The sequence below is a fragment of the Vigna unguiculata genome, chromosome 9 (assembly GCF_037176805.1).
Source record: "Vigna unguiculata cultivar grain cowpea cultivar isolate G323 ecotype 2 chromosome 9, ASM3717680v1, whole genome shotgun sequence".
In the NCBI taxonomy this organism is placed as follows: Eukaryota; Viridiplantae; Streptophyta; class Magnoliopsida; order Fabales; family Fabaceae; genus Vigna; species Vigna unguiculata.
The window spans coordinates 18,320,560-18,392,648 of NC_140800.1; the positions used below are offsets into that span (position 1 = coordinate 18,320,560).

General features: G+C 32.4%; 6 protein-coding genes across 9 annotated transcripts in view; 1 reads left to right on the top strand and 5 right to left on the bottom strand.

Annotated features, from left to right (window-relative positions):
* Positions 1–17,101: 17,101 nt before the first annotated feature.
* On the top strand, positions 17,102–19,580 carry LOC114196217 (bidirectional sugar transporter SWEET10-like). Its single transcript, XM_085666537.1, has 6 exons — positions 17,102–17,373; positions 17,627–17,663; positions 17,745–17,958; positions 18,054–18,215; positions 18,461–18,580; positions 19,008–19,580. Exons 1-6 carry the CDS (start codon positions 17,328–17,330, stop codon positions 19,221–19,223), a joined length of 795 nt encoding a protein of 264 aa, XP_085522663.1. The 5' UTR covers positions 17,102–17,327; the 3' UTR covers positions 19,224–19,580.
* Positions 19,581–21,197: 1,617 nt separating this feature from the next.
* On the bottom strand, positions 21,198–24,076 carry LOC114196152 (uncharacterized). The gene is made up of 7 exons (XM_028086703.2): positions 23,149–24,076; positions 22,816–23,069; positions 22,534–22,737; positions 22,358–22,450; positions 22,163–22,279; positions 21,710–22,057; positions 21,198–21,281 (listed from the first exon to the last, which is right to left on the bottom strand). The coding sequence occupies exons 1-7, from the start codon at positions 23,807–23,809 to the stop codon at positions 21,213–21,215; spliced, it is 1,746 nt and encodes a 581-aa protein (XP_027942504.2). The 5' UTR covers positions 23,810–24,076; the 3' UTR covers positions 21,198–21,212.
* A 1,133-nt stretch (positions 24,077–25,209) lies between these two features.
* On the bottom strand, positions 25,210–27,382 carry LOC114163509 (uncharacterized). Its single transcript, XM_028047815.2, has 2 exons — positions 26,046–27,382; positions 25,210–25,963 (listed from the first exon to the last, which is right to left on the bottom strand). Exons 1-2 carry the CDS (start codon positions 27,365–27,367, stop codon positions 25,231–25,233), a joined length of 2,055 nt encoding a protein of 684 aa, XP_027903616.2. The 5' UTR covers positions 27,368–27,382; the 3' UTR covers positions 25,210–25,230.
* A 2,549-nt stretch (positions 27,383–29,931) lies between these two features.
* On the bottom strand, positions 29,932–31,310 carry LOC114196198 (uncharacterized). The gene is made up of 4 exons (XM_085666679.1): positions 31,221–31,310; positions 31,067–31,139; positions 30,853–30,892; positions 29,932–30,143 (listed from the first exon to the last, which is right to left on the bottom strand). The coding sequence occupies exons 1-4, from the start codon at positions 31,308–31,310 to the stop codon at positions 30,026–30,028; spliced, it is 321 nt and encodes a 106-aa protein (XP_085522805.1). The 3' UTR covers positions 29,932–30,025.
* Positions 31,311–35,037: 3,727 nt separating this feature from the next.
* LOC146883653 (uncharacterized) lies at positions 35,038–35,970 on the bottom strand. Its single transcript, XM_085666152.1, has one exon. The coding sequence runs from the start codon at positions 35,703–35,705 to the stop codon at positions 35,079–35,081; it is 627 nt and encodes a 208-aa protein (XP_085522278.1). The 5' UTR covers positions 35,706–35,970; the 3' UTR covers positions 35,038–35,078.
* A 32,467-nt stretch (positions 35,971–68,437) lies between these two features.
* Positions 68,438–72,089, bottom strand: part of LOC114164137 (RNA pseudouridine synthase 7-like) — a 14,500-nt gene continuing 10,848 nt past the window's right edge. For all 4 annotated transcript variants that reach the window (XM_028048678.2, XM_028048677.2, XM_085666546.1 and 1 more), the window contains 4 exons: positions 71,870–71,926; positions 70,588–70,698; positions 69,233–69,468; positions 68,438–68,678 (listed from right to left, as the gene is read on the bottom strand). In XM_028048678.2, coding sequence (XP_027904479.1) covers positions 68,576–68,678; positions 69,233–69,468; positions 70,588–70,698; positions 71,870–71,926 — 507 coding nt within the window. In that variant the 3' untranslated portion in view covers positions 68,438–68,575. The remainder of the gene's footprint in view (positions 68,679–69,232; positions 69,469–70,587; positions 70,699–71,869; positions 71,927–72,089) is intronic.

The following is a 72,089-nucleotide window of genomic DNA, read 5'->3' on the forward strand; positions in this document are numbered from 1 at the left end:
AAGAATGTTTTATCTAGTTATAAACAAATGTCCAATTGTTAGAATTTTAAGAATTATATTCATTCAAAAAATGAAACAAATAAAATTGAGGGAATTTGAAAACTAAGTATAAACATAAATAAATAATGAATTGAATTATAAGAGTAAAAACACTGAAAAGAGACTTTAAGTACTTTCATTCAATATAAAGGATGTAAAATTGCTAAAAACTAGCATAGGTTTGCAAAACCGCCCGCAAAATACTAGGGATTCCAAAATTGTTGGTAAATAATGGGGCTTCTAAAACCGCTGGTAAATACTAGAGGTTTTGAAATCATCGGTAAATACCATAGGTTTTGAAACCGTTGGTAAATATCGCTTTACCAGGGGTTAGTGAAAACCACTAATAATCTGTTAACGATGCTAGTTTTTCTAAGAGAAAAGCATACCACGGGTAACTCCTTTAGCAGGGGTTAAAACCCCCGAAAATGTCAAAAATAACTTCTGATAAAAATATATATTTTTTAGTGACTCTTATTTAAATTAACGTATGAGGATTATTCCCATGAATATTCCTTGTTTATTATCTAGGTTCATTATATTTATTAGCATAGATACTACTTTAATATTATTAAGAATAATTTAAATGTTTTAACGAAAATATCCAGATTCGCTTACTAAATATATATTAATGTTAAATAAGTAGGATATCGATAAAGTGAAGGCCGACTAGAAGATAGGACCGGATTTGAGTCCTAACATTGCACAAGTTCCCTAGCCATAGTTTATTGAACCATAAGGCTATGCAAAGTTTATTCAACTTTATTTTCTTTTTTTTTTCTAAAAACATTTTAGAATGTAGTTTTCTATACCTAGATTTCTTTTATTGCATGCATGTATAGTATAGAAATTAAGGGTAAATGCTTTTCAAGTGGTGAGACTAACGTCCTTTTCATAAATGACCCGACGTGTAATCGGATTCTTACAAGTAAAACTTGACAAGTATTCATAATTAATTGAATTTTATATATCACACAAGTGTTTGAGGCTTTATTTTCTTTACAATCGCTGTTTCTTTTTATAGTAACGAGTTAACTAACCATATGAAGTTAATGGATTGGATGAGTGATTGGTGCTGGTTTCTTCAATAAAATTGCCCACTTCTTTGGTGACGGATACATGAATATACATGGTTGAGAATCCACGCTAGAACCACGTACACAACACTAAATCAAACAAACTCCAAAATGTGGTGAAGTGGCTCGCACGCCTATGCCATACCACCCTAAACCTTTTCTACACACTTCCCTCTCCATTCTCCAAAAATTGCGAGCAACCTATAAAAAAACAACATACCCAAATATCATACATCCTACGTAACCCCTGTATTCATGCATCTGGGAAGGGGAATTTCTTTTCCACACACTATTATACGTTGTTATATGTTGAATTCTACAAAATTTTATGTTATAGATATTCAGTAAGTCAATATGATTTTTTTTAGGGCTGAGTTAGGTATGAAATGTTAAAACTAAAAACTCTAAGAAATATCAGTGTTATTTTGAGTATTGTAGTATGAGTACGGCAATTTGTGATTGCTGGCTTCGGTCAACAAGGAAAGGGCTTTCTTGTTGAAGTAAATTAGCATATTTTGTGGATGGAGATGCCGCAGCTGTGAATTTCACATTATTCATTTGGTCCTAGCTTTGTACTAAACTAGTTAAGATCTGAAGCTTAAAATGCGATTACGCATCGAAAAAGTTACCCCAGAGCTACCTAGCTAACTCTATATCTAGTGCGATTGCGAAATTCACTGATTCAAAGCTCAAAGTTCACTTCATTTTAATCATGAAAAAAGGATTATGAATGGGGAGAAAGTGGGCTGAGTATCTGAATATGTATATGATGAGTTTCATGCATTTTGGAGGTGCATTATACAGTTCAGGTTAACAAATTTAGCTTTGTAAATTTGTTTCTTTCGGCTCAACTTGGCTTCCCAAGGTAGTTGAGGCCAGACTTATATATTCAATAACCTTTTGTGAGAGACAAAACCAAAATTAAACAAAAATGAATATGTATAGGAAAGGTAGCACCCGGGACCCAGGACCATTTCTTATTAATCAAGCTAATGGAAAGCATTTTTTTCATAACAAAAGAAATTTTTTAAATAATGACTAATTTTAGTGACAAAAAATATATTTAAAATTCAATTTACAGATTAATTTTCTAATTGACACCATTTAGAGACTAATTTCTTTGGTAGTTAATATTAGTGATCAACTTAGATACTAATTCATGATAAAAATGATTTTAGTTACCAATTTAGAAACCGATTATAATTTTTTATTCAAAATATAGAAACCATTTTTATCACCAATAATTTTTAATTTATAAATTGGTATATAAATTGGACACTATAATAACTAATTATTTCTAGTCATTAAAATTAGTCATTATTTAAGAATTTTTTTTGTAGTGTTTTATCTTCAATATGACTCAATTTTAGTTTTATGTGGATTATTGATATAATAAATATATATCTCAATCATGAGATTAGATATTAAATAACATAATACTTTAAATAAATTGATTAAGATAGACTTTGATATCAAATTATTTTCTCTCTATTTAATACCATTTGTGAAATGTGATTTGTATCCCTCTCATATATTATGATTCGATTATATCTCTAATTAATGTATGATTTTTAACATAAGACTATTGTTTTTTTAATTTAAATTTAATTTTTTGCTTTTAATTGGATGTCAAATAAATTAAATCAATATTTACATTTGTGGTGACTTATTGAGATAGTAAAATTATTTTCTAAGATAAATTTAACTATATATATATATATATTTTGTTACTTTTATTTGTATTAAAAAATTAAACTATTAACGAAAATAAATATGTAATTAACTCACTTTTAAATGCTATTTTTTCTACAAAGTCAGTAATTCATTTTGCAGTCACTTTTTACTGCAATAGTAGTAGCAATAGAAATGGGGTGAGGGAATTGCGGATATGGATCGTATTATCTCATCTTTATTTTTGAGGTAAGCTTTTGATAATCATTATCATCCATATATCTAATTGGTAAAAGAAGAAAGGACAAATAAAATATATAAAAAAAATGATGAAGTTAAAATTTATTTTAAAAGAATTACAAAAAGGAAACAAGTAAATTATGTTTAAAAATGTTTCAAACATCTTTTTATTTCTTTTCTCTAAATTTTAATGAGATTTTCTTTTATAATAATAAAGATAATAATGCACCACTTGAATGAAATCACGTAAAAAAATATTAAACTAATAATTATTCAAATTTAGACATGCATATTTTATCTTTAAACAAAAAAAAATGAAAAAAAATTGATAACATAAGTTTTTTGTGTTATCCAAACAATTAAAGATTTATGCAATTGAATACTTAAAATTGAGAGTTAAATATTTTTATGTTAAAAATAAAATATTGAAAAGGAGTAGAAATAGTCAAATACCTATATAATTTATTTGATTCGATGAAATAATGAGAATACATCACTTAAATAGAATCACACACAATGAAAATAATAAAATAATATGTAATAAAAGTTGTGTTATAAGTGAAAGTATATTGGAGATATGAGTAAAACAATTGAAAAAAAGGAAAAAAGTGTGTAGGGAAATAAACAAAAAGAAATTTTACCATATAGCTGGTCCATGTGAAAATTATCAGTTAAAGTAAAAACAAGTTCAATATTTCACAAGAACAAAGTTTATTTCTCACCTGTCATACTAGAATGGATTAGGAATAACATAAAATTTTTAATTTTTAATTTATTACTTTTTATTATTAGAGTTTTATTTTGAAGAAAGAATTGATTTTGAAAATTTTCAAATAATTTAGAACTTTACTATTTAAATTTTTTTATAAACATGTATGCTCTTAATTTAGACTATTTGCATTTTTTTTTAAACTATGTACTTATACTTTTATAGAGTCCTATCAAAAGTCTAGCTAGGGACTTAGTTAAACATGATTTAAAGGTTCAGGAATCCAGTTAAAAGTTTCTCAAATAATTTGAGGAATAACGACCTATTATTAAGAGCAATGCAAATCATTTGCCATGAAATACTGTGGATGAAAGGCGACCAACAAGAGTTCAAAGTGAACTTGAATTATTGACTAAACAAATTAAATTAATAAAATATTGTGACACTATAGGGAGGCATAATAGCCATATACACTTAGCCCTTAAGAGTAACAACACACCAAATTTCACTTTTAGTGATAATTATTTCAATCAAAGCAAAGCAAGCTATCTAGTTTCATTTTTTAATTTCATTTTTTTTTAACTTTAATGCTCGGTATTACTGTTACTTCACTGAAAATCTTAGTTTCTTTTTTTTGTCAAAAGGATGCACTTAAAATTAATTAATAGAAGATAGTTTTATTTGTTCCCTCAAATAAAAAATTCATCCTCTGCAAACTAAACTCATCAGTGGTGTTAATTTTATTAGCAAAATTAATATATTAAGTATAATATATTGTTTTCCTCAAAAACAAAATTCATCCTCTGCTTAATTTTGTCTAAAATTGTTATAAACTCATCTAAGGCATAATTTATTAAATTTATGAATTAATGTTGTGTAAATTGATTAAGCATTGATTATTCTTAAAATTTTGTGTATAAAGGAGGACATGAATGATCTGTACTTAAAGTAATAAGTTAACGAAATAAGTAATTTTTATAAACTGAACTTTATTACTCATATTGTGAGGTGAATATTAATTAGAATACTTTTTTGGCAACATATCCACCAACATATACTGTTTTTTATACCTGGATTCCTTGAATTTAATTTGATTCCCTACCTTCACCGTCGACTGTTGAAAAGAAAAGGGCAACGTCGTGCTATAAAGCTCGAGCTATGTGCATGTCCAAGAAACGCAGAAAAAGAAACATAAAAATAATAAGAGAATAGCACAATATAAAGCTATAAAATATATAATTCAAAAATTTCTAGAAGTCTGTGTAAGGGGTCTTACATTAAGTTTCTACTGAGAATATGCTGATAACATGTTTATGTACGGTGAAAATGATTCTTTATTAATTTCCAAAATATGCATGGCACATTTCTTTTTCTTGATATTTTTTTCAATGAACGGATTGAATATAATAGATTCACACTAAAGCAGCGTTTGTCATATTAAAAAAACTTAGAAATTTAGCATGGGGTGATAAATGGGTAAAGAAGTAGTAGTTTTTAAATAACATTATCAGTAGGCCTGAACATGAATGATATCAGTAATGGATACATTTTAAATAATTAATTATTTTTCATACTGTCACAGACATATTTAATCTAAGTAGTGATGGGCTTATACGAAAAAGGTTAAGGTGTTAAAGACATTTTGCTATAAAGTTACTGTCATACATGCTGTAACAATTCCAATACAAGTAGCTGAAAGTGCTTAGTACAGAAAACAACTAGCTGAAAACTACGGTTTCAAGCAAATTGAACACCAGATTCCAGGTGATGATGCTGCTTTCCTAAGAAGGTGGATCAATGTCATGTTTTGTAGCATCATCACTGAGCAGAACCTGTGTGTTAAATTGTATATGCAGAGTCACTTCTTGGAGATTCTATCTTTTACAATGGAATATTTCTTTTCTTATCTAAAATAATATTTTTCCTTTCTTTATTGCTTACATAAGACTCAAGACAATGTTTCCAATACCGTTATGGCATTTCAGTTTATACTAAAACAGCAATGGTTAGTCCTCAGTTTTCACTACACCACCAATGCATTGTTAATAATATCAATAGTTTAAAATAAATACAGATTTAACTTTTTCTAGTAATTGTCAGCAAATATTTTCTGCTCATGACCAATGTTTTTAAAATAGAATTACTCTTTCAACTACGTTAAAACACTAGTTTTAGATTTAATAGTTGAAGAAACAAGTTTTAAAACATAAAAATTTATATCCATATTCTTTCTTTCTATTACACGGTGTAGTTGTCACTTGGTCATAATATTTTTTTCTCAAATGGAAGGAGTCGGTTCAGATAGATTTAATACTAATTCAGGATTTAACAATTATGGCACTTTTTATTTGTATAATAATAATAATAATAATAATAATAATAATAGAGATTGTATAATTTATATTTCTATTTTATTCTTTATAATATAATTATTGTTAATCAAATAACTTTTATTTTGAATTTTTTTATAAATTTTAATTACAAATAAAAGCTGAATAAAATAGTTAAATAGTAAACTAAAATATAATTATTGAATCATGTCCATGCGGAGAACAAATAAGAGATGTCAGACACAAATATCACCTTACCTTAATTCGCAATCTTCCTAGTAGGCTTCCTTCGGCTTGCATATGTTATCTGCTGGTGTCTCGGCTTGGACTGGTTTGGACACAAGAGGGGTTACCTGCGGATAAGACTCCGACGCAAGTCAACAGCAAATAATTCTCAAAAAGTCAAATCTCGTGATTAAGGGATTAATGAATGCGTACCTTTAATTGTTGGGGTCCATGCGTATTTATAGTTTATTAATTATGTTTGGCCACGTCATGGGTTGGGCCCTTGTTTGGGCCGCAGGTGGGCCTGGGCCTCGCCTAGGCCCCTTAGCTCGATCATTGTGGGCCTTAGGGGCTTTGCTAGTAATGTTTCGAATCTGTCAGGTTCTCGTTTCATTTTCTGAAGTAAGCGGTTTAGGCCGCTTACTCTTGTCCGTTTGACTTTATCTAGTAATTATTTGCATCTTTGGGGGTTATGTAGGCGGATTTTACGGTTATAGTAATGTTAGGCCGCCTAGGTGTAGTACATCAGTCCCCCAGCCTGTGTCGGTATACCTATAGCGACAAAAGATGAGAAGTGTGAACATTTTTGTTAGGCCGCCAGTAGAAATCATTTTATAATGTTAAATATCAGTAGCTTTTATTTTTAATAATTTAATATATTTTACTTATAAAAATTAAAATAATTTATATAATTTATATTTTTTTTGTGGAATCATAATACAATGCAAACAAAAAAAACATACATAAACTAAAATCATCTAAAATAATTTATTAAATGAATTTATTATAATAAAAAAGTATTTTTATATTATCTTTTCACTTTAAATATAAGACAGATACAAATGAAAAAAAAAACGAAGTATTCAATAAATTATGAGTTTATTTATTCAATACAAGAGAAAGAGAAAGTTAATCCTTTTATTTTTTTTTATAACATTCAATGTTTAGGTTTAATAAGTTTTATAATAGTGTAAAAAGTGTAAATTATATTGTTTAAAAGTTATTTTATTTCTACTTAATCACAAAAGTGGAATAGTGGTTTATGTATTATAAGTTCTATATGTTTATTTTTATTATATATATTTTTTTATGTTTGTTAACAATTCATTCTACAATGACTATTATCTCTATTTTTATTTTACTTTAATGTTTTCATTCTTTTGATATCTATCAATCGAATATGGAATTTATACTATGATGGACGGATACGATATGTATATCGGATATGATACGTGTATCGGATACGACACGTATATCATTATTCGATACATTTATTATGATACTGTCAACATTCAATCTCGTTCAACTTAATAAAAATCTCTTTTAGGAAAAAATAAAATAAATTGAAATAATAACAAATAAAAAATAACATAAAAAATTAAAACAGTAATTAATAAATAAATAATAATAATAATAATAATAAAAGAAAAAGAAAAAAAAAGAAAAGTTTCTGTTTAATTAGGCCTAATCATTTTTTGACATTTCCAATCTTCTATTTGTGTTTTCCTTTTACATCTTGATTTTTATTTTTAGCCTATTCTTTATCCACTCACACCACCATTCGCTTTTCTACCACATTTTTTCTATTCTTACCCCATTCTTTGATTTCTACCACCTTTGTTCGAGATGGAGAAAATAATGATATTATTATGATAGTTAAATATATCTTCTAATGATTATAATCAATATTACTGATGATGATTGATATTGTGTTTTGATTTTGTTATAATTTGATTCTCATAGTGTGATATTATCAGAACCAATTCTTGCCTTTTAGATTTCTTTGTAATCAAGACTTACTTTATTGTGAGGTTCCATTAGAATTATAGTATTATGTATAGAAACACATTAAGTTGAAGGGGATGGGGGACATTCTGGACAATTCTCTCTTTTTCCGATCATCATTGATAATATTATTCCATCATCCATTTTTTCCACTTTAACACGTTTGGGAGAGGAAGTTTGCTACGTGGGTTCTTAAATAAGCTTCGTAAGCTTGTTAAATATGTTTGGTCATCTGTGTGATGTAAAGTTGATTGACATTTGAGTTTTTTATACCATTTGACACACTTTCACTTCAATGTTAGCCGAGAAACATGTTTGCAACATCAAATAAACATAACAAATTTGGCTAAAAGGACTAAATACAAACATTTCTAAAGTTGGGAGACTAAATTAGGCCAAAGTTTCAAAGACGGACTAATTCCAATTTTCATTGAAAGTTAAGCAACCAAAAATCTATTTAACCATTTTTTTATTACTTTTAGGGAAAATAAACATTTAAAAAAAAATCATATCTATTTGTATGTTTAATTAAAGATATCGATTTTAGGATGACTGTTGTAGGGTGTTAACACCTTTCTTACGCATAACCGACTCCCGAATCGAAAATCTATTTTCATAGAGCTTGTTCTTATCTTTATGGTTGTCCATAGTTTTCCATAATAAAGATGGGGCGACTCCAAACTCTATTTTTTTATAATTTTTTTTGTTCACCGTCGTGTTAGGATGTTGGTTGTGATAGATATGATACATGATATATACATGATAAATGTATGATTGTTATATGTGTGAATCCAAATTAAAATCGTATGTATCAAAGTTATCATCATAAAAAAATATAAATTATTTTCATCGGAAACGCAATACTACTTCATAGATTAGATACTTCATTGATAAGTATCAGTAAAGTATCCTGAAGTATCGGACACGAATACGTGACATAAATCAAAGTATCATATTCATCCTTTTACTCTCACTTGAATATGATATTCATATTATCAAGTTTCGTTATATTTGAATACATGATTTATTATGTGACTTTTTTTGTCAAATATTTGTTGTTTATTGAAAAGATGCATAAACACACAAATTTGTATACTATCTCCTGGCATTAAATTTATTGTACATTCTTCTCTCTTAAAATATAATAATTAAAACCATTTATTTATTTTTACTTACATTGATTAATTTGCTATAGATATTTTATGGTTTCAATAATGATGAATGAAAATAAAATAACTTTAAAACTAAGAAGGCAGTAAAATTCACAAATGAAAATAATTAATTTGATTTAAGAAAATATATGATAAAACTTTCTAATTCTAGGATTGTGAAAATTCACAAATTCACTAGGATTGTGTTTTATGATTCAAATCAAAGCAAAATCATCAAATAATATACTTCTAATTCTAACTCTAACATTCTAACCTTTTATAATGAACAAAAATATATTACCGACAAGTCTAAACCTGAATAATAAAAACTCTATGTCTAACCATTTTTATTATAAGTTTGCATTAATGGTCAAGATTCTAATGTTATGAATGACTAAATGTTCCATAACTATGTCTAGCATGTGAAAGTTATTAGTTGTTATATCCATATCAGGTTTCCCAAACTATTTTTCAACCAGCAGGTACTCCCACATATACAATCAATCTAGAATATGCAGTTAAAGCAAGAATAGAATACACGAGTGATGGAAAAGAGATATATCGAACAATAGAATTCAAAAGGAGTTAAAATACATTACACTCAACCCTCGTGAGTGAGGGAGTTAGTTACTCCTAGACATACTAAATACTAGAATAATAATGAATTTGAATGCCTCCAACCTTCAAAATTTGCTTCTACCATCAAGGGTTTTAGGTGAAGTGTTTTTCTCCCTAAAAAGTGTGTTTTGACCTCTGCCAAACTCTCAATTCAAAGATTCCCCACAACTCTCAGCTCGCTAGGCGAGTAGTGCATGATTTGCTGGGCAAGTGAACCTTTGTTGGGCAAGTGACTCGAATTGGATTAGGCTTGTAACTTTTTACTTGATCTTGTATTGAAATATCCTGGATATATATCTTTTTAATCATCTAATACTCCATATCTTTGATGATTTATAATCGAAGTAACCAACTTGGTAGATAACTAATTTTGTTTATAATCCTTTTAAATCTCTTAGATTTTCACTTATTTGCAAAATATAAATCAAATATTTATCTTTTTCAAATTTATTACATAAAACCTGAAATATCAAAAAACATAATAATAAAATAAAATAAAATAAAAAATGAACAAAAATAAAAACATGATTATGTCAATTATCAAATAATTTTCATCATACTTATCCTTCCATCATATTATGTTCTATAAAATATATTATAACACACTAGTGGAAAGATAGGTTTTGTCGCATCTATGTTTGCATTTTTTAAATATTTGTATTATAACACATGCTATTAATATATGTAAATTTATAGTGTGGGTATGGATGCGTGCGGGTGCGTGCGTTCGTATGTGGTTGGATGTCTATGTGGGTGCATATGGATGCATGTGTGTGTGTGGATAAGTGGATGCGTGCATGTATGAATGTGAGTTTGTGTTGTCGCATTCGTATTTGCGTACATGTGTGTGCATGTGTGTGTGTGTTTGTTAAAAAGAAAGTATGAACTCAAAGTATCATAGATTTACATCATCAATAAATGTCCGCATTTTTTAAACATTTGTATTATAACAAAAGTATTGCAGGTGGTTTCAATTGTTCTGTGGCAGAGGCCAAATAGGCCTAGTCATAATCAAATTGTGGTGCTTGGGTTGTTATGCTCATAATTGAAAAGAGTTGTGCCTTGACTAATAGTTATAAATTTTGCCCGAGTCCACGCATAGGGCTTTCGAGATAGGATCACTAGGAAGATACAACATCAATGAGACATGAGCCCAACCCACACATAAGGGATTGACACCACCTCTAACCCAAAACCTTAAGGCAATGAATTTATGGGTCTTCATCCTTATATGATGCTTAACTCTCTTACTTTTACTCAATGTGGGACTTAGACTCACACTTGGATACCCAAAATCTCCTCCTCAAGTGTGAGTCCCTTCACATTGGTACTTCCCCCTCGAGTTTTTACATTTCATAAATCATGAATACCCCTTACTTGTGTCGTCGTTCACATAACGAGACACGCTCGCCTGACCCTCCGTTAGGAAGAATTTTGATACAAGAACATGTCTGAGTCAATCACCAAGACAAACCTGACTCTGATACGCCTGGTGGGTCTTTAGAGAGAGGATTACTAGGGAGATACAAAACCAATGAGATATGAGCCCAACCCACACATAAAAGATTTACACCACCTCTAACCCAAAATCTCAAGGCAATGTATTTATAGGTCTTCATGCTTATATGGTGCTCAACTTTCTCATTTTTATTCAATGTAGGACTTAGACTCACACATGGATACCCAACAATAAGTTATTAATATTTGTAAATTGATAGTAAGGGTGTGGGTTGTATGATTTAAAGGACTTGTTTAGCCATTTAGGGGAAGGGGTTGAATTGGCTATAACTGATTAATAGGTTCAATTTGAATTTATAGAAAGCCTTTACTTTAGATAAGATTGACCAACAAATAAGCATACACTCGTTACTGGAACACACATTTTCAATTGATTGAAAACATAGTTAACAAATTGATTTCACTAAACATACAGTCAGGCAGGTAGGCTAGTAAAATTCAACAGATTAAGTAGAAAAACGCAATTGATAATAAACTTAGAAACAACTTGCACAACCAATCAAGATTGTTACCGATCAATAGAACAAACACAATTGCAACTTCAAATTATATCAATTCACCATAATACCATAAAGAGATTGATTAAACCATATTTCCTGAAACTCCCTCTTGTAGATCGGGAATCACATCAGACAACACCTACAAACTTAGAAAGACCAAACCATGGTGATGACTCTCCCTAGCCAACCAAACATATTTCTCCAAGTCTCTTACCAAGAAAAACGTTCCAAGATTGCAAATAACACCTCACAAACAACTACATATTTGTATAGTTCAAAGAGAGTGAATTTTCCAAAGTATTCACATTGATTTTGCGCTCAAAATCACAATTGTTGTTGGTCTCTCTGAAAAATCAAACTTTATAGTTTGTCCGTTAACATATTCAATAAGTTGATTTATCTTTTCAATCTATTAATTTCACTTGTCTTAAGTGAAATCAGTTGATTGAATGATAATTCAGTTTATTGAAAGTGTTAATAAAAGAACTATAGCAGCTAGCCATTCAACTTGTTAAAATACCCCTTTTAATAGACTAAAAATTGCAACCATACACAAGACACATATACTATGTCAAATTATCTTCATGTTAAGCTTCAATCTTCAAGCTTCAAAATCTTCATGTGATAGTCATATTAAGCACACATTAAGCTTGATCAACACACCATCTTCTTCAAGTCTTCATTACTTAGTCAAGTTTTCATCAATTGATCATAAAATCATCGTGTCACTTTGCAATATCTTCATAAAACCTACATGCATCAAAGTCATTTGTGTTAAAATAGGTGTGGATGTGTATGTGTAAATGTGGATGGGTGCATGTGCGTATTTGTATGTTTGTGTTATAATACAAATATTTAAAAAAATTGCAAATACAAAGGTATGACGACACATGAGTTCCCACTATTAATAATAATAATAATAATAATAATAATAATAATAATAATTTTGTAATATTAAAAGTCGAAACTAAAACACAAATTTATAGGTTATTGATTATACACGTACAACTTCAAACGGAATATGTCATAAAACACTTAACTCTAAATTACAAATAAATGATCATTAATAATTATTAATTTCAAATTTAGAATAAAGAGAAATGATAATAATAATTAAATGATCACTAAACTATATATATATTGGTTTGTTTTATCTTCTATATTTTTGAAAAATTATAAAAAAGTGTTGATAGAGTATTTTTATATGAGTAATAATAGATGATACGATCAATAATATTGAAAACACAAACTTGTTAACATAAATAAATAGGAGAGTAACTAAATACAGAATAATATTATATATATATATATATATATATATATTTTTTTTTTATTGCTGTGTATATGGACTCAGACAATTCATTTATTCTACTTAATGTATTAATTTTGCTAGTAAAATTAACACGACTGATGAGTTTAGTTTGATTTTGAAAAGAGTGTGGTAGCGGAAAATAAAGCGAAGAGGTAATTAAAATTTACTATTCCTGGTCATAACAAATGCCATTATAAATTACCACTAAAAGTCGTGAATATTCTCCCATGATAGATCAGACGTTTATACTGCGTAAATTTACAGTATGAATTACCACTAAAAGTCATTGTCTAAAAGGTTCTAAAACTTTTGGCTTTCATTTATATTGCTCGCGTAAGAAATAATCCTAACAAATATACTAATTGTAACCGTTATAAATATTGTAACAATAATATTATCAAATATTTAGTATTTTAAGTATGCATTTTTTAATATTAAATATTTATAAAAATATTATAATTATATACATTAAAAATCAAAGTACTAATTAAAATTTTATAACCAAAATATTTATTAATTTTGTAAATGTTAATAAAATAAAATTAAAAATATATTTAAAATAAAATAAATAAAGTTTAAAAATATGTTAAATATATCTTCAATTTCTTTCTCTAAATTCTAATAAAATATCTTTCTCTATACACTAATAGATTATAATTCACCACATGAAAATGATATTAAATTATACTCTAATTGAAATTTAACATAGATTTTTAATCTTGTACTTCAATCTATATTGTATGATAATAAACAAGATTCATGATGACATTAGTTTATTATATTATACTAAATGAAATCCTTTAATACAATTACGATAATAAAATTATATTTATGATAATGAGTTAAAAATTAAAAATAATTATATAAAAATAATTGAATATGTGTCTTAAAAACAATTTCATACATAATTGAATAAAATTGCACATAGAAAAAAAAATTATAAGTAAAGATATGGTAAGGAAAGTAACTAGGAGATCTAAAAACATAGTTTAGACATAAAAAAATATGTTAAATGTATCTTTAGTTCCTTTTTCCAAATTCTAATGAAATATCTTTTTTATATATTAATAAAAGTTATAATTCACCACCTGAATAATCTCACAATAAGTGCAAAATTTAAATTAATAATAATTAGAATTTAGCATAGATCTTTCATCTTTTGTACTTCAATTTATGTTGGATGATAACAAACAAAATTTATGACAATGACATTAATTTATTATATTATAGTAAATGAAATGCTTTTATACAATTGCGATAAAAAAATTAGACTTATGATAATGAGTTAGAAAAAAATAATTATGTAAAAATTGATCTAATGTGTGTCTTAAAAACAATTTCAAACATCATTGAGTGAAATTGCACATAAAAAACAAATGTATAATTAAAAATATGATATGGAAAGTAACTTGGAGATCAAAAAAGCCTTTTAGATATCAATGTAGTCGAATTATTGATAGATAATGAAAATTAATTTAACAAAACAAAAGTTCTTTAAATGAAACAAAAATTAAGGATAAAAGAAAATAAAGATGATTTTTTAGACTACCCAGTTAATGAAGAGTTTATGCCATTGAACACTTCAAATTGAGAATCAAACATTCTCTTGTGAAAAATAGAAATAATAAATAAAAATGTTAAAAAGGAGTAGAAATATTTTAAATGTGAGACATCAAAACTATTTGATTCAGTGTAATTGACACTAAAAAAAGAGCTTATAACGTCATCGTTTTAACGTTAGTTAATTGAAAGACAAACATAAAAAATGATCGGTGGCATTTTTGTAATTAAAATGAGAAGATTCACGACGGCCCCTTAAGGAATGGACGTCTTTATTGAATTTGACGACGGCTTTATACTTACCTGATGTCAAGGGACGTCAGTTTCTCTCACCCCAACGTCAAAAAATGTTAGACTCGTTTACCGTGACGTAAAAAATGCTGAATTATGCTTCCCCTGACGTCAAAGGACGTTAGTTTCTGGTTGCCCCGATGTCAATCGTAATAAAATGTTGTATAGGGACTGCACCAACCACATTTTTCCTACGCGCTCTCATTTTTAGGCGAATCAAGGCTTTTATTAACGACGATTAGGAGGATGAACGAAGGTTAGATTTTCCCATGAAACTTAAATATGCGTTTGCGGTTGAACTCTCATGAGTTTTATTTGATTTTTGATGGATTGATTATCCCTTTCTGTGTTGCAGTGACGTTTGAGGTGGCGGCATGCGAAGCAGCGCTTGTGATGGAGATGCAGTCCCAATCTACGTTTCACGGTGATGTGTTCTTGTAGGTTTTTGGCCTCACGTTGGGTGCTATGCAGGTGTGTTCTAGATGTACTACACTGTGGATGGTTGGCGACGACGTGATTTTGCATCACTACAAGAAAATGCTTTATTAGTAACCACTTTTAGTGACCAAAAATTATTAGTTACTAGAATTACTAATTTAGATACAAGTTTACAAAGTAAAAAAATCATTGGTTACTAAAATAGTTACTATTATGAATAAAAAAAATATAATTGGTCACTAAATTGATTTTTAAAATTAGCTACCATAGTTTTGGCTACCAAAGAAAACTAGTCACTAAAAATTAGCTACCTAAGTTTTGGCTACCAAAATAACTTAGTTATTAAATTACTCTCTAATTAATTAGTGACAAATTTAGTGACCAATTATAATTTTTTATATATATTAGTGACTATTTTAGTAACCAATAAATTTTAATTTTGTAAATTGGTATCTAAATTGGTCACTATAGTGACTAACAACTTTTAGTTACTAAAATTGGTTACTAATAAGATATTTTCTTGTAGTGCATGATCTGTTGTTTTGGTGTGATGTAGTGGTTGCTATGTTTTCACATGTTGAGGGTTTGATTCCAGTGGCAGATTGTAGGTGGTTGATGCGCGACAACTCCTTCGTCAATGGTGCAGGAACGATAACTCAAAGGTGTTGCCATGGTATTTTGGTTCGTCTAGGGTTTCTGAGTTGGGAGAAGAAGATGGTGATGTGGCACAATCTGGTTGAACAACAAGGGACGTCGGGTATTAAAAGTCAGACGTCAATTTTAATGTCACCCGATACGATGTTAGGGTGCAGGTAAACGTCAAAAAACTGAAAATGACAAACGTAAAAAGTCTTTTTTGTATTAATGTGATAGTACACTATTTGAACATAACCACACTAAAGATTGTTACAAGAGAGAATATATATTGGAGATTTAAATGGATTTCATAGATATAGAACGAACCACACAATTATAAGATAAGAGAAAAAAATATGTTGCAAAAGAATAAAAAGGATTATAAAACCAAATACTAAGATTATATATATATATATATATATATACTCATTCTTGTTTCCATCCCCAATTAAAAGTATTGGATATTATGCTTGTTCGTATGTCGTCAATGTGAAAATTACTTGTCAAAACTATGAATGAATTGGTACATTATAAACAGATTTATTTGTTATCCTTATTTGTATATATGTGTAGACTTTTGCCAAAAAAAAATATGCTAGTCAGATGTATTTGTGATTTGTAAATGTGGTAGTGAGATACGGATAGGGATTAAAATAGAAAGGCATGGTAGATTTTAGGTAAAGTAATTAATAATTTTTGTGTGGCAAGTTTCACCCCGTTTGCCCAGAAACTGGAATGAGTTGTAAGGCTTAAAGCCACATGGTGGGTGATACGTCATAAAGAATAAAGATTGTGTGTGAACCCCACACCAATATTGTGGAGGTAAGAGGATGAGGAAGAGACTTAAACCAAAATGGGTGATTATAGGGTAATAAGAGAAGTGGTGTTTTAGATTTGATTTGGGTTAAAGTAAACAGTGGTTGGGTGGTGGAACAACTGGAAAGTACTCATAACTAAATTAAAGCTACAATAATATTACCACACAATACCACCTTACTGCACCTTCCTCTTTAATTAGCCACTTGCATATTGCATGCGACTTCTCTAGCTTCTCTTTTCCCACTATAAATACCTTCCCATTCTTCCCTTAACGACTCGTGCAATCGAAAGAGAGAAAGAGATAACCTCAACTGAGGCTTCTCACTTTCACACAATCCTATCTACACCTTTTCGTCACCACTCAGTGAGTGATAGAGAAGAGATATTAGATTCCACCCACCACACCAAAATGGCCATTCACCATGAAACTTGGGCTTTTGTTTTCGGCCTTCTAGGTACACTTTATTTCTTTTCTCCATTACCAAAAACCTCATATGTTTCACCATCTTTTACCCTTCTCTTCAATCTACTCTTCTTCACTATTTGAAGTGCACAAATATTTTTCATTTTTAATATAAAGCTTTTGAAGTGAACAAAATCGGAACTACATGTGCCATGCAGATTAATTTCATCGCATTTTTTAAGATGTTTCTTCACCACAGGCTAATGGGTGTTTCTTGTATTTGTATTTTTGTTGTGTTCTATTAGGCAACGTCATCTCCTTCATGGTGTTCCTTGCTCCATTGTAAGTGATTTTTACTACTTTACAAAATTATGGGACGTTGAGGTTTTCTTCTAACTAGATATAAATTATATTCGATTGCAGACCAACATTTTACCAAATCTACAAGAAAAAAACTGCAGAAGGATTTCAATCACTGCCTTATGTTGTTGCACTGTTTAGCTCCATGCTCTGGATTTATTACGCAATGGTCAAGAAGGATGCTAGCCTCCTTCTTATTACCATTAACTCCTTTGGATGTGTGATTGAGTCAATTTACCTTCTCATCTTCCTAATTTATGCTCCAAGTAAAACCAGGGTATTCTTTCTAATAACTTTTATATACCGATTCCTTCTTCTCCTTCTTCTCAAGAATAAATGATAAATTGGTTTTCCTTCTGTCAAATGTTACAGCTTTCGACCATCAAGCTTCTTCTCTTGTTGAATGTTTTTGGGTTCGGAGCCATGCTTCTTTCAACCCTCTACTTTACGACAGGAACCAAACGTCTTTCTGTGATTGGATGGATTTGCCTTGTTTTCAACATAAGTGTGTTTGCTGCTCCTCTCTGCATTATGGTAATGATTTAGAAGCCCATTATTTAAATCATAAAGAGAATGATTATGCACATAACTTTTAATGGAGCTTCTTTTTCCAAGATTTTTCACTTTTCGTCTATTACTATATTACTTCTTTTATTTTTCAATACACATTTCACTTACTTTCATAACTATTACTTCTTCATCTTCAACATTTTTTTTCACCTTTTCTTAATATATATGCTTTCAAAGAGAAATCAAATTCTCATAATTGATACATGCAGAAACGTGTGATAAAGACCAAGAGCGTGGAATTCATGCCTTTCAGTTTGTCCTTCTTTTTGACCGTAAATGCTGTCATGTGGTTCTTCTATGGCCTTCTTCTCAAGGACTACTACATCGCTGTAAGTACAATTCAATACTACTACGTTAGCGTTGGACCATTAAATCTTTGTCTATCTTAACGACGCTTTTCCTTTATCACTACTTTGTCATATATATATATATATATATATATATATATATATATATATATATATATATATATATATATATATATATATTTGCAGCTAGATCTCCTAACTTTTTGTTATGCCTCTATAATTTAGTGAAAAGCCAATTTAACTAGAGCAATTAATTAAACGTGTGCTCACTCCAATAGAGTTGAGTTCACATGAAATAAAAATATTCAAACGGAAAGATGGGCCCCTGTAATATATTATATTTAATTAGAAAAGGCTTAAATGTTTAAATGAAAGGGAATTTAAATTTTATTCCTTAAAAAAATTGATTTGACGTACCTAAAAGAAGATTTGCATTTGAATGATGCAGCTCCCAAATACGCTTGGATTTGTGTTTGGGATAATTCAGATGGTGCTGTATTTGGTTTATAGAAACGCAAAGCCAAAGACATTGGAGGAGCCAACCAAGTTACAGGAACTAAATGGCCATATTGTTGACGTGGTGAAGTTGGGCACAGTGACACCCTCAGAGCCGAATCATGTCACAAAAAGTGGTGCTGTGACGGAGACAGCTAGCAACGTGTGATGAACCATGCAATGAACAAGTCCAAAGAAGGAAAAGAAGATGAGGTCCCAAAATATTAACCTAAAAGTGAAACCATTTTAGTTTGTCAAATGGGGTCTCATCTGAACGCAAGAACAACAGTACGTGTAGTTTGGTGTTTAGGGTTCTTCTTTTGTTAGGTGGTGAATTATGTTAGCTAGCTTGAAAGTCTCTTTGGCCTCTTCTTCCATCACTCTCACTGTAGTAAAATGTGTAGCATAGTAGTGTCTTGTCTTCTTTCGGTGTGTACCTCACTCCAACTCGTCAAATTCTCTCTTTCCTTTGTACGCGTCATCTATGTTCATGTTATGGGAATTTATTATTTTACGGGTTATGAAATCTATGACTATTTGCCACACTTTTATTTATTTTCATATGCTACAATGGCTATGCTTCAAAGCGATGTAGATAGAGGAAATGGAGGGGTCTTATCTTGTTTTATGATGTCATGGTGAAGGAGACAGATAAAAAGATGACCTAAAAGTAAAAAAAAACTTATATCTTTGTGACGGGAGCTAAGGAACAATCATTGGCAAAAAGACCCGACACTTCGATTGTAACATGCCAATTGGGAGTCGTTAAACATTCTATTCATCGAAAGGAAAAGTGTTATAAAAAAAATCAGTGCCCAATTATTTGAAATTATTAGCCTTATGAGGATTAGAACCCCGAATTTGAGGATGATGATGATTGTTATTATTACAATTATTATTACTATTTACTTAATTACTTATTTACTCACTATATGTTCGGTCAAAATTTCAACTCATGTATATTATGCGTTGCCAACTAGAAGAAAAATAATCAAATACATTAGAGGGCATATCCTTTACAAATATAGAAACAAAGCGTGTCTTTCACCTTCTTTTTTTCTTTCTTTCTTTCTTGTTTCCTTCATTTTAATTTTGAAATCCTTCTTTCGTTTTTATATTTTCACAGTATTATTATCTGATAAATCTAGACACAAGACACTGTATTTTGATAGCTTCCTTTGAGAATTTGGTAATATGAACCCTAAAATAATTTGATATTTAATATATGAAAAGACAAATTAGTGTTCAACATCAACGCTAAACTTTGATTTTCGTTAATGCTTTTACTTTTTCAATCTGGTATCGCTTCTAGAGAATGTTACTATTGATTAAGAAAAAAGAGATGAATTATTAACATCACGTTAGCATTGATTGTTCATTTTTCAAAAAGAATATTTTATTAACAGCATTGGTTAGTGTACCTGGCCCATATATAAGTATATAATTATAATATAATTGTATATATTAACAGGTCCAATAAACTAAAGATCTGAGTATGATATGATATATGAATATTTTGAAATAAAGAAAAAATAACATTTGAGATATATGATATTGTATGATATATGATATTCGCATTTTTGGACGCTCAGTGCTAGCGCTCAGTCCCATTCAGTTTGTATATTTAGGCGTTGAGCAACACACTACAACAAAAAGTATTTTAGACAACACCCCAAAACTATGGCCTAAATCGTAAAAATCGTGGGCTAAAGTTTAGACAACAGTTTCTTAGCCGTAGTCTAGGTGGCCGTTGCTGTAGGCATTAGGCCACGGTTTTCAGTACGACAACATTGTTAAAACCGTGGCTTAATATCCTTATAATAGACAACACCCTTATAAATATTGTCTTTGAGTTTAAGCCACATTTATTAGAATGTGTTTTTATAGAAATGTTCAATGTGAAAAGAGTGTACCTCTTCAAATCACAATATTATACAATTAGACACCACAATAATCAATACCTGAAACAATATTCGTACACAAAATATTCATAATTGAATGCATATTAAATGTCATTCATACATATATTTCAATGTTAGAATGCAAACTATTAAAATAACTATCTTCAAGTCATTATTAAGCATGAACCTTTCAAAGTTTTAGCTAGAAAGCTAAAATATAATATGTCTAATGTTTCTTAACGACATAACAAAGATCATTATTCTATAAGATTGTCTTCATAATCTTCATAGCCTTCATTGTCTTCATGATCTTCATTGTCTTCTAGCTACAAACAACAACAAAATATATTATCACATTTTTCCAACATATTATACATTATAACGAGTTAATTAAGTCAAATTTAACATGTAAATGTGCATTGAATCACATGTTTTCAATCATTTCTAAGTTCCAACAAATGCATGTTCATGAGTGAAGTAGAGACCTAAAATGTAACATTATACTCATCATGATTCTTCTCTTACATAATGTATCATAGATGTTAAATAACAAACATGATTTGAGAGTTTATAGTATAGTATTAATCTAATGTAACACCTAATAAGCACAAAATACCAATATTTTAGTTGCTAAGAGTCTAAAGCATCAATAAGTAGTTATTGCAACATCCTAACCATATCCTATTTAGTATTAAACTTTTGGGTATTTTACATTGATATTAATGATGGAAGTACAATTAAAAACTTTCTTTACCTGCGGATCATGGGTTGATGCAGATGAATATGGCCCTGTTGCACTACTTTCTTTACCTAAAACGCGTGCCATCATATTATTTAAGTCCTCTTCATCTAAATCTGGATTTTGTTTCCTTACCACAAAATTTACAATTGCTCGTAGATCTTGTATTTCCTTTGCCATACCACTAATTGCGTTTGCATGTTCTTTCTTGATGGCAGCAATTTCTTCATTTTTCCTAAATTGTGATGGTGTCATAGTCTTTCCGTAACAACGTACCCTCCCAGGCTTTTCTTTTCCAAACAGTGATTTAAATGTTTGTTCTACAGAATCACTTGAGTTTTGAATGGAACCTTGAAGCTTAATCTAATAAAACAAAATTAAAAAATCATTATGTAGATCTATACAATGAATAAAGGAGATTTATTTATATTGAGAAAAAGGAATCTATACAATGAATTGTAAACATACAATAGCATTATGTGTTTCTTCATCCAATTCTTTTCCTTTTCGGCCTTCTCGACGTTGACGAGTTGTAATAAACATTTCAGCTTGAGTAACTTTTTCTCCTACCTCTTTCTTGGTACGCTACAATAAGCAAAAGGTCAATTAGCATATTTTGCATTAAATATAAAACATACGATGACATAAGTAGAAATATATTACCAATTCAGCATGAATTCTAGCAAAACTAGTTGGTCCCATGCGATGGATGTACTTTTGCTTAGCTCTATTTGCAGCATTTCTCTCGCTAATGCTCTACATTAAGATAAGAGAAAAATAACAATCAAGGTAGATTATAACACGTAGCTTTAACGTAATAAGACATCAAATAAACTTACCTGGATAGTACTAATGTTCCAATATTTGAGCAATTGCTTGAAATGAGCTTCAGAAAGGAATAAAGGACGATGTTTTAGCCGATCCTTCAATGTGGAGTACTTTGAAAAGTGTTTTTTCTTGATAAAACTTTTGTAGCGTCTCCATGCATCATTTATACGAGTAAATACGACTTTCTCTCCTTTATCACTAATATTGAACTTTTCCTACATAAAAAAACATTAAATGGATGAATTTTAAGAAATATTTATGTCGCCAAATCAATATAAGTTTAGTTTTCATACCAGAACATATGTCCATATATGAGCCTTATTATCTTTATCTTTGAGTAGAGCTTTGAAACTTGTGTAAATCAAGGGACAAAAGGTTGAATTCCTCGCTATTGTGCCAAGGAAATAACTCAAGTCAGTTACAATTTTGTCAGTCGGACCAATAGGTTCTCCATCTGCATCCAATACAACTTCTGGACGATCTTGCATTGATCTTCCGTGTATTGCTAAGCATTGAGTTGGTCCTCTTGTTCTTTTCTTCTTTGTCCCTATTTTGACATTCAACTCACAAAATTAAATATTACATATGAAAAACAAATTGTCAAATGCTAATAATAAAATATTTACCTTCTTTTTCATTCAATTCACCATCTTCATCTTGGTATGTATTTCCTTCTCCAACATATTGTTCCGCCTCCTCACTTCCATTTTGAATATTTTCGTCTTCATCATCAGTGCTTCCATTTTCTTTAAGAAATTGATCAATTGACATTGACCCCAATTTTGTTTTTGTATCCTTAGGAGCAGCACCTTGTCTTGTCATTGATTCAACATCTTCAATCACTAGTCCTTCCTTAGATCTTGAGTTATCATCTACCATCCTTCCTTTCATAGGCAATCTCCTTTTCTTAGAATTTTCCTCTTGTGACACTCCCTTTTTATTGGGTTGTTGATCAGCACTTGAATTAGTGACTTGAGTGAATGCTCTTTCAATTTGTAGTAGCTTTTCCTTTGATTTATCAGCTACATTTGCTGCCTTTTTCTTGAGTTTCCCATTCTGATTTCTCGAGCTAAGCCTCCTATCCAAATTTGCATGGTCATGCAACTTAAAAGTAGGCAAGTTTAGTTGTGTTTCAGCAGCAATTCTAGGTGCAGTAGTTCTACATTGATTGCTTGTCATCTTTCCATGTGAAATTTGCATTTTCCTTAGTAATTCTTTGCTTGATTTTACTTGAGGAAGTTCCATACTTGAAGCACTCATTTGAATGTTGCTGCCTTGAGGTTTCATCTACACTTTTAGGAAGTTAAGAGCAAAAATAAGTAAGAAAAAAAAGAGCAATTAAGCATAACTAACAAGCAAGGAAATACATATAAGTGAGAAGTGATGCAGATATGAAGAATAATAAACATATAAGTGATAAAGAGATGAAGAATAGACAATATTAAGTTTTCTATTCAAGCTTATTCTAGAGTTGCAGATTTTGTGTATCCCTGAAATGTCACATAAATGAACCTAAATGTGGCTTGGAAGAAATATGAGTCTGTTAAAGTTGTACACAAAATATGGTTCTTAGAGATCTTCAACTGCAATCTGTAGCTTCTTCAACTGCTTCCTTGACTTCAAGAATCTGTTGTAAAATTTAGCAATAAAATTTGGAAGCCAAATTTTCATTCAGAGCTTAACTTTGATACATTGTGTTAGTGTAATAAGAAATTAATTTATCACCGTTACCACTGTTATGTGTTCCTCTTTAAAGTTGACCTGCAACATAAAACAAATCAATTTAATGGCTACATATTTATGTTGATATAGACCTGCCAGAATTGTACAGTAACAAGATTTGTACAGTAGCTCAATTGATACTGTCATGAAAAGAAATGGTTCCACACAGTTTCAATGGATAAATCTCTCGATGAAAACATTTAAAGGTGGTCTAGCACACGAGCCTCATAAGAAGAGAGGTTCTTCTGCGAAAAAACCAACTGCACCTGAATTAGAAACATTGAAATTTACAACAGAAAAGAAAAAGACTTGAGGGATAAAGTGACATAAACCACCTACTAACATGTGTTCTATACTTGTATTTTTTGTTCAATCATGACCTTTACAACTGTGTATCATAGTTAATCAGCATATACCTAATAATCCCTGCACTCAATCAGCATAGAAAATGAAACATTTTTGAGCCATAAAAGAGTTTAAAACAACTAATTCGTTAATTCCTGGAAACTCCTTTTGAAACAACAAAAAGTTTTGAATGCAGAGCTGTTTCTATCCAATACACTTCCAATACTCGGGATTCAAAAAATAGCAGATAGACCCTCTTCTCAGTACAGGACAATTATACAAAATGACATTTCACCACATTTCACCAAGATTTGTACAGTAGCTCAATTGATATTTGAGGAACTTTTGCTAAGGAAAATTTAAAAGTTATTCACCACATTTCATGATAGCAACAATAGTTCATACAACCAAACATATAACAAAATTTTAAATAGAGACGAACAGCAGAAAAACAGAGTCATTCTATCAACACCACATTATATGAGGAAATGTTTAAAAAGTTATCTTACAATTATAGGAAAAACAGAGAGACTTATTCATGTCAAACTAAAGCAGAGAGACTTATCTTACAATTCTGCATCTTGTTACATAAAAAGATCCAAACTACAAAATCCATTCTATCAACACTAGCCATCCTCCTCTTAGTCCATATAGTCAAACAAAGTCTCATCAAAATCAAGATCATCAGAATAATCTTTCTCCAAATCTTTAGAAGGTTTCTCAGCTAGTGTTACAGGCATGTCTTCCCTAACCCAATTGAATTCATCATCATTATCAGAATTATTTACTTGTGAGTGATCACCCATATTAAATAAATCTCTTGGAATCGTCTTCAAAACATAATGTTTACTTGTTTCAAAAGGATCTTCAACATAAAAGCATTGGTGGACTTGAGAAGGCAACACAAAGGGATCATTTTGGTAACATTTTTTGTTGAAATAAACACATGTAAGCCCATATTTGTCTGCATCACTCTCAAACCAATCACACTTAAACATCACAAACTTGAAATGCCCATAATAGTCTAACTCAATTATGTCATTGATTGCCCCATAATAAGTGACGGGTTCTATCCTAGGATTTTCATCCTTGGAACTTGCATAACTTGGTGTTAATGAAACCAAAGTTACACCAGAATTTTGAGTTTTGCGTCTAGCATCTCTCTTTGTAGTATGAAATCTGTAACCATTGATGAGGTAGCCTGACAACCTCCTTGCAACAGTATTTGGACCACGAGAGAATTCCTTAAGTTGAAGTGATACATCCTCACTCATGGCTCTATCTTTGAACCATTCACTAAACTCTTGACTTTGGGTTTTAGCTTTGATCCACTTTCTTCTTTTTGTCTTCCTATTTAAAATCTCATCATACTCTCTATAAAAACAAATAATCTTTATTAGTGATTTAAGGTATAATTCAAAAGATGAGAATGAAAAAAAATAAACTAGTATCACACCTGATGTATATGTTTATTTCATCACAGTTGAATAAGAGGTATCGATGAGCTTGATCCTTAGATGTCAAATCCAAAGAGAATAGTTTACCTTTTTTCTTACCACCCAAAGCACTACCTCTATTTGAAAAGTAATCACAAACATCTACATCACATAAATCATTACCTTCATAATTTCTTCTTTTTCTATTCAATCTTGTATCTACGTCTTTATGCATATATCTTGAGCAAAGTGTCAAAGCTTCTTCTGCTAAATACCCCTCGGCAATAGAACCCTCAAGATAAGCCTTGTTTCGAACATAACTTTTAAGTCTGCACAAATATCTCTCAATCGGATACATCCACCGAAATTGAACTGGCCCACCCAATCTTACTTCATTTGCTAGATGGATAGGCAAGTGAACCATTATGTCAAAAAAACTAGGAGGAAATATCGTCTCCATTTGACAAAGTATTTCTACAATATTGGCTTCTAAGTAATCCAAATCCTGCACTTGGATCACTTTTTGACACAAAGAGTGAAAAAAAGACCCCAAACGAATTAAAGGGCCAGCCACTACATCAAGCATTGTGCATCTTATTGGAACTTGTAACAAGTAGTGTAGCATGAAATATGCATCATGACTCTTATAACCACTTATTTTCTTTTCACTAGCATTCACACACTTTGAAATATTTGATGCAATCCCATCTGGTAATTTGGCGGACTTTAAAATAGCACAAAAAATTGACTTTTCATGTGCATTCATTGAAAAACAAGATTTTGCAAACTGTACACGACCTCCATCAAGCTCCCAAGGATGAAGATTCTTTCTAATTCCCATGTCTTGTAAATCATAGTGTGCATTGACATGATCTTTTGTCTTGCCTTGAATGTCCAAAAGAGTCCCAATAATATTATCACATATGTTTTTCTCAATATGCATTACATCAAGATTATGACGTAATTTATTTTGTGACCAGTAGGGCAACTCAAAAAATATTGATCTTTTCTTCCATGGACCATCTTTCTTATTTTTTCTATACTTTCCAAAATCATTGTTAAAATCCTTCAAGATTTCTACAATATCAGTACCTTCTAACACAGTTGGTCCAGACCCAAGTTCTTTCTTTCCATTGAATGACTTCTTATTCAACCTCCATGGATGACTTGTTGGTAAAAACACACGATGATTCATATAACACATCTTATGGCTGTGTCTCAAGTATGACGAATGAGTGTCATAATTGCAACATGAACATGCCAACCTTCCTTTAGTGCTCCAACCTGACAACATAGCATACCCAGGATAATCACTAATCGTCCACAAAAGAGCTGCATGCATTTGAAATTTTTGATCTCTTGAGGCATCATATGTTTCTACACCTATTTCCCATAATTGCTTTAGTTCCTCAATTAGTGGTTGCAAATAGACATCAATATCATTTCCAGGTGATTGTGGTCCAGGAATTAGTAGTGACAACATTGTGTATTCGGGTTTCATGCATAGCCATGGCGGAAAGTTATACACCACCATCATGACTGGCCATGTACTATGTGATATACTCATAGTCTTAAATGGATTGAAGCCATCACTTGCTAGACCAAGTCTTACATTGCGAGGCTCAATAGAAAAATTAGCATGGCATTTATCAAAGTCTTTCCAAGCTTCACCATCAGCAGGGTGTCTCATTTTTCCATCTTTTGAGCGCTCTTCTTCATGCCACCTCATTAAATCTGCAGTGTTTGAGCACATAAATAGCCTTTGAAGTCTGGGGATCAATGGAAAGTGTCTTAAAATTTTTGCAGGCACTTTCTGCTCATTCTTTTGTTGCTCTAACTCACCATGTGCTTCACCAAATTCCTTCCATCTTGAAACTTTACACTTCTCACAAAAAGTGTCATTCTCGTGCTCCTTCCAATATAGCATGCAGTCATTTGGACATGCATGAATCTTTTTATAATCAAGGCCTAAATCTTTAATCATGGCCTTTGTTTTATTAAAAGATTCAGGAATGTTTAGATTCGCTATGGCTTCTTTCAATAATTGTAAAAGGTCAGAAAATGAGGCATTGCTCCACCCATGAAGACATTTCAATAGATACATTCGGATTATGAAAGAAAGACTGGAGAAACTTTGGCATCCAGGATATAACTCTTGTTTTGCTTCATTAATCAACTTGTAGAACTTTTTTGCTTCCTCATTAGGACCAATGTTGTCCCCACTTCCTTCTACCACATTTCTAAATGTGTCATGCAATAATCCATCTATATTATCTTCCATGTCATCATCACTTGGAGTAGGCAATGATTGTATTGACTCCCCATGGTTTACCCAAGTGTTGTATCCTTTTTTAGAAATCCTTTAGCTATTAAATGATCATAGACCACATTTCTTGTTGCCCAATAAAGATTTCTACACTTGGAACAAGGGCATAAGATCTCATTCCCTTGAGCTCTTCCGCTAGCGTATGCAAAATCTAAAAATAACTCTACACCATTAGCATACTCTTTACTAAATCTTGGAAGTTTAGTCCACTCTTTGTCCATCATCTTTAATCTAAAAGATGATAACATAGTATAAGTCTCTCTAAAATTAACAATTTTAAATAAAAATAGGAATAACATCTTCCATAATTTGCTAATGTAAGCTAATAACAAACCTGATATTATAGAATCCACAACAGGTGTTGTAATAGTTGAAGCACAACAACTTCAGAAATCGTACTCCTCTTTCTGATCACTAACATAATATGAACTAAATTAAAGCATTTTAAACAAATAAATTAAAAACTAATATGAAAATTAAAACAATTAAAAATCCTGATATGGTTTCCATATTAAAAACTAATATGAAAATTAAAGCAATTAAAACAATGAAAATTAAACAAATAAACAATTAAAGCATTATATAACACATTAACACCACACACAACATTTAAACAAATAAATTAAAAACTAATATGAAAATTAAAATAATTAAAAATCTTGATATGGTTTCCATATTAAAAATTAATATGAAAATTAAAACAATTAAAAATCCTGATATGGTTTCCATATTAAAAGCTAATATAAAAATTAAAACAATTAAAATAGTAAAAATTAAACAAATAAACAATTAAAGCATTATATAACACATTAACACCACACACAACATTTAAACAAATAAATTAAAAACTAATATGAAAATTAAAACAATTATAAATCCTGATATGGTTTACATATTAAAAATTAATATGAAAATTAAAACAATTAAAAATCCTGATATGGTTTCCATATTAAAAGCTAATATAAAAATTAAAACAATTAAAACAATAAAAATTAAACAAATAAACAATTAAAGCATTATATAACACATTAACACCACACACAACATTTAAACAAATAAATTAAAAACTAATATGAAAATTAAAACAATTAAAAATCCATTTCAACGAAATACACCATTGATTAGCAAAAATCAATAGTCTTACGCTCACTGCTCCTAATTCTTACCAAAGCCTCTAGCTTCAATCCCAAGGTAAGACTAAGTACATCTTTTCTAAAATTTTCTTTCAACTCAATGAAATTACCAATCTACCCAGAAGTTCTTAATTCATAAATAATGCTTCAACAAAGTTTCCACAAACAGCAAACAGCAGTGAAAATATCACCGAAAAGAAAAGTGACATTTCAATCATGCAATGTCATAGCATAGCCCGACCTTAGAGAAACAGTTCTCAATTTATTTTTTATTTTTTTTTCTTCACTTTTACTTTTAAGTGTGATATTTCTGAAAATAACTTTTAAAAATATAAAATTACACTGTGAAACAAATTTGGCTTTAAGAACTAATATTTTTTATGTCAATACCATTAGAATAAAAAATATAGGAAAAATATTTTTATTTTAGATTTGAATTTAGGTGTTTTAAATAATGAATAGTATATATAGTGAAGTGATAGTTACACTACCAGATTTTTCAAAGATTAAGGTGTGTTTAATAGTCATGTAGGCAACATTATTATATACTTAGGCTATGTAGAGTTAAGTAAAGCTTCTGACCTAATCTTACCCAAATGATGCAAAGAAGTTTCTTACTTCCCTTGAACGCTATATCTCTCTGCTTCTTCTGCACCCACCTGTTGGAACATGACAATCAATGAGCTGAGTTTCACTAAAAGCATAATTGACAGCTTTATTTAATAATATCATGGATTCTCAATAACATCATCAAATATCACCACTGTCTGCAGTGCTTGCAATGGTTTAAGGGTAAATTATAGTTTGTCAAAAACAGATTTACAAAATAGAGAAGTTGCATGTGAGTAACATTCATTCATGCACAAAATAATAATACGAATGTCTCTCTCCTATAACCAACGACAAAATCCCATTACATTGGAATGCTTTTATCCTTATCTCTACAAAATAAAGGTCCAACATTAAATGAAAATTCAACTGGGCAAATCAAGTAAACCAGATTACTGTTGCCCCAAGGGAAGGAGGCAATGATGCAAAACAACTGCTGATATATTGATATACCATATGGGACTCCAAATAATAATAATAATATTGAAAATACAAATTTTGGGTTTGATCAATAAAATAGTAAGCAATTGACACAAATAAAAACCAATGCATCCCTTCATATGTCAAACTCCTCTTATGGAAGGGTAGGTTAAGCCATGTATGCATCTAAGACATGCCATTATTTCCAATTAAAACTTCAATATTCACATAATCAGCTTCAAACTTGATAAGGGTGTAAACAAATTTCTGATAATGTGTAATGATGCTAATTCTGGAACAAATTTCTATGCATATAATAACAGGTAAATTTTAGAATACCTTCCTAGCAGCCTCGTCTTTAGCTTGCTCCAAAATGAATCTGTACATTTGAAGAATTCACACAAGAATAGTATGCATTAATTTTTCAAAAACATTATTCTGTTTCCTACAAGTTATAACCAAAATAAATAAATATATTGCCATGCAACTCAAGGATGATGATGTGCTTTCTAGAAAACTGAAGTTGATAAAAACGTCCCAACTATAGTGGTACCATGTTGATCAAGTCCTTGCTTCTCAGAATCCTTATTTTCCTTTTCATCCCATGCATCTTGCCATTCCTTTACCTGAAGATACAAATTCGTTAGCTAACAATATATGCAAACAAACATCCATGCATATAACAAATGCAGGTTCAGCATTACCACCTCATTCTGTGCTACCCCATATGGAATTTGTCTGGATGATGCTGCTTCTGCCTGCAACTTAACTGTTATCAATTTGGTACTTGAATGCATTCTCAGATATAATTCGTGAATTATTTTAGCTAACAAACACAAATTTTGAATTATCCGTATCTCAATTTCAGAAAATGCCACTCAAAGGAGTAAAGTGATATATAGTGAAGTGATAGTTACACTACTAGATTTTTCAAAGATTAAGGTGTGTTTAATAGTCATGTAGGCAACATTATTATATACTGAGGCTATGTAGAGTTAAGTAAAGCTTCTGACCTACTCTTACCCAAATGATGCAAAGAAGTTTCTTACTTCCCTTGAAAGCTATATATGATTGTTGTAGGGAAAATTGAACCAGCAAAGTCTGAAAAATCACCAATAAAAACTTTAGTAGCTTTCTCTTATAACTGTGCCCTCCACACCACTTGGTAAAACTCGCCTCAGAACAACACAAAGGTCATAATATAATACAGTAGCACAAGTTGTTGATACGAATTATTTATTGTGTTTGTTTGAACCAAAAATAGATACTATGCATAAGTTAAAATACAACATCAACATTATTAGTATGTTTCTTATTCTTATTTTGGTTGAGTGAAGGTGCAAAAGGTAGCCTTACCAAACAAATATTCTTAACCAGAGTCAATTAAGCATGACTAAAATAAGATTACATATAAAACTCATTCTGTTCTTCTTTGGAATATTTAATTTAACCAAGCAGACAAATTTGTCTTCATGTTGCTTGGATTGGATATAAAGCATAAAAAATGTCTCATAGCAAAGCGTTATATGATGGGGGCCCTGCAAAGGAAAATAGTTTACCAAACAATTGTAACAATTTGACAAAGCAGCACAATGGTTATTTTTCAATTGCATCGGTTATAATAACAACTTCTGCACACAGAGGTTTTAGCACCATTTACAATTTATATTCTGAAAAATTTAGATGTAATCACAGGTTCTGAAGAAACTACTCTGTATCTTTAGAGAAGTATGATTACAACTTTACTTCTATTTTACTTATAAACTAATTACTACAATATGATTACAAATTTAATTTATATTATATATACAGAAGCTCTTTTTCTTACACCTCCTATCTCTGGCACTCTAAGTTTTTCATGAACAATAGTTTGGTCATTCCGCAGTAAGAACTATGATAGATATACTAAGAACAAAAACAATATACCTCATCTCAGAAGCAAAATTAATTAAACCAAATTCAAAGAAATTAAAAAAATCAGGGACTAAACACCAAATTGCAGAGGTAAGAGAAAAACCTTGATTGAATCGATCAATTGTGAAGAGATTAGAAACAATGTAGATGCAGAAGAGATAAACCCTAGAATGTGAGATGTCAAAATTACAAAAGGGGAGAATGATGAGTGTTAGAGAGAAACCATAAAGAACGACGAGCAATAAATGTGACACCCCGACTACTATACTAAATAATTATTATTTGATAAAAAAAATATGGAATCAAATTTTTTTTTCCATACGATTATCCTTGAGAGAACATTAATAATAACATAACTTCATATTCATATATGTAGTTTGCATCTATGTAATTGTTAATGAAATATTACAAAAATATATATTTCTTAAATATTAAGAGTCCTACATCAGAATAGAAGATTTTCTATATTTTTAACATCTCCTAAAGATATTAATAGAAATTATCCATGAGTCAATCTTCAGAAGATCCACCAATAATATCCCGAACAACTCTCACTGAGCAGGTTCCTCTTCTGCTCATGCAACAGGTACATATGAAAGAAAAATATGAAAGGAGTGAGGTCTTTATAAGCCTTAAATATCAATCTTAATAAACTCAACAAACAATGCAGACACCGGGGGCCTAGATTTGGACCTACAACCACAAAACTTGATCTTGTTTTACCAGACATATGGATCCATATTCCACTTCTGATGATCCAATCTGAACATCAAAAGTTGCTTTGGGAAGTGATTAGGTAGTTGAGTATTTCTCATAAAACATTGGTACAATCATAATTATTTATTTCTCGAGAATATTAGCCATTCATCGGCTCACAAAAGAGATATATACTCACTACCTAACCTTGGCGATGCCGAGCAGGTATCGGATAGTCCCAAGTTTGGCCTATGAATATCCTAGTCCAGTGCGCTATTCTGAACTATCCAGATATTCACCTACTTGGTAAAACTTCCTTAGACCCCACCATGGTCCCTGCCTTTCATCCCGCAGTGTACCAAACTGTGACTTCCCAAATACAAACACTTTGACACTGGTTTAATCTCAACTTATTGAAACCAGACTTAACTCTTACTTAACTGACATACTCTTGGATATTTTCAAAGGTCATTAAATGTGATGACTATCAATTCATGTCATTGTATAAACTATACAAAGAAAATAAAACAACGATAAAATGTACATACAATTTTCTTACATCCAAGCTCACTGAATAAAATAATATATACTTTCACTTCACATTTATTTATTTTTAATTGTAAAAATAATGATAAAATAAGAATCAAAGTAAGAACTTTAAATAAATAATTAGATAAGGGTAAGAACGTTATAAATAAACAAAAATATAAATTAAACAGGACCAGTACGTAATTGGAGATTAAATAAAATAAATAAACAGGACCAATGCATAACTAGAGATAAATTAAATTAAATAAATAGAACCAGTGCGTAACTGGAGATAAATAAAATAAACTAAATAAACAGGACCAGTGCGTAACTGGAGATAAATAAAATAAAATAAATAAACAGGACCAGTGCGTAACTAGAGATAAATAAAAAATAAAATAAATAAATAGGACCAATGCGTAACTGGAGATAAAAATAAAATAAAATAAATAAATAGGACCATTGCGTAACTGGAGATAAATAAAATAAACTAAATAAACAGGACCAGTGCGTAACTGGAGATAAATAAAAAAATAAAATAAATAAATAGGACCAGTGCGTAACTGGAGATAAAAATAAAATAAAATAAATAAATAGGACCAGTGCGTAACTGGAGATAAATAAAATAAAATAAAATAAATAAATAGGATCAATGCATAATTAAAGATTAAATAAAATAAATAAACAGGATCAATACATATTTGGAGATTAAATAAAATAAATAAATAAACAGGATCAATGTATAATTGGAGATGAAATAAAATAAATATAAGAGGATAATAAATGAAAATAAGTTAAATGAAAGAAGCACACTAATAATAGTTGTAGAAGACTATGATCTCTTTGAATCTTTGCTCTAAATTTTCTTTCCTATTTTTCTCTTTCCCTCTCTTCTTTCTCTTTCTCTTTCTCTTTCTTCTTTCTCTCTTTCTCTTTCTCTCTCTCCTTTCTTTCTCTTTCTTCCTTCCTTCCTTCCTTGCTTTCTTTCTTTCTTTCTCACTTTCTCACCTCCCGTAACCTTCATTCCATATGTATATATAAGCAAACCATGTGCTTATCATGATTACTTAATTAATGAAGAGATAATGTTTATCTCTTCACCTTATCCTCTCTCTTTTTTTTTTTCTTTTCGTCTTATCTTTTCTTCGTTTCTTCTTATCTTCTTATCCTTTCTTCTTCTTCTTTTTTTTTTTTCTTTTCTATATTATTTTTTTTATCTCTTTTAGAAAATTCTTCATATATATATATTTTTTTTCACACACCTATTTAATAATATTTTTAATGCTTAAACTACATCATAATAAAATACAAAATGTTAGTAAAAATAGAAGATTTTCTAATTGCTTTATTTAAAATAAATAATATAGTTTATTAAAAATAGGGATGTTACATTTCTCCCCTCCTTTTAGGAATTTCGGCCCCGAAATTCACGTGGTTGTAAAAAGATGGGGATACATCTCTCTCATATTACTTTCTAATTCCCAAGTTGCATCACCTTCATCTTGTTGATTCCACAATACCTTTACCAAAGGTATGTCCTTTCCTCGAAGTTGTTTAATCCTTCGATCTCCAATCCTTACAGGAAGCACATCATAAGTAAGGTTTTCTCGTATTTGTACTATATCAGGTTCTATCACATGAAAAGGGTCATGAATATATTTACGAAGGTGAGACACATGAAAAACATTATGAAGTTTTGAAAGGTTTGGAGGTAAAGCAATTTGGTATGCGACAGAACCAATTCTTTTAAGGATTTGATAAGGACCTATGAATTTTGGTGTAAGTTTCCTAGATTTGATAGCTCTACCAACCCCAGTTACAGGTGTAACTTTCAAGAAAACATGATCTCCTTCTTCAAACTCAAGGGGTTTCCTTCGTTTATCATAGTAACTTTTCTGCCTATCTTGAGAAGTTTTCATCTTTTCCCTGATCATTTTAATCTTCTCAGTTGCTTGTTGAATTACCTCTGGACCCAAAACTAAGGAATTTCCATTCTCATACCAACACAACGGGGTTCTACACCTTCTCCCATATAGAGCCTCATATGGAGCCATTCCTATGCTTGAGTGGAAACTGTTGTTATAAGTGAACTCTATAAGTGGTAGAAATTTCTCCCAACTTTCAGTTTGTTCTAAAACACAGGCTCTCAACAAGTCTTCTAAAGATTGGATAGTCCTTTCTGATTGTCCATCAGTTTGAGGGTGATAAGCTGAACTAAGCCTAACTTTTGTTCCCAAGGCTTTTTGTAAGCTATCCCAAAATCTAGATGTGAAACGAGGGTCTCTATCAGAAATTATACTAGAAGGTACTCCATGTAGCTTGATAATTTCTTTTATGTACAAATGAGCTAACTTTTCTAAGGAAAATCTAATGTTAATAGGTAGAAAGTGGGAAGATTTTGTTAATCTATCTACAATGACCCAAATTGCATCATGACCTGACACAGTCTTTGGTAAACCTATCACAAAATCCATGGATATGCTTTCCCATTTCCATTCTGGGACATCTAAGGACTGTAGTTCCCCATAAGGCTTTCTATGTTCAACTTTTGTTTTCTGACACACTAGACAACGTGCAACAAACTCCACCACTTCTTTCTTCATCCCAGACCACCAAAACATTTTCTTCAAGTCTTAATACATCTTTGTAGTACCCGGATGAATACTTAAGCTACTCTTATGAGCTTCCTCCATTATCAACTTTCTCAACTCTTCTTTTGCAGGTATGCAAATTCTATATCTAAACTTGATGATTCCATTTGAATCCTTGTGGAATTCAGATTCCTTTCCTTCAACTTTTGCTATCAACTTTTCTTGCAAAAATTGATCTCTTTCTTGAGCTCTCTTTATTTCTTCTAAGAATTCACTTGATATTTTTAACATTCCTAAGCATATGCTGTTGGGTCTAAGTTTTACAGCTAAGTTCAAGTCTCTAAATGATTCTATCAAATCCAATTCTTTCACCATCATCATGGATGCATGTATAGACTTTCGACTCAAAGCATCCGCAACAACATTTGCTTTCCCAGGGTGATATTGCAACTCAAAGTCGTAATCCTTCAGAAATTCCATCCATCTACGTTGTCTCATGTTTAACTCTTTTTGATCAAAAAGGTATTTCAAACTTTTATGGTCACTAAAAACTTCAAACCTTGCTCCATACAAGTAATGTCTCCATATTTTCAACGCAAACACCACTGCAGCTAATTCTAAATCATGTGTAGGATAATTAAGCTCATGTTGCTTGAGTTGTCGTGAAGCATAAGCTGCAACTTTTCTTTCTTGCATCAACACACATCCTAATCCTTGTCCACATGCATCACAATATACCTCAAAATTTTTTGTAGGGTCAGGAAGGATTAAAACAGGTGCAGATGTTAATTTTTTCTTCAACTCTTGAAAACTAAACTCACATGCTTCATTCCATTCGAAAGGTTGTCCCTTACGTGTTAACTTAGTCAAAGGCAATGCTGATTTAGAAAATCCTTCAATGAATTTTCTATAGTAGCCTGCTAATCCTAAGAAACTACGTATTTCTGTGATATTCTTTGGTTGTTCCCAAAGCAATACCGCTTGAACCTTTGAGGGGTCAACTGCAATGCCATTTTGTGATATCACATGACCCAAAATTGAACTTCTTTTAACTAGAATTCACACTTTGACCATTTTCCATACAATTGTCTCTCTCTTAGAATTTGTAACACAATCCTCAAATGCCTCCATGTTCTTCATGATTTTTGGAATAAATTAAAATATCGTCAATGAAAACAACCACAAATTTATCCAAAAATTCATGAAAAATACGGTTCATATAATCCATAAAAATGGCAGGAGCATTGGTCACACCAAAAGGCATTACCAAGTACTCATAATGACCGTATCTTGTCCTAAAAGCTGTCTTTTGAATATCTTCCGCCTTGACTCGAATCTGATGATAACCAGATTTTAAGTCAATTTTGGAATATACCACAGCACCTCTCAATTGATCCATCAAATCATCAATCCTTGGTAGAGGGTATTTGTTCTTAATGGTGATTTTGTTAAGCTGACGATAATCCACACACAACCTCATAGTGCCATCCTTTTTCTTGACTAACAATACTGGCACACCCCAGGGAGAAACACTAGGTCTGATGAATTGTTTATCCAACAATTCTTCTATTTGTTTTTTCAATTCTGCTAACTCTAGAGGTGACATCCTATAAGGGGCTATAGACACAGGTCTTGATCCTGGTACCAAGTCTATAGTGAATTCTATTTCTCTTTGTGGAGGTAACCCAGGAACATCTTCAGGGAAAACATCAAGATACTCACAAACAACAGGAAACTTATTAATGTCTGGAATTTCCTTGACTTTTAAAGAAGTTAAGATCATGTATACTTGAGATCCTTTTGGGATTTCATTGTGGTTGGTAGTACTCTGTTTTAATTCTTTTGAGTCAAAAACTTCACCTATGTGTGATTCAAAAATTAAATTCTTTCCATGACAGTTTAGGAGAACATGGTTGGAAGATAACCAGTCCATTCCAAGAACAATATCCAAATGAGACAAGGGTAGACATATAAGATTTACAGAAAAAATTCTATTGCCTATACAAATATGACAATTTGTACATGCAAGTGAAGTCGTGACTGGAACATTGGTAGGAGTAGACACAGTTAAATCATATGGTAATAAAGAGACAGGTAACTTTAAATGTTTGACACATTCATGTGATATGAAAGAATGAGTAGCACCTGAATCATATAGTACATTAACGAGGTGACCATTTATGATGCATTTACCTTGGATTAGATCTTCAGATTGAACAGCTTCAGTACCATTCATTGTGAAGACTCTTCCGGTTGTCTTTGGTCTTCCAAGTTGATTATTTCCTCTGTTGTTGCTTCCCCCACTTCCTTGCTCCTTAATTAACTCTTTGCATTCATTACGATAATGACCCAACTTCCCACAATTGAAGCAAGTTACAATCCTTATGGTGCAGTTTCTTGACAGATGAGGTCCTCCACAGTGGAAACATTTGATAGGGTTGGTTATGCTTGAATTATTGGCAGTAGAGGAAAGTCTTTGTCCTGAAGAATTCCACGAAGCATGAGATGGACGTTGGTAAGGTTTCTTATTATTAAAATCATTTCTTTTGTGCCTCAAAGGCCCTCCTTGTCTCCACTGAGTTTGTCTTGCCTTAGTATCATCCTCATAAATCCTACAACGGTTTACAAGAGTGAGAAAGGAAGAAATCTCTAAATAACCAACTGCTTGTTTAATATCAGGTCTCAGTCCACTTTCAAACTTAGAACAACGGGAACGTTCATCAACTCTATCATGAAAGTAAGGACAAAACTTTGACAGCTCGTCAAACTTTGCTGCATATTCTCCTATAGACATGATTCCTTGACGAAGATTAAGGAATTCAACTTCTTTCCTCCTTCGAAGATCCTCTGGAAAATATTTTTCCAGAAACTTTTGTTTGAAGGTTTCCCAAGTAATTTGTCTCCCTTCATCCTCCAATTGTTGTTTTGTAAATCTCCACCAGTTTTCAGCTTCTTCAACGAGCATAAATGTAGCAAATGTGACTCTATTTGCATCTGCACACGTCATTGCGATGAAAATTTTCTCAATTTCTGCTATCCATAATTGAGCACCTTCAGGATTAAATCCCCCTTTAAATTTTTGTGGATTATTCCTGCGAAAAGTTTCTAATCCTTGATTTTCCATGGGTTCAACATTTTGTTTTTGGCTCATATTTTCCAGGACAATTGTCATTCTTTCCAACAACTCATTGGTAATGTTTGGTCCGTTATCCATCTTTTCCTGAAAGAATGAACAATTTCCTTAGTTTTCTTTAGATTTTTTTTTTTTAACTATTGTTAAAACTTATCCTTACTACAAGTATTAATTGTTTTTATTACTTACTTTTATTAGTCTACTTATCTTACATTTCTCTTTTACAAGCAAAATGTATAAACAAACAACTTGCACCTCTACTTACTAGTAGAGACTACAAACATGGAAGACACCATACCCAAGGTCTTGACAGAAAGAACTGCTCTGATACCACTAAATGTGACACCCCGACTACTATACTAAATAATTATTATTTGATAAAAAAAATATGGAATCAAATTTTTTTTTTCCACACGATTATCCTTGAGAGAACATTAATAATAACATAACTTCATATTCATATATGTAGTTTGCATCTATGTAATTGTTAATGAAATATTACAAAAATATATATTTCTTAAATATTAAGAGTCCTACATCAGAATAGAAGATTTTCTATATTTTTAACATCTCCTAAAGATATTAATAGAAATTATCCATGAGTCAATCTTCAGAAGATCCACCAATAATATCCCGAACAACTCTCACTGAGCATGTTCCTCTTCTGCTCATGCAACAGGTACATATGAAAGAAAAATATGAAAGGAGTGAGGTCTTTATAAGCCTTAAATATCAATCTTAATAAACTCAACAAACAATGCAGACACCGGGGGCCTAGATTTGGACCTACAACCACAAAACTTGATCTTGTTTTACCAGACATATGGATCCATATTCCACTTCTGATGATCCAATCTGAACATCAAAAGTTGCTTTGGAAAGTGATTAGGTAGTTGAGTATTTCTCATAAAACATTGGTACAATCATAATTATTTATTTCTCGAGAATATTAGCCATTCATCGGCTCACAAAAGAGATATATACTCACTACCTAACCTTGGCGATGCCGAGCAGGTATCGGATAGTCCCAAGTTTGGCCTATGAATATCCTAGTCCAGTGCGCTATTCTGAACTATCCAGATATTCACCTACTTGGTAAAACTTCCTTAGACCCCACCATGGTCCCTGCCTTTCATCCCGCAGTGTACCAAACTGTGACTTCCCAAATACAAACACTTTGACACTGGTTTAATCTCAACTTATTGAAACCAGACTTAACTCTTACTTAACTGACATACTCTTGGATATTTTCAAAGGTCATTAAATGTGATGACTATCAATTCATGTCATTGTATAAACTATACAAAGAATATAAAACAACGATAAAATGTACATACAATTTTCTTACATCCAAGCTCACTGAATAAAATAATATATACTTTCACTTCACATTTATTTATTTTTAATTGTAAAAATAATGATAAAATAAGAATCAAAGTAAGAACTTTAAATAAATAATTAGATAAGGGTAAGAACGTTATAAATAAACAAAAATATAAATTAAACAGGACCAGTACGTAATTGGAGATTAAATAAAATAAATAAACAGGACCAATGCATAACTGGAGATAAATTAAATTAAATAAATAGGACCAGTGCGTAACTGGAGATAAATAAAATAAACTAAATAAACAGGACCAGTGCGTAACTGGAGATAAATAAAATAAAATAAATAAACAGGACCAGTGCGTAACTGGAGATAAATAAAAAATAAAATACATAAATAGGACCAGTGCGTAACTGGAGATAAAAATAAAATAAAATAAATAAATAGGACCAGTGCGTAACTGGAGATAAATAAAATAAACAAAATAAACAGGACCAGTGCGTAACTGGAGATAAATAAAAAAATAAAATAAATAAATAGGACCAGTGCGTAACTGGAGATAAAAATAAAATAAAATAAATAAATAGGACCAGTGCGTAACTGGAGATAAATAAAATAAAATAAATAAATAAATAGGATCAATGCATAATTAAAGATTAAATAAAATAAATAAACAGGATCAATACATATTTGGAGATTAAATAAAATAAATAAATAAACAGGATCAATGTATAATTGGAGATGAAATAAAATAAATATAAGAGGATAATAAATGAAAATAAGTTAAATGAAAGTAAATAGAATAATATATGAGTCAAAATAAATAAAAGATTAATATAAAACCCATGAGCTTATCAAGATTAATATATAAAAGCTTAACCTCACTCCCCATTACCTTATTGATTGAAGAGCACACTAATAATAGTTGTAGAAGACTATGATCTCTTTGAATCTTTGCTCTAAATTTTCTTTCCTATTTTTCTCTTTCCCTCTCTTCTTTCTCTTTCTCTTTCTCTCTCTTCTTTCTCTCTTTCTCTTTCTCTCTCTCCTTTCTTTCTCTTTCTTCCTTCCTTCCTTCCTTTCTTTCTTTCTTTCTTTCTCACTTTCTCACCTCCCGTAACCTTCATTCCATATGTATATATAAGCAAACCATGTGCTTATCATGATTACTTAATTAATGAAGAGATAATGTTTATCTCTTCACCTTATCCTCTCTCTTTTTTTTTTTCTTTTCTTCTTATCTTTTCTTCTTTTCTTCTTATCTTCTTATCCTTTCTTCTTCTTCTTTTTTTTTTCTTTTCTATATTATTTTTTTTATCTCTTTTAGAAAATTCTTCATATATATATATATATATATTTTTTTTTCACACACCTATTTAATAATATTTTTAATGCTTAAACTACATCATAATAAAATACAAAACGTTAGTAAAAATAGAAGATTTTCTAATTGCTTTATTTAAAATAAATAATATAGTTTATTAAAAATAGGGATGTTACAATAAACGGAAATGAAGAGGGAAGAAACGATGGCTTAGCTACCAGAGAAATGAAAATCGCAGCACTGAATGGGAGAGGAAGCCGCGACGCAGTTGGACTCGAGAGGAAGCCGCGACGCAATTGGACTCGACAGGAAGTGGCGATGGTTGATCTGGAGAGGCAATGTAGTTGAACTGGCAACAGTCAACGGAGGAGATGGAGTGGTGTGCAACCGTGAATGAGAGAGACAATATGTGAACGTGCAACAGGGAGAGACATTTTTCGATCTAACGTAAGGGAGGGAAATGAAGAAAAACTCTTAAAAGTGGTTTTCACTTTCTTTCGGACCATATCTCTTTTTAGCCCACGTGTTTTCAAGACAACATTAAAATAAATGTGGGTCTTGATTTGCTTTATGTCACATTTACAAAATTGTTGTATTTAATATATTTAAACAACATTTATAGAACTGTACTATATTTTAGTGTGGTCTAAAATGAAAAATGACGTAGTGACAGAAGCCAGCACTGAGTGTTGATTGACTCGTATTTTTTGGACGCTGACCAGTGCGGGGACAGTAATGAGCGACACCTGTGCTGATGTGGCAAAATTAAACCTATTTCTTTTGGATTCTTGAGGGAAAATCATCTTTGGCAGTGGGAGGCATAAAGAAACTCATTTTGGAGAGCTTGGAGGTGTGTTAGGACTTGTGGGAACAACTCCTTCTTCCTCTTTGTATCTCTTTCTCTTCCATTTCTTCCATTTGTAAGTTTGAGCTCTCTATGACAATGGAGAGCTAAACCCATTTTTATTGGGGTTAGATGTAGCCACTGCACTCTTATGTAATTGCAATGCTTTGAATATATAAATGTCTCTTTCATTGAATGCTAGTCTTCTTGTTTCTTCACTTAATGCTTGCATTGATTTGGCCATCGATTGCATGATATTTGGTTCATTGGGTGTGGAAATACCTTTTGAAACCTTGATTTAGAACAAGAAAACTCAATGGATCTTGTATCTAGGAATGGGGCTTGACCCATTGGTTGTCTTAAACCCTAGTGCATAAAGCGAATTTGCTTACTAAGAGTTCAAGGAATTGACTCTTAATAAGAAAATTTAGGCTCAATCAATTAAGGATTTAGAGTTTGAGTAAAATTGTGGGTTGGCATTGGCATATTAATGTACAGGATGCAAAATTGTAGTTGTATGAGAGCATAGTTGGTGAATTCTAACTCCGACAATATCAATTCATATCATTTCTAATCTTTTCCATTCACTAAGTGTCTTTAGCTTCCAAAGTTCAATTTTAATCATTTATGCAAAATTTACTTCTTACATGAAACTAAAAATTATGGATTCATTCTTTAGTTTAAATTAATCACTAATTACACAATTATTTAGTATACACGAGTCTCTTGGGAAACAATATCCCGGTCTTATCGATTACTACTTGCGCGACCTGGTACACTTGTCAGAGTCTTAACAGTGTGTGTGAGTGTGTGAATCATGGTATGTGTGTGTGTGGTGTGTGTCTGTGTTTGTGTTTGTGTGTTTGTGTGTCTGTGTGTGTATGTCTATGTGTTTGTGTGTGTGTGTCTGTGTGTATTCAGATCATGTTATCTAGTAGGAGAGAATCATCATTTGGGAAGATATCTTGGTAAGAAATTGTGTACATTTTTCAAACTTTGAAATATAAAGTTATTACTAATAACAATTTATGTATGCGGTGCTAGAAATGGTGAAAGTCCTTGCACAAAGTATAATTGCATTGATGAAGAAACTTGGCAACGATTTGTATAGACTCGAGAAAGTGAGAAATGGGAGGTTAGTACCATCACTTACATTTTTTTATTACTATTTTATTATATATAATGTTAAATACTTAGTAAATTCATTTAAATGTTTATAGGGTGTTTGGACAAAAGCACAAGACATCCAAACACATAATGAGACTCCCCACTTACTTTCTCGTAGTGGTTATCAAAAGCTAGAGTAGAAGATGATTAAAGAAAATATTAAAGCATGTTCTGCTTCTGGTGATGACGATGGTAGTGCAGATTCAATTGAACCCCATCCCTACCATTCTGGCATGAGAAATGGAAGCACGTGTGTCTAAAAAAGTCTGAAACATGGACTTTTGTATAGAATCACAACAGGTTGCTGAACGGATTGTAAATAAATGTTTTCCAATATTGTAATTTAAAAATTTTATTCCATATAAAGTGTTCTAATTATATATGTTTCCATGTTGTACCATTCTCTAGTTGAGCAGCAGACCCAAGGTGGTTTCAATCCTCATGGTTGAGAGGATATTCTTAATACTACTCTTGGACGAACTGAAACACCTTGGACATGCTCGTATTGTTGGATATACTATAGGGATTTGAGGTTAATTTGGAGGGTCATCACAATGCCATTTTCATACATCATGTAATGTTCCTATGGAGAAAGCCTTGCAAAAAATGAAAGTTGACTTGGTAGAGTAACTACAGGAGGAAATGAGAGAAGAACGAGAGTAGATCTGAAAAAAGCGGCAAGAGATTAGACAAGAGCAGCAAGTGATGATGGAAGCCTTTGACAAGTGGCTAGAGATCTTACTACTCTCATAAAAGCTCCCCTCTGTACTAAAGCTTGACCTTTCTCCTAGTGTTTAGAGTCAACACTAAAGGGATTCGTTCAGCTGTAGCTGAAACGAGGGCTGACATTAGCTTCGGTTGCCAATGTGAGTTGTACACATTGGTTTATTATGTATCTCAACCCCCTGCCCCCAACACACACACACCCTAAGTTGGTGACCCACGGGAAGCACTACAAAAAGTTAAAGTAAATACGACGGTTTTAATATGGCAGTTCAAAAAAACTGCCATAATTTACTTTATAGTACGATATTTTTATAACTACCATATTTTGTATGCAAATTATGACATTTACCACTGCCATTATTTTATATTATACCATTTTTGTTCTTATCCTGCCCATCTTTCCCCTGCACTAATTTTTCCCTCACTTTTTTTTTTCTAAAATCTACTTGTATATTTATTCTTTTACTAAAACAAAAACTAGTGAACCCCTCATGTTTAACCTAAGTTTAACCGTTGCACTCATTTTTCAGCTCACTAAACCTCGCACCTCGTCGTCTCCCACCACAACACGTCGTCGTCAGCCAACGACAAATCTTCGTGAGGCTCACTAGAACCATTGCGGTTGCCGGAGTAATACACATTGAAGATCAAACTTCTTTATCACATCAATTGCGCGCCACCCACACAAATCGTCTTCCTCGCGACGCAATTTGGAGCTCCACCGATCGACCCTAAGACTTCGCCAAAACTCGTCACTACAAGTCGTGCACAACATAGATTGTGACTAACAATGCATGAGGTTCTAAGGTTCTCCCATCAAGAACTATGAAATTTAGGGTTTTTTGTTGTTTTGGTTCATTTGCTTAAATTGACTTAATTGCTTTTCATTTTGTGTCCAAATTTTAGGGTTTTTATGCAACTCTATGAAGTAATAATGAAATAGCGATGTTTTAATGGCATGGACCAATCATAATTGTTACATATTTGAGTTCTCTTTGCACACAATTTTTCTATGCCATTAATTCATCCCTTCTTGTTTTACTTCAAATAAAAAATGTTTGTAATTCTAGTGAAAATCTAGGAAGTTGATTCCTCATTCTCTTCTATATTTTTTAATATTACAGGTTAGAGAAAGATTAAATGAAGGCAATACAGAGATACAAAAAGACAATAGTCAATCATTATATGAAGTGGTGCAAGATGATCAATTGAAGGAGACAAGGCTAGTTAGTTAGGAGCATAGCTATAGATATTTAGAAAAATGTATATAATGATGTAAGATACTTTTTTGGCTTTTTGTTTCCAACATGAAAACCTTTGGATGATCCTGGATAAATATGAACTTTTTTAATATGGATTATGAATGAAAATATTTGTGATCAAAATTGTTTGATATTTTAATTTTACTTTTTTTTATTTTTTAAAAGCAAGTTAAATAAATAATGAAATCATAAAAATAATTTTGCATTCAAATTACGACAGTTTGAAACGTCGTATTTCATTTGAGTACAATGAAAATAATGGCGCTTTTAGGTATCATTTTTCGTATTAGAATTATTTTAAAAATAAACAAATTACGACAGTTTTAACTATCACACTTTGCATAGCGAATATGGCGGTTTGAACTGCCATTATTTGTGTAGTGCATTAAATAGCGGGTGTTGCGACATTTCACATAAGACCGCCACATTATACTTTGTGGCAGTAGAATATATGGCGGTACCTGCACCCGCCACACGCGCAAAATATGGCGGTCATAAACGCTATTTTATACCACAAATAACTGTTATATTTAACAAGACTTTTTGTAGTGAAGTGCTTTGAAGGTTCCACCATGTTACGTGGTGATTGTCTCCCCTTTCGTTAGGTAAAGGTTATGGTGATGCTGCAGTTCTTATACCGACATTAGAGGTTGGTATTGTATTGCAAGCATTATAAACTTTCATCACCTGGTCGAAACATCTCATGAGGATGACACCACAAATTGAATTAGTCACACATGATCCATTAGTAGCATTGACAGAGGTTGCTGCAACCATGGGTACAAAAATAGCTTTGATTCCTTACGATGCCACTGCTTTTGGCAAAGATCACTAAGCTTCTTATCAAGAGAGGTGAGGCCAACTCTCAAGGAAGGATGGCCAAAGGAAACCTAGAAGGGAAGTTGATGACCCCAAGCTTCGAGGTTTGGTAGAGTGGAGTCTCATATGAAGGATGTAGCAGAAGCAAAAATGAAGGGAAATGGTTCGATGAGGTGTGATCTTAGGTGTCAGGAGGATGTCCTCTAGAAAGGTGATGCCAATTTTAGAGGAAGAAGGCTAGAGGAAGTCCTAAGGAAAAATCTAGCTAGGGTATCTCTCAAGAGAAAGAATGTCTAGACTAATCTCGACAAAAGTTCTTTACTATGATCAAGAGTGTTTTACAAAGGGGTGGAGACCTAAATTTATAGGAAGCTCACCAAATTCAAGATTAAAAAGGAAGGAAGAATTCAAATGTTTTCCCCCATGTGCTCTAAGAAAGGTGGTGTATAGTGTGGATCAAGTGCCATGTGACACTCACACTTTCCATGCATTTGCAACATGTGCAAAACGAGGTAACTGTGCACACTTCTATCACATAAGACCGACCTAGGGTTTTTATTGGGCCAATTGAAGACCAATTGAAACCTTAAATTATCTCTCATGATCCACATTTCAACCTAAGCCCAATTCCTACAAAAAAAAGCCTAAATACATGGCCCAAATGAAACCCTACTCTACTTGGCCCAAAGAAATCTAATCTCTATATTTTATTAATCACGAGAGTTGGTTCGACGTAAGTCATCAAGAGCTCTAACCTAGATTGATTCACAAAGAAAGAAATGTCTAGAGTGATCTCAACAAAGTTTATCTACTATATTTATGAATGAATTTGTAAGAAAGGTGTACGTCCCTAATGAATATTACTTAATTAAATAAATCGATAAAGAATTGAAATTCAATAGTCAAAATTTTTATTATTCATAAAAGTGCGAGAAATTCAAAATTTATAATAGCGCTTACAAATCCAAAGTACAAATCCATAAAAATTCATATAAATTATACAAGTTCCAAAATTTGTTGAATAAAAACTAAAATCATAGAATAGTAGTGTAAAAATCCTAGCTCGACATCCCATGCTGGCCCCTCTCTCTGCCTCAAACGTCTGCAGCATCACCTGTAACATCATCTGCTCCTGTGTAAAGAATTATACGATCATCACCAAACACACACAGAAAGGGTGAGCTCATAAAATAAATAATTATCATAACAATGAATCACAATAGAAGTAATACACCCATCTATTTCATCCTAGTTAATTCTTAGCCAAGACCTTAATCCCCAAAGCTTTTCAGTCTTCACAACACACAAGTAGTTAGCCTTGGATTCAGGATTTATGATGCTCACACGAACCTACCCGCTCGTGGTCCTACCTCTACAAATCTCTCCGCTCGTAGTCCTGCTCTACGGACCTGCCCGCCCGTAGTTCAACCCATGTGATCCATCAGCTACGTACCTCCTTGCACGCAGCATCTTTCAAGTGTGAGCACAGAACATACGAACCTACCTTGCTCGTATCCCCACACGAGAGTAACTGGATATGAACCTCCCCACTCATATTATCACATGTTCACCACCATCCATGAACCTACCTGTTCATGGCACACCATCCCTTGATCCAAGTATCGCATCACTGTGTAAAAGCAACACACACAAGCCACTGTTCGCAGCATTATCGCCTAGCGCAGCCTAAGTGCCGCTAGGCGAAAACTGCGCAGACCGCCTAGCGGTACCTCCCTGCCGCCAGGCGCCAAGCCTCTCCCAGACCCACTGTTTCACGGATATCGCCAGGCGCAACGCGGTGCAGGGACTCCTCACGTTGATCCTACTGCTTGGCAGGCATCAGCAGCCCGTCAGGCGTCATACCAATAGCTCACTTCTGCTGGTTTTCGCACCCGAAACTGGTATGTTCTTCAACATGATTGACCTCCAAAGGAAACAACACCCTCTTATATCAGAACCTGATTCTATTACCCATCAACTTCAACATAGTTTGGTTGCCTATAAATCATAATCCCCATTCAACCCTCTCAAACTAGGTGATTTACTCACCACTATAAAGTTGCAATGTGACTTAATCAAGTTATAGCAGAAACCATCCCTTTCTCAATCCCCGTAACCAATTTCACTCATCAGCGATCCCATACTTAACCAATTATTTGTACACCCTTTTTGTATATAATTGCTATGCTCAAATTCCTCTACTTCCACTAACCAGAATCCACATTTCCATCTTAGTTATACGTCCTTTTTCCTTTCCCTATTATAGATTTTTAGACCATCACCAAACATTCATTACCAAGCCTAATTCACTTTACCCCAAACACATCACCTTGCTCTATGCATTGCCTTGTTTATCATGGCCCCCATTCAATTATCTAAATCCCTTTGTCTCAATTAATTTTCTTTCAACACAATTCAATAACAACTCCTTCCTTCAGCCATCCCCTTAATTATTCAAAACCACACCTTTTTCACGCTATCGTCTGGCGGCCAATAAGATGCCGCTAGGCGCAACATCAATTCATGGGAACACCAAAGTTCGTATATACTCTTGGACGCTTTTCTAATTAACCCTCACCATCCAGAAATTCATGCACACACCAATAGTTCAAAAATCAATTCATCTACAGTTGCATACTCAACCAATTCTATCATACTAATCCAAACAAATTCACAATTTACTCCTATTATCCCCAATTTCGTTTCATTCATCAATTAAACACCACCTCTTCATGCTTATATTCTTGTCCACCATCCCGATCATATCCCGATGACCCCACGTACATTCACAGACTTTGCAATCCTAAAGAAAATTCATTGTACCACAGAAAACACGAAATACGAAAATTAGGGACAATCACTATGCGTCGCCTGGCGGGTTCACCTTCGCCGCCAGGCGGTTCATACCAAAACCCAGGAAACTAAGCAAAAAATGAAGCATTGCCTGGCGGCACACTCACAAACGTCAGGCGGTTTCTGGGCAAAACCTAGAAACTATGAAAAACAACATAATAGAGGAAATTTTGATCATGAATAGGCATCTTAATCATACAATATAACACGAAAATAGTTATAAGACATGAACAACGTAAGAGAACTCCCATAACCTGTTAATCCTTGCTCCAATTGGTCTTCTAACCCTTTTCCTTATGATGTCCAAGGGCTTCCCTTTGCTTCTTCACAAAATCTCAACTCTCCCTCTCCCAAAATGCCAATGATTCCTCTGAAAACCTCCCTCTGAAAACCTCCCTAGACTCTCCACCAGCATCAGCAGAGGAACAGGGGTAACAAGCCTCAGGCAACAGGCAGGGTGTATGCTATGACAAGAGTAGAGGCAACTGGCTCAGGTAACCTGGTTATGGGTAGTTGCATAATAACTAGTAGGTCCTGTTATGTGTTGTATGATTCTAGAGTGACACACTCATTTGTGTCAGATGCTTGTGTGAAATGTCTAGGTCTGCTGGTGTCTGAGCTATAGTGTGAGCTAGTGGTATCTACTCCGACGTTAGGTTTGGTCAGGACGTCGTCCTTATGTGTTAGGTGTCCGGTGGAGGTAGAGGGACGCAGGTATAAAGTGAACCTAATCTGCCTACCTCTACAAGAGTTGGAGGTGATCTTAAGGATGAATTGGTTGTCTTCCAATCACATTCTTATAGACTTCCGAGAGAAAAAGTTGTTATTTCCCAACTTAGAGAAACCTGAGTTGTTATCATCTCACAGGGTTATGAAGGAGCTGCAGAACGGTGTTCAATGTTTCATGATATTCACACATCTAGAGGTGGATGGGGAAGAGATGAAGTCTGCCATACCAGTGGTGCAAGAATTTGAAGACGTGTTCCTAGATGAAGTACCAAGGCTGCCTCCCAATAAAGAGGTAGAGTTCTCAATCGACCTGGTGCCTGGAATCGGTCCAGTGTCGATGGCTACGTACCTGGCTCCGACGGAGTTGGTGGAACTCAAGAAACAGATAGAGGAGCATTCCAGAACTCAAGAGGAGCATTCCAAGCAGTTGAGGCTAGTGCTTGGTGTTCTGAGGGAGAAGCAACTATACGCTAAGTTATCCAAGTGTGAATTTTGGATGGATGAAGTACAGTTTTTGGGACATGTGATATCCGCTCAGGGGATTGCAGTGGATCCAACAAAAGTTAAGATAGTGATAAAGTGGGAGAGTCCCAAGTCAGCAACCAAGATCAGAAGTTTTGTAGGGTTAGCTAGCTACTACAGAAGATTCATAGAGGGATTCTCCTAAATAGTGGTGCTGTTGACGCGGCTTACCCAGAAGGACCAACCCTTCACTTAGACAGATAAGTGTGAGGAGAGTTTCCAAGAACTGAAACGAAGGTTGACGAGTGCTTCCATATTGATCATCCCAGATGTTGGGAAACCTTTTGAGGTGTATTGTGATGCCTCCCATCTTGTACTTGGCTGCGTGTTGATGCAGGAAAAGAAGGCTGTGGCCTATGCTTCGAGGCAACTAAAGGTGCATGAGAGAAACTACCGCACTCACGACCTATAGTTAGCAGCTATCGTGTTTGCCTTAAAGATCTGGAGGCACTATCTTTATGGTGCTCAGTTTCGCGTATTCAACGATCATAAAAGTCTCAAGTATCTGTTTGATCAAAAGGAGCTGAACATGAGGCAGATGAGGTGGATGGAGTTCTTGAAGGATTATGACTTTGAGCTCCTATCTCATCCGGGGAAAGCAAAGGGTTAAATATGTTTTTGGTTCCTCAGGTTTAATTGACTTTTGGAATTAGTCCCTCTTTGAAACTTTATACCAATTTAGTCCTTCATCTTTATCAATGCGTGGATTTAGTCCTTCTTACCAATTTTTGTTAAGTTTATTTTACATTTTAAACGCATTTTTTGATAATATTTGAGTTAACATTGAAGCGAAAATGTGTCAAACGGTATAAACAATTCAAATATTATCATGAAATGCGCTTGAAACGTCAGATAAACTTAACAAAATTTGGTTAAAAGGACTAAATTCACGCATTTTTAAAGATGAAGGACTAAATTGGTATAAAATTTCGAAGAGTGACTAATTCAAAATTTTACTGAAACTTGAGTGACAAAAACATATTTAACAAAATATAATATAACATAACATAATATAACAATATAAAATAATATAATATAATATAATATAATATAATATAATATAATATAATATAATATAATATAATATAATATAATATAATATAATATAATATAATATAATATAATATAATATAATATAATATAATATAATATAATATAGTATATTATAATATATTCTAGTATATTCTAGTATATTTTATAATAGTAAAGTATAATATAATATAATATAATATAGTATAATATAATATAGTATAATATAGTATAATATTGTATAATATAGTATAATATAATGTAATATAATGTAATATAATATGATGTAATATAATATAATATAATATAATATAATATAATATAATATAATATAATATAATATAATATAATATAATATAATATAATATAGTATAACAATATAATATAATATAATATAGTATAATTTAATATAATATAATATAATATAATATAATATATAATGTATATAGTGTCAGAATCTATAAATTCTTTAGTCATTTTTTGAAAATTCTTTAGTCAAGATTAAGAACCAAGTTTAACTTTTTCATTTCTTGTCATCCATAAATTGATAGACAAATAGAAATTGTGAATATGTTTCTTTCCACTATGTTAAAGACTATCTTGAAAGGTAATGAAAAATCTTGGGATGAATACCTTTCCTATATTAAGTATGCTTACAATAGGGTAGTTCACAAAACTACTAAGATCACTCATGTTCAGGCTGTTTATCGTTTTAATCCTCTCACTCTATTATATTTACTACCAATTCCAAAATCTTTTGAGTTTGTTCGTAAGGAAGGGTTAAAAAGTAAAATTTAGCAACAAACTGAAAAGTACGCAAGGTACAATAATAGAGGAAGGAAAGATATCATGTCTGAGGAAGGACATTGGGTTTGGCTTCACCTAAGCAAAGAAAGTCCAACCTTAGTCCCTAAGGAGATGGTCCCTTTAGAATCCTTAAGATATTGCCACTTAGGTAAGTCACACTAGAGCCATGCTCTCCTTTGGCTCTAAAAACTCCAATTTCATTTTGAATATTCCCTCTTCTTTTGGAAAAGTTTTGATCTTCGTTGCTCTTATAAATTGAGGAGCACCCTTTGTAAGACTCGAAAAATTTAAATAATTAATTAAATAATTATTTAATAAATGCGGGTAGTATGAGCCTTTAAGGCATTTAATGTAGAATCATTGGCTACTACCCGCATTTATTAAATAATTATTTAATTAATTATTTAAATTTTTCGAGTCTTACAAAGGGTGCTCCTCAATTTATAAGAGCAACGAAGATCAAAACTTTTCCAAAAGAAGAGGGAATATTCAAAATGAAATTGGAGTTTTTAGAGCCAAAGGAGAGCATGGCTCTAGTGTGACTTACCTAAGTGGCAATATCTTAAGGATTCTAAAGGGACCATCTCCTTAGGGACTAAGGTTGGACTTTCTTTGCTTAGGTGAAGCCAAACCCAATGTCCTTCCTCAGACATGATATCTTTCCTTCCTCTATTATTGTACCTTGCGTACTTTTCAGTTTGTTGCTAAATTTTACTTTTTAACCCTTCCTTACGAACAAACTCAAAAGATTTTGGAATTGGTAGTAAATATAATAGAGTGAGAGGATTAAAACGATAAACAGCCTGAACATGAGTGATCTTAGTAGTTTTGTGAACTACCCTATTGTAAGCATACTTAATATAGGAAAGGTATTCATCCCAAGATTTTTCATTACCTTTCAAGATAGTCTTTAACATAGTGGAAAGAAACCTATTCACAATTTCTATTTGTCTATCAATTTATGGATGACAAGAAATGAAAAAGTTAAACTTAGTTCTTAATCTTGACTAAAGAATTTTCAAAAAATGACTAAAGAATTTATAGATTCTGACACTATATACATTATATATTATATTATATTATATTATATTATATTAAATTATACTATATTATATTATATTATATTGTTATACTATATTATATTATATTATATTATATTATATTATATTATATTATATTATATTATATTATATTATATTATATTATATTATATTATATTATATTATATTATATTATATTATATTATATTATATTATATTACATCATATTATATTACATTATATTACATTATATTATACTATATTATACAATATTATACTATATTATACTATATTATATTATATTATACTATATTATATTATATTATATTATACTTTACTGTTATAAAATATACTAGAATATACTAGAATATATTATAATATACTATATTATATTATATTATATTATATTATATTATATTATATTATATTATATTATATTATATTATATTATATTATATTATTTTATATTGTTATATTATGTTATGTTATATTATATTTTGTTAAATATGTTTTTGTCACTCAAGTTTCAGTAAAATTTTGAATTAGTCACTCTTCGAAATTTTATACCAATTTAGTCCTTCATCTTTAAAAATGCGTGAATTTAGTCCTTTTAACCAAATTTTGTTAAGTTTATCTGACGTTTCAAGCGCATTTCAGGATAATATTTGAATTGTTTATACCGTTTGACACATTTTCGCTTCAATGTTAATTCAAATATTATCAAAAAATGCGTTTAAAATGTAAAATAAACTTAACAAAAATTGGTAAGAAGGACTAAATCCACGCATTGATAAAGATGAAGGACTAAATTGGTATAAAGTTTCAAAGAGGGACTAATTCCAAAAGTCAATTAAACCTGAGGAACCAAAAACATATTTAACCCTTTGCTTTCCCCGGATGAGATAGGAGCTCAAAGTCATAATCCTTCAAGAACTCCATCCACCTCATCTGCCTCATGTTCAGCTCCTTCTGATCAAACAGATACTTGAGACTTTTATGATCGTTGAATACGCGAAACTGAGCACCATAAAGATAGTGCCTCCAGATCTTTAAGGCAAACACGATAGCTGCTAACTATAGGTCGTGAGTGCGGTAGTTTCTCTCATGCACCTTTAGTTGCCTCGAAGCATAGGCCACAGCCTTCTTTTCCTGCATCAACACGCAACCAAGTACAAGATGGGAGGCATCACAATACACCTCAAAAGGTTCCCAACATCTGGGATGATCAATATGGAAGCACTCGTCAACCTTCGTTTCAGTTCTTGGAAACTCTCCTCACACTTATCTGTCTAAGTGAAGGGTTGGTCCTTCTGGGTAAGCCGCGTCAACAGCACCACTATTTAGGAGAATCCCTCTATGAATCTTCTGTAGTAGCTAGCTAACCCTACAAAACTTCTGATCTTGGTTGCTGACTTGGGACTCTCCCACTTTATCACTATCTCAACTTTTGTTGGATCCACTGCAATCCCCTGAGCGGATATCACATGCCCCAAAAACTGTACTTCATCCATCCAAAATTCACACTTGGATAACTTAGCGTATAGTTGCTTCTCCCTCAGAACACCAAGCACTAGCCTCAACTGCTTGGAATGCTCCTCTTGAGTTCTGGAATGCTCCTCTATCTGTTTCTTGAGTTCCACCAACTCCGTCGGAGCCAGGTACGTAGCCATCGACACTGGACCGATTCCAGGCACCAGGTCGATTGAGAACTCTACCTCTTTATTGGGAGGCAGCCTTGGTACTTCATCTAGGAACACGTCTTCAAATTCTTGCACCACTGGTATGGCAGACTTCATCTCTTCCCCATCCACCTCTAGATGTGTGAATATCATGAAACATTGAACACCGTTCTGCAGCTCCTTCATAACCCTGTGAGATGATAACAACTCAGGTTTCTCTAAGTTGGGAAATAACAACTTTTTCTCTCGGAAGTCTATAAGAATGTGATTGGAAGACAACCAATTCATCCTTAAGATCACCTCCAACTCTTGTAGAGGTAGGCAGATTAGGTTCACTTTATACCTGCGTCCCTCTACCTCCACCGGACACCTAACACATAAGGACGACGTCCTGACCAAACCTAACGTCGGAGTAGATACCACCAGCTCACACTATAGCTCAGACACCAGCAGACCTAGACATTTCACACAAGCATCTGACACAAATGAGTGTGTCACTCTAGAATCATACAACACATAACAGGACCTACTAGTTATTATGCAACTACCCATAACCAGGTTACCTGAGCCAGTTGCCTCTACTCTTGTCATAGCATACACCCTGCCTGTCGCCTGAGGCTTGTTACCCCTGTTCCTCTGCTGATGCTGGTGGAGAGTCTAAACTAGAGGGCGTGTCACTGCCCTAGCAAGAATGGGGTAATCTTTCCCAAAGTGGCCTTCATTGCCACAGTTGTTGCACTTGCGGTAACCCTCCATGTGTGGGCACACATTCCTCAGATGAGGGCCTCCACATATGTAACACTGCACTCGGTCCTGCTGGGGAGGAAAGCTCCTAGACCCCTAAGACTGATGGTGAGGTCTGTCATAAGGCTTTCTCCTCTCCTCGTGCCTTGTCTTGGACCCAGATGGTCCACCTATCCTCTGAGGTTGCTGTGGGCGCCGACCTTCTACTTCATTTTTCATCTTTTCCATAACTCTGGCTTTCTCCACCAGTGTGCAAAATCCTTAATGGATAATGGGGCCACCATCAATCGGATATCACCACGGAGGCCATTCTCAAATTTTTGACATCTCTATTCTTCATTAGGTGGCAAGGTGTAGAAGCGGCTGAGGTGTTTGAACTTCTTAGCATACTCAGTCACAGACTTCCCTCCCTGAGTGAGCTGGAGAAACTCCACCTCCTTGGCATATCTGACACTATCAGAGAAGTACTCGGAGAGGAATTTCCCCCTGAAGGCCTCCCAAGTAATTGGCTCATCTTTTTCTTCCATGATGGACTTCACACTGATCCACCAATGTTCTGCCTCTTCTGTGAGCATATACACTGCGAACGCCAACTTGTTCTCCGCAGGGCACATCTTTGCATCAAAGATGCGCTCCAAATCCTTTAGCCATTGGTCTGCTGCATCAGGGCTAGTCTTCCCGTTGAATTTCACTGGGTGGTGCTTCAAAAAGTCTTCCAAGCTTCACTCTCTAACTGTAGGTCGTGGCTCGGGACCAAATACAGGGCCAGCTACCCTGTTCTCCTCCAATTGGCGGATGGCCTCCATTTGCTGTCGGTGAGCATCCTCAGCAGCCACTCTTGCAGCCTCCATCTGCTACATCACCAATTGCTGCTGTTTGAGTGACGTTGTCTACCGCTGCATTGATGCTTCATGTTGTTGCATCATCATCATACTTTATTGCCTCATAACAGCCACCATTCCTTCTATAGTTGTGGCTATATCAAGTACATCGCATTGAGAGGATTGAGAGTCCATGCAAGGAGGTGCCATGATTCACTGGCACACTGGAAACCACTTGTCAGATTGATAAGATAGAAAACTCAACTAAAGACACTGGACAGACACCACAAAAGCTAGGTGGACACCCAAGTCCACAGACCTAAGGAATGATTGCTCTGATACCATAAATGTAACACCCCATTTAAATTATAACCCTAATAAAAGAGGTATCACACAAAAATATAATGGCGCGGTCCTGGAGTATAAACCTCACTCCATACAGTTGTTCAAACGGAGACAAAAGAGGAACTAGGCACACCACGATGCCAAATACAAAAATAAGAACAAGGACATAACAGTAGTTGATAATACATCAAAAGCCAAAACAGTACATGGGCCATAGTCCTAGGGAAAAGCCCAAATAAAAGAAATCCAGTCCAGGTAGACTATGCTGCGAAATCATCCCTTCCCTGTTGAGCTCGAGTACCTCTCGCATCTGCTCACATCAATAAATTGATGATCATCGCAAAGGAGAAGAACCACATACAAAGCAACCAAACAAGCAAAAGGGTAAGCCAGAGTATAAAACATTTTATCATACATATACATACTATTTCACAAACAAATGAATATATGTCAACCAAATCATGTTTTGACTCACAAACCATACACTAAAACTCATACTCGACTCATCCGGATACATATAATTTAGTCGGATTCAGCGGATGCTTGCACTTGTGGTGGATTTCTTTGCTCACCCCCGAGCTAAGTGTTACAATGTTTCAACCCCCCCACACAAGGTTAGCCTTTAATGGATTTCAAGCCTCCTACTACTCTCACCACAAGAATCAGTCCGCTCTAAGTGAGACTAACTGACTCCTTAGAGTGTCAGGATGCAACCTTACCTTGAATCCTTACCAAATTATATAGATGGGGCACCACCATGGACTCCCACTAACAAGGGTCATGGAATTACGTCCCGACCACTAAAGCACTACCATGAGGTCTCACCTAGAGGCTCACGGAATTACATACTGACCATATACCAATCATACTCAATCAAACAAGCAATATTTTTCATGCATATAAATCTCATGACAGCCTTTATAATCAATCCTCATTCACATGCCAGGTTGAATCCATTCCAACTCTTCCATCCAAATCCATGAAAATAGAAGTGTATTTCACACTGGCACCATGCCACTTTGCCAACCAATCATCCCATGTAAACTCACATGCCAAGATCATACCAAATCTATCATTTTCAACCCATGAACCATATCATTCATGCATAATCATTCCCCTCATGCTTTTAATATAACAATTTAAATCAAACAAGTGCCAACCATCCAAAAACAGAGAAACAGCAAAATACCAAAGTACCCTCGCCCAACTCCTCGCTCAGGCTGAAGGGTCTCGCTCAAGCAAGCTCCATTTGCCTAGGCGAGAGCTCGACAATCAGGAACTGTGGCTTCTGCGCATTCTTGCTTAGGCGAGACTCCCGTCGCCTGAGCGAGACGCTCGCTCGCTCAAAACAAAGTTGGTCGCCTGGACGATAACTCGTGTGAAATAACTTGGGCGAGCCTCTGTTAATCTCGCCTAGGCGAGACATGCTCGCTTGGGCGAGGAAACCAGTACTCACCACTGTTCACGCGTGTAACAGCCTAACAATCCAATCCAAACAACGCAATAAGACATTTCATAAGTTCAAAGCAGCATACAATCCATCAATAACGAAATATTATCAAGCAATCATGGAAACTAAAGATTTAGCTAAAACCCTAGCTTCTCTTACCTAGAATGAGCTAGTATTGTACTTCGACACCAACCACGGAGCATGGTAGTTCTAAGAATAGGCTTAGAACTGGAAAACAGTGGAACATATTTTAAGATTGAGCTCACTATGAAACCCTAACTGGGAAAAACACGAAAATATACCAAGGGAAAGTGGTATGAGTTGGAGAGTAACTTACATGAGTGCGAGAAATGAGTTGAACTCTTGTGAAGACCAAGATGTCTCAAACCCTAGTAGAGAAATGGCAGCAGCTCTAAGGAACAAGAGACTGTTTTCTAAAAATGAGGGGAATGGAAGTGTGTTAGTTGGTTTAGGGTCCTTTCCCCCTTATGGGCCAGCCCTAGGCTCAACTGATTGAGACAGCCCCTTCGAATTAGGGCAGAATAAAATTAAAGGAAATAGTGGGCCTTACAATTTCCATAGTTTATATAAAACATTAATAAGCGTAAACTTTATGTCATAATTGATTCAATGTGAATGAGCCTAATTCTGAATAAACATTTTTTTATTAGTAAGCGTAAACATTTTCTTCAACCCAATTCATCTCAAAACTCTGGTGTTTCGAACAAACTAAAGTTTCGATTCACTTTCACCGTTCTATTATTTTTCTCACTACTTTGCTTAATCTTTATTTACTTTGACAAACATAAAATATTTGAAGTTTTGAACATCAATGCTGTAAGACCCATTAAGAATAATCCTTTTCTGCCTGCCCTAAATTAAAGGGGTTGCCCTTGTAAATGGGCCTAAGGGCTGGCCCAGTATACAAAATCATACTTCGTTGCCCTAAGTCTCACTTTTCCACTCTTTTCACAAAACCTAGAGCTGCAGCCGCCTCCTCTGCTAGGGTTTCACGACACCTTTCGTTCGCATTCAGCTTGGCAGTCCCTACCTCACGTAAGTGCTCTCCAACTAGCAGTTATCCCTCCTTGGTCTATTCTCGTAGCTTTTGTCAGGGTTCCATAACGACCCGCTTTTATTCATTGTTTTCTAGCTCTGAGTCTGTTCTTAGAAGTTGTTCGTGCTCCACAGTTGGGTGTCGAGGTTTCCAGCTAGCTTTATCCAGCTACGGGAAGCTAGAACCTCTTTGTTTAATCTGTTTAATGTGATCGTAAGTTGTTTACGATATATTTTTATGGTCCTTGAACTGATATGTTGCTGTGAATGCATGAGATGGTTGATGTTGTTCTTGGCATGTGCAAAATACGACTGTTATAGGCATGGCAGTGGCGGCGACTGTTAAACTCGCCCAAGCGAGCTCATCTCGCCTAGGCGAGGTGAGTAGAGGCTCGCCCAGGCCTCCTCGCGCAAATGGTCGCCCAGGCGGCTCGCTCAATTTCGAGCAAGCGAGCGTCTCGCCCAGGCAAGGCGAGTTTCGCCTAAGCGAGAACGTGCGGAGGGCCCTGTTCCAGATTCGTGAACTCTCGCCTAGGCGAAGAGGACTCGCCTGAGCGAGAGACTCTCGCCTGGGCGAGACTCCTTAGCCTGAGCGACGGGTTGTGCGAGGTTGCGTTCAACTTGGGGTTTTCTTGTCTTTTGATGGTTGAACTGTGCTTTATTGTATTATTATATGATGGCATGAGGGAAATGAGTATGCATGTTGGAAGGAGTTTATTTGTGGGGAATTGTGAGCTTGGCATGATTTCTATATGAGTTGTACATGAGAAGTTGGATACATATATATATGCGTGTCGTCACAAATTTGGCATGAGCAACAATAAATCTTGATGGTTGGTAAACCAGTGGCATGGTTATGTTATGAGGAGAAACACTTTACTCATGGTTGGGAATAACGAGTTGGTAATGATTCAAAGTATGAGAATTGAGGAGTTGGTTATGGGTGTTGGCATGATATTTCATGTGTGATGTATGTGAAAATTCTTGGCTTTTTATATAAGTCGGTCTGTGTCAGTGCGTAATTCCTTGGAGTCTCTAGGTGAGACTTTCAGGGTCGTGCTTCAGTGGTTGGGACGTAATTCCATGGCCCCTATTAGTGGGTGTCCATGGTGGTGCCCCATCTATATGGTCAGGTAAGGATTCAAGGTAAGGTTGCATCCTGACACTCTAAGGAGTCAGTTAGTCTCACTTAGACTAACTCCTGTGGTGAGAGTAGTAGGAGACCCGGAATTCATTAAGGGCTAACCTTGTGTGTGAGGGAAATTTGATTCATTATAACACTTGAAACACTTAGCTCGGGGGTGAGCAGAGGTATCCACCACAAGTGCAAGCATTCGCTGAATCCGACCAGGCTATAAGTATCCGGATGAGTCGAGTCTTGGTGTATTGATTGAAGGGTCATAACATGTTTGAGTGATATGTGTATGTTGTATACGTGTATATTGGCTATGAAGGTACATTTGATTGCATGATGAAATTGTTGTTGGCTCTAGCTTACCCGTTCTTGTTGGTTGCTTTGTATGTTGTTCTTCTATCTTCGCGATGATCATCAACTCTATTGATGGGAGCAGACGCGAGAGGTAATCGTGGTCAACAAGAGAGAGGCGAACCCGCTGCTTAGTCTTCTTGGGCCGGACTTTCTGTCCTTCTTGGGCTATCCTTAGGGCTACAGCCCATGTACTTGTTCGCTTTTACATCTTTCTAGGATTCCAGTAAACTGTTTAACATGTTTTTTTTTTTTTGTGGCGTCTTGGTATGCCTTAGCCTGTACGGCGTTATGTTTAAACTCTAGGACTGCATGGTTATATTATAATTGTGTGACGTTTCTTTAATTACGCATATTAATTAAATGGGACGTTACGAATGCTTTTAAACTCTGTTTTAGGTGATAAATAAGTAATCACTTTTACCACTGTTACTTAGGTTGATTTTAGACTCTGTTTTAGGTGATCAATAAGTAAGTACTTTTACCACTGTTACTTAGGTTGATTAGGTGCATGCGCTGCCATTTACGCAATTGACCACCCGTAATATTGTAATTAGGCTAAATAAATTGAACTCTTTTACTACCAGCAGCAAAACAGAGTGTTAGTCTCATGTTGGATCTGTGTTTTAAAATATTGAACCAACAAATCAATTGGATTTACTTCAAAATAGTTTTTAAATAAAAAAAAATATAAGTTTTTTATTTTTCTATTCTTTTAATATTTTTATCTTCTAAAAAATTATTTAAATAGATCAACCTAAAATTATTTAAATAGTAGAATAGATAAAAAAATAAAATATTTAGGACCAAATGGAGGAAAATTATAGGGCAACAATTAAATCAAATGTTTTTTATATAACCATAATTTGTTGAGATGCACAATCTAAGTAAAAGAGACATCATTCAAGATTCGTCTAACCATTAATATCATATACAATGTTTGTTTAGACTAGGAACCAACCAAGTTAAAATTGTAATTTACATAGTAAAATCGTTCGATTTTACAAGTTTAAATGGTGTACAATGAAATTGTACATCCTCCAGCAAAGTAGAAAAATCGTGTGGATCAATGCTTTTCATGTATTTTTCATTACACTACTTCGCCTTCTTAGGTAAATGGGGTTCGATTAAAATAATCTAAATCTAATTAAAAATTAATGTAATAAAAAATTCACCTTATTATGTATGCTTTGAGTTACAACACCTTTTCATTTTTCATTTTATTGAGTGAATGAGGTTTCAATTAAAATATAAAAGAAAACCCAATTAAAAATTAAGGAAATTAAAATATTATTCTAGGTGCTTTATGCTACACGACTCACCTTCTTGAGAGAGTAGGTTCTCATTAAGAATAAAACTCAAAGCTAAATACAATTAAATCCAAAGTTATAAGTTCATCACTAACACTAATTCACATAACATAACATTCTTCACCTCTTTCTTATGAAGTTTAAAAATCGCAGTCACAGACCTAAGTCATTAGCACAACACCCGTAGACTAAGGATCAACAAATTTTCTCTTGCTTCTCCTTATTTGTCGAAAACCACTCACACTAATAGATTTGTAACACCAACACGACTTTTGTTTTGAAGGAGAGACAATGAAAACATAAATTTAAATTATTTTCCCAATTAAAATGGAGATGGTAAACACTTAGTTGAATGTCAAACCAAAGGTGATGAGAAGAGGAGAATGTTCCTGTTGAAGGGCTTCAAAAATTTTGTTTTAATTTAAATGATTTATATCATATATACTTAAATTTGATAAAATGTTGACAATATGATTGATTTTGTTTAAATTATTTAAGTCATAGAGGGTGCGTATATCATGCTTTTGTATGAAGTTAAATCTAAATAATATGATTAAATTTAACAACAATTTATTTATTTAGTTCGATTTGTTTTATTCACTTCTTTTAGTCTATAGTACAACCCATTTTTACATTTACATATCCATGATCTTTCACAAATATTTCAAATGGCTAAAAAGCAGACGATTTATATATACCCACCACGTACGGGGTTGGTATAGTGATCATCATCGAAATAAATGTGTTTGGTTTATATTTTCAAACCTTTTTTTAATATATTTATTCTCACTATATAAAGAATTCACTAAATGATGAACAAATAATTGTTCAATATCTTGAAAACAACAGAAAATGTATTCATACTATATTAGAAAGTAGGTGGACAATAGAAGACAATTTGGAAATTTTTCGTCCTTTCTCTCTCTCTCTCTCTCTCAATATCAAAATTAATTCCGCGGAAAAAAAAATGATTGATCACACATGTTTGTGCTGCTGATCTGTGTCCGCTTTTAGTAAGATGTCGCCTTCTGAACAAGATATTAAAAAAAAATATGAAGGAGTTTGTTCCAAATGTCTCACAATGTTGAACTTTAGAGTGGGGATAAACTCGATCAAAAAGAAACGTTAGGCATCGGAAATGCAAAATTAATAATAGAAGAAGCACTAGCCAAACCAAAGAATTGATGGGACCACCACAAAGAGAATAAATAACAATAATAATGCGTCTCAAGATAAGTATTGTAGGGCATTACGCAAATTCTTAAAAAGTTTCCTATGATTGTGTTTTGATGGAGATAACCTTCATGCCATGCACCAAACAAAAACACAAAACATACACGATTAGGTGTGTGCACACAATCTACCAGGAGCAAAGAGGGAGATAAGGGTGATGTAACAAAGCACTTGTTTTGGAAGACTTTAAAGCTCCTCAACTCATCTATCAAACACGTCTTCTTCTAATGCTTTATCTCTTTCTATTCATATATATATATATATATATATATATATATATATATATATATATATATATATATATATATATATGTGTTCATTACAATTTTTTCCTTTTTAATGTTTTCTAGTGGTTAACCTGGACTTGGTGCCAATGATTGCATCATAATGTGTCCTAGATAGATATGATTTTGGTGATTGATTTGATTTCTGAACAAGTATTGTTGCACCATGTGTCATGCACAAACTTTGGGGCGGGCCAAGATTACATCATGCTTTATTTCCACCATATCTTACTATTTCTCCTACTTTTTTGTCTTCTGCCGTACACAGTTACGGTGAAAGGAGATTCATGGCTTCTGTTCAACTCATTTTGCGACACTTCAACCATGGAGATTGGTGTTCCTAATAATAATAACTTTCTTCGTGAACCAATTCAACATGAACCCTTGTGCTACGTACCTTCGTAGTCTTAATCAATTGCTCATATTTTAACCATTTCTAAAGTTAAGACTAAACCTACTTTAAATTAAAAGTGAACGCATGCATCATTGTTTACTCGCTCTAGAGGAACTCAATCCTCAAAATATCCTCAAGATGCACATGCTATCATATCATGCAAGATATTGTAGATTTGAACACAACGCACTAATGTGGATCCCTTAAGTATCTTTGCGTACTTAGAAATTGTTTAGTTGAGTAGAATACAAAATATCGGCACCCAAAATAAAAATATCTCGTAACCATTTTGGTCTCAACCATGTACGCTATAATAATGAGTGGTTTCTTTCTTCAGTGTAGATTTTGTACACTCCACACTTCGTTTTTCCCATCACGTTCTCACCAAATTTGTTGCAGACCGTGTTTACAGGTGTCAATTTGTTGAGTGGTGGCAACTCAATAGACAATACAAATGCAAAGACTTTGGAGTTGTGCTCTAAATGTGGAAATGAATTCAACTTTTATTTACTACGCAAACACTTTAACTATTCCTTCCTATATGTCACTTCAACCGAATTCAAGTTTGAACAAACCTCAAATCAACGGTTGGCAATATAATAAATTAAAGGATTGAATATTTTTATTCTCCAAAATTATCAATTTTTTTTATTCGTTAATAAAAAATGAAATTAAGGGTCTCCATGTTTTTTATTTGTTTTTTTTTTCGTTTGTATTATTGTCAAGTATCATTTCTGTGGGTTGCCTTTGTGGTAATCTTGCATAATAATAATAACTATATGTAACTTTTCATAAATTTTAATTTATTTTTTTTTATATAAAATTTACTTGTACTTTTTCAATAATTATTTTTAAGATCAGCTTAGTTCTTTAAATGTTATCATTACGAGTCATCATTTTAATTCACATCATGTAAACAGTAAAATAAATATAAATTACCAGTTTTTACGTAGTAGACACATAGTTATATATAGCTAATTTGAGACATATTCTTGGTGAAAATAGGTGTAAAAAGAAATTTGTTGATGTAGAATGCTAGAAAATGGTTTCACAGTTTGAGAGGCAAGAACATGTACAATATAAGGACATACATTGTCGGGAGAATCTTTAAGTAGGTTATTTGTAGGTTGTTGGTTTAGTTTTCTACTTTTTTTTTTTTCCTTTTTCGTTCAAAATGCCAAACCCCACTTTAAATTACAGTTAGAATATTATAAGACTTTAAAAATGTCTTTAAAATTGGCAATAAGAAATTATTCAAGAAGATTGTTTCGATCCATATACAAAGAACAGAGGAAAGCAAAAGAAAAAAAAAAACCAATATTTCCAAAACAACAACATAGAAAAGTTGAAGATTGTGAGCATGGAATGAATTTCTAAAAATTAAATTTAAATTCAATCTATTAAAGCAATATTTTCAATAAAAAATTGTTATGTTTACCTATAAATAAACTAGTACACGTATAAATTAATTTGTCACATGATATCTTTAGGAGTCTTTGGATTGGGATGTATAAAGAAGTACTTTTCAGCTTTAGCAGAAGACGAAAATAGCATTGTATAAAACAATGTCTTTGCCTTGGAATTTTTAAGGGAAAAGATATTTTGACACTATTATTTGACACGCTTGGCATATCACATGCTTTCATTTTAAAACAGTTTTGATATATTTTTCTTCAATTGAGGACAGAGGGCAATTTGAAATTGAAACCAAAGAGGGCGTCATTTCATTTGAACCCGAAAAACAGAAAAATCTAGCTCTTCTCCCTCACAAAACCTTAGCCCCAATTATCTTATTTCTCTTCTTCTCACCATCATTTTCTATCTTCATACACACAGACGATAATAACAATAACTTCACCTCGAGTTCCTAACAAACTAAATAAGCTAATTTTATCGAAATTTCATTATTGATGTCGTTATCGGAGTCTTGTGCTCCTCTGGTTGTACTTTTGCTAATTTTATCGAAATTTTATTATTAATCCTTTATTTTTTTATTTTTTAATATTTTTATTTCATCTTTTTGTTGTTTTATTTTATTTTTAAAACTTATAATAAAAATTAAAAAATTAAAAAATTATAATTATAATTTTAGTAAAAATTAAAGAAACTGAAACTGAATAAATATTAAAAGAATATATATATATATATATATATATATATATATATATATATATATTAATTACATAATTATATATGTTTTAAAAATAAATAAAATTAAGAAATAAAATAAATTAAAAGAATAATTAAATTTTAAATTAAAAAAAATATTTTTTTTAGAATTTTTTATTTTATTTAAAATTTAATTTTTTTTACTTTAATTATTTTTTCTTTAGTTTAATATTATTTTTTTTACTTATTATGTATTTTTTTTTAAATAATTTTTATTTTTAATTTATATATTTTTAATTTTTAATATATATTTTAAAAATAAAATAAAATCTTAATATATATATATATATTTGTTTTTTTGTAATGTATTGAAAAGTAAATAAAATTAAAAGTAATTAAACTTTAAATTTAAAACAAATAAAAGCAAAAAAAGAAATATATATATATATATATATATATATATATATATATTGACATTTAGAAGTCTAAAATTTTATTTCGATGTTGACTTTCACGAATATTTTTTATTGGAAGTCAATATCTGAAACTAATTTTAATTTTGAAGATGTAATTTATGAAATTTTATTTTAATAGTCAAAGTTTTTGGAATTTTAAAAATTGTTAGAGGTGCTCGAGATGTAAGAAGAAAGCCCTTGTTAATAAGTCTGCAAACAGACCCTCTACATAGGACCTCAAATTGGGCTTTTACTCCTGCACCTCCACAATTTTTTCATGCATCCCCAAATATTTAAAACAACAATTCTGCCCTTTTGAAAAGTGAAATTGGGACTACATATCCCAGAAACTTTCTGGAACAAGGCTTTTGGAATTTTCAGATCAAGATTTTTAGAACAAAATTTCCAAAACAGAATTTCCTGAATGAAATTTTCAGAAAATGATTTTTGAAACAGAATTTCCAAAATGTATGAAATGTGACGGAGATAGATATTATGACCGTGATATATATACTCAATTGAAAAAGTCGAAGATTCTTCATACTCATACTTATACCCAATCAATGCAAAAATTCCTCGACGGATTTATTTCCATATTTATGTAACATTAGCACACAAAAAAATGAAAGAAAAAAATCGATAATATTTTTTGTTATAAAACTTTAGATGTTATATAGTGATAATTTTTTGTAATAGTTAATTAATTAGGGTAAATATTGAATTTACTAAAATAAGAATTAAAATATATCTTTTTCAATATATTAAGAAAGAAAATACACAATAGCATTAATTTTGTTTGAAATTTGTTAACGTGTTGGTCTTTAATAATTATAACACGTATTTATTAAAAAGAATACATTAATATATAACAAATTTTAATATATATTAATATTAATTTTTTTATTTAATAAAGATAATTATTAAATATTAAAGATCAAACAGTTGTTCAACTACTTTAAACAATAACAAAAGTCAAACAAAATGAACATAACTATAGTTAAAAACTAATGTAAAATAACTCCAAGACTAGAATGTTGAAGCAGTAAAGAATTGTTATATCTATTGCTGCTTCAATTTTCTCAAAAAGAGAATGTCCGTAAATGCAAAGCATTATGGTATAACAAGTTACAAATGTCTCGTCCAAAAAGATAAAAGTATATATGCACTATAAAAAACATTTAATCATTTTAAAATAGAATAATCTAATGATTTTTCAACGCGAAAAAAAAAATCAATAATAACAACAATTGATCATTCCAATCCAGTGTCCCTGAATAATAGCAAAAGATTAAACAGTTTTTCAGTAACCAACAATACTCAGATGAAAACTCAAAAAGTCATTGCATATTTGTTTGAAATTTACGATGAAAAATATATCAAATTGTCTACATAAGTTTTGCCCAATCAGGATGTGGACACTCGTACGTCCATCCAGGCCCCGTGTAACGAAAACAATGTAGCCATAGACCTTCTTCATCACCATCATATCTGCAATTATAAGCTCGACAAGAAAACTTAATGGTCAAGCTATCTGAGATTTACAACAAGGATAGGCAAAAAAGAATCTTCAGAATTACAAGTTTCAAGTCTTGCTAATAGAACAAATAAAAAAAATGATATATTTACATATATTAATTCATAAAACAATCACAAAACAGGAAAAAAAAGTATAAACATTGAAAGTTAAGACAATAATACTTATTTAGTTCAATAATGGAATCTACAACGTCATATTCACTAAGAGCTTTTTGCTACGAAAACACAGCCTAGATCAACAACAATAAGCAACGTAAAGCTCCTACTTCGTTCCAATCAATTTTTAACCAAATTCCAATATCCTCATGTCCTGATATAAGCAGATTAATTGTAAAATCTGTAGTGGCATATTCTATTTTTCTCTAATTATGCTCAAATATGATGTAATACTACTGAAAATGCTTGACTACGAAAAAGTCTATGCTCAACCAAATTATTATGGTCTGCCCTTTGCACTTTGGAGTTTAGACAGCAAATATTGTTTTCTAAGATAATGGGTTTCTTACCCTTTGGGTGCCAAATTTGGACAATTTGTACACATAGGGTCGATGCTAAAATCTTCACCAGAATTTTCTCCGCATGCATTGAGGACTTCATCAAGATCTGATGTCAGAGAAACATCAGATATGCGAGCTGATCTATCAGCACTCGACCCTTTGACAAATCGATCAACAGTTTGTTCTGAGATGTACAGCATGTCATTGGCTATTGGGTGCCCTGAATACTGCAAATGAACACGTATCTACACCAGAGGTGTATGTTAAGCACCATATATAAATTATAATAAATTGAACAAAACTAAATGTAGGATGTTTTTGGTCATAATTGAATTAATATTTCCAACTACATATGTCGTGTTAATCTCATCTCTTGTATTCCGTAAGTTGTACAGAACAACGACAGTCATACATTTGCGTGTAAATTGACAAAAAGGCTGGCAAGAAGCCTTCTATACAATATGTTGTCATTGACTATGTAGCATGAATACTAACACGGAAACAATGCACGGATTCGGACATTTCGACATGTGTAGTATTCAAGATATAGGACACAGGAACACAAATTTATATATTACATCATTATGAATTATTTAATTTAACAATCAATATTTATATACTCAATCATCTATATACAAGTTTAGTCAAATATAATAATCTAATCATATTGTTACCTAATACAAAAATAATCAAATCCATCTATCTAATATCTTAAAAGTAAAAAGTAGTGATCATATAATATTTTTTCCATATTTCTATAGTCATAATAGAAACTAATGCAATAAATTTACAAGTTCATGCATTTAGAAAAATCATTGTATTTGTCCCTATTTTCACTTTATGTTTGAATCATGTCAAAATTATGTCAAAGACAAAACATGTATATTAAATTGGACACTTCACCATAAGGTCGTATGCACGTAGATGTCCAATATAGATTGATAATAGAACTTTTTTTTATTATTTCTATGGGAGGTTAGCAATGTTTAAACCAAATAACAGACATAGAGAGCATGATATGAAGATATTAAATGTTAGCAAAGGCAATCTATTTCTAAAATATGATTTACTTCACTTTGTATTTCATATGAGCAAGACGCTACAATTTATAGGACTTACATTTGGCTTTTCATCTTCAAGCCATAATGTCTCCAATTATTAAGAAAACATAAAACTAATCACCATTAACATCTGAAACATAACACATAAAACTTATGACTTTTGCTCTCCTAAAACATCACAAATGTAATCACTTATAAAGTCTGCTCAATAACTCATAATTTAAGTTTACCCTAACATTAAATATGCAGCTTAATCTTGGATAAAAAGAAAAAGGAAATCTAAATCAACCAACATCTTCCTACCTGATGAGTACGGCCAGTGATAGGTTCACATAAAACAATACTTTGAGTTCCATCAGTACTAATCCGAGTAAATTTTGTGGAGGCAGGCTTCCCCTTTGCGGAGTCTCTGACCTTCATTAAAAAAAAATATTTTCATTCAGATATTCCATAAGATACTTGTCTTTCCACTTATCAAGAACAAATGCCTACTTTTCCTTAGACAATGTTAGCTACTATTGAAACATAATAAAATAAGAATACCCAATATAATCACCAACATTTTGTTTTAGCTGTCATATGCGTCCATGTTTTACACATCAGATCATTTAGAAAAGACAAAGGAATCCATGGTGTTTGTTCTATTTGCATCTCTTACGATGTTAACCTTGTTGAGTTCGAATATCTATTACCTTGGACTCCGATTCTGTATCGCATTGCTCGAATTCTCATATATATAATTTGAACTATGACAAAAGCAATTCTGTTAATAAAAAGCTAAAAGTACCAGCACGAAAAGGCTCCTTTCTACACAAAAGATATGACAGAAGGTCATTGTAAAATGCCTTCCCCTTGCATATGCAAAGAGACTTGTTCCAAATTTGAGACCATGACCAACCAATTACCAAGGCGAAATTTTACCATTACGTCAGGGATTGCCACCAAAAGGTAAGTGAGGCTCTTAAAAGATATTACAAGGCAGCTGCAACTTATTCAGCTGAACTTTAGCTATAAATACCATATTTAAAGTTGAATAGCATATTTTTCAAAGTTAGTTGCACAACATTAGTTAAATAGTCACAAATGTTGATTGATCCCATGGCTCTTTTTTTGGCTTAAAGTTGTACTTAAGAACTCGAAGGAAAGCCTCTATATCAGTCCTAAATAGTAGTTAATCAACTAGATGAAGGTTATATATACAAAATAGTATTAAAAGTATGCCCAAAAAGTTTCATAACAATGGACTATATTCTAGAAAAAGAAAGAAATGTCTAACCATCCAAAAGAAAGGTTGCTTTAGCATTTATCACAGAAGCTATTAATAACTAAAATACCTACATCATAAAAGTGTTTTTCCTTCAATGCATTAATATTATAATTATAAATATAGCACTTTTTCCCTACAAGGATTCGTTGTTTTCCCTTTGCAAATTCGTTAAAATATGAAACATGTTGATCACAAACAAAGTGACATTTTTATAATTATTAGTGCAAACATATCAACTGAAAATGAAAACAAAAAACAATCTAAATGCATCCAGACATTCAATAACAAAAAATAATGTAGGATCCCCCCAGGCCTCACCTCGGTTGTGCTCCTTCCTTCACGTGCATTATAGTCGATATTGGCATCAACAATTAGCTGAAAAGTAAAAACTTGGTCAAATTAGAAAATTATGAAATTTTAACTCAGAATTTAAAAATTAATAATCTATATCTAAAATCTATATATTAGGCAAATTAAAGTTCAGTCCATACAAAAATGACAAGACATCTCAGACTAAAGTTTTAGTTAACCATGACGC

What these genes read in the sequence shown, in the direction of transcription:
- LOC114196152 (XM_028086703.2), bottom strand. Translation starts at nt 23,809, where the DNA reads ATGAAACCTCAAGGCAGCAACATTCAAATGAGTGCTTCAAGTATGGAA. An exon ending in CTAGAATTCATGCTGAATTG is followed by an intron (nt 22,280 to 22,357) that starts GTAATATATTTC and finishes TGCTTATTGTAG; the next exon opens with CGTACCAAGAAAGAGGTAGG. An exon ending in AAGAAACACATAATGCTATT is followed by an intron (nt 22,058 to 22,162) that starts GTATGTTTACAA and finishes TTGTTTTATTAG; the next exon opens with ATTAAGCTTCAAGGTTCCAT.
- LOC114196217 (XM_085666537.1), top strand. Translation starts at nt 17,328, where the DNA reads ATGGCCATTCACCATGAAACTTGGGCTTTTGTTTTCGGCCTTCTAG. An exon ending in CTGCTCCTCTCTGCATTATG is followed by an intron (nt 18,216 to 18,460) that starts GTAATGATTTAG and finishes TGATACATGCAG; the next exon opens with AAACGTGTGATAAAGACCAA. An exon ending in TCAAGGACTACTACATCGCT is followed by an intron (nt 18,581 to 19,007) that starts GTAAGTACAATT and finishes TGAATGATGCAG; the next exon opens with CTCCCAAATACGCTTGGATT.
- LOC114163509 (XM_028047815.2), bottom strand. Translation starts at nt 27,367, where the DNA reads ATGCATGCAGCTCTTTTGTGGACGATTAGTGATTATCCTGGGTATGCT. An exon ending in GAAATAAACATATACATCAG is followed by an intron (nt 25,964 to 26,045) that starts GTGTGATACTAG and finishes TTGTTTTTATAG; the next exon opens with AGAGTATGATGAGATTTTAA.
- LOC114196198 (XM_085666679.1), bottom strand. Translation starts at nt 31,310, where the DNA reads ATGCATTCAAGTACCAAATTGATAACAGTTAAGTTGCAGGCAGAAGCA. An exon ending in ATGGGGTAGCACAGAATGAG is followed by an intron (nt 31,140 to 31,220) that starts GTGGTAATGCTG and finishes TTGTATCTTCAG; the next exon opens with GTAAAGGAATGGCAAGATGC. An exon ending in AAGACGAGGCTGCTAGGAAG is followed by an intron (nt 30,144 to 30,852) that starts GTATTCTAAAAT and finishes ATGTTCCAACAG; the next exon opens with GTGGGTGCAGAAGAAGCAGA.
- LOC146883653 (XM_085666152.1), bottom strand. Translation starts at nt 35,705, where the DNA reads ATGGCTCCATATGAGGCTCTATATGGGAGAAGGTGTAGAACCCCGTTG.